This window comes from Zingiber officinale, chromosome 4B, assembly GCF_018446385.1.
Source record: "Zingiber officinale cultivar Zhangliang chromosome 4B, Zo_v1.1, whole genome shotgun sequence".
NCBI classification, from domain to species: Eukaryota; Viridiplantae; Streptophyta; class Magnoliopsida; order Zingiberales; family Zingiberaceae; genus Zingiber; species Zingiber officinale.
In genome coordinates, this window is record NC_055993.1 from 98818219 (window position 1) to 98890307 (window position 72089).

The 72089-nt window shown below is 41.0% G+C and overlaps 1 protein-coding gene and 1 pseudogene across 1 annotated transcript; one reads left to right on the plus strand and one right to left on the minus strand.

Annotated features, from left to right (window-relative positions):
- Positions 1 to 20898: 20898 nt before the first annotated feature.
- LOC121978446 (terpene synthase 10-like) lies at positions 20899 to 40402 on the minus strand. The gene is made up of 8 exons (XM_042530789.1): positions 40292 to 40402; positions 39938 to 40211; positions 39484 to 39846; positions 39160 to 39379; positions 38965 to 39103; positions 38636 to 38881; positions 38307 to 38535; positions 20899 to 21176 (listed from the first exon to the last, which is right to left on the minus strand). Exons 1-8 carry the CDS (start codon positions 40400 to 40402, stop codon positions 20899 to 20901), a joined length of 1860 nt encoding a protein of 619 aa, XP_042386723.1.
- Positions 40403 to 41508: 1106 nt separating this feature from the next.
- Positions 41509 to 41653, plus strand: LOC121979015 (annotated as a pseudogene).
- The last annotated feature ends 30436 nt before the right edge of the window (positions 41654 to 72089 follow it).

Here is a 72089-nt window from a genome sequence, read left to right on the forward strand (position 1 = left end):
ACGGAAGAGTGCACACAGGCCTTTGAGGAGCTAAAGCAATACCTGGAATCTTTACCAGCGCTGTTCAAACCTGTTGTGATGGATCGAAAGCGCTAGAGGGGGGGTGAATAGCGCTCGTGGCTATTTCGTTTTTCGAAATCCGTAAGTCGTACGAGAAACTAATAGAGTAATAAGCAGCGGAATAAAGACAGCCAAACACAGAGACACAGGGAATTACTTCGTTCGGAGCCTAAGGCGACTCCTACTCGAAAGCCCGCGATCCTTGATCGCTTCCGGTGGGCAACAACTATAGTATCGTGAATGAGTACCAGGAAATAAGTACAACTGGAATTGAAATAATACCGACAACAAAATAATAACTGAAGCTTTAGGTCGTCGGCGGCTGTAACAGCACTTTAGAGTTGTTTCTTGAGCAGCACACAGTAGAAGGAAAGCTTGTCGAATCGTTGTCTTTGGCTGCACCCTCGACCCTCCTTTTATATGAGGTTCCGGGCGCCTGGGACCTTTCCGGGCGCCTGGAGTGTGATGTGGCCAGCCAACCAGGTTGCTCCACGTGGCGAAGTCGCGCAGGGGATAATATTTGGTCCCGGGCGCCCGGACCTGTTCCGGGCGCCCAGAACTATCCCGGGCGCCCGGACCACCTTTTTCCAGCAGGTTCCGCACTGCAAACAAAGGTTAGTCCGAGCAAAATACCCTACAAGACAGCGTTAGAATCTGATAAAACATAGTAAAGAACAAATGACAGTCTTCGGACTGTCCGAGTCTGACTTCGGATTTCCAACTAAAAACCCTAGGTCGACCCGACGCCTACTGTTCCCTCTACGGGGAACGCGTCCTCACCTACTCCCCTCAGGAGAGATTACCTGATGTCAGTCCGGTCCTCCAGACCGACTGGACTTTTCGCCTAGGGTTACCACCCCCTAGAACCTAGGGTTATCGCCCCCTAGGGTTTTTCTCCACCTAGGGTTACCGCCCCCTAGGACCTAAGGTTACCGCCCCTTAGGGTTTTCCTCCACCTAGGGTTACCACCCCCTAGGACCTAAGGTTACCGCCCCTTAGGGTTTTCCTCCACCTAGGGTTACCGCCCCCTAGGACCTAAGGTTACCGCCCCTTAGGGTTTTCCTCCACCTAGGGTTACCGCCCCCTAGGACCTAAGGTTTTTCACCTGCCTAACCACAGCTAGGACTTTCCTGAAACACTCATTCAAATATGTTAGATCACACACTAACTTAATTTTGAATCCTTTGCCATTATCAAAACTAAGGTTCGATCGTCGGATGCTTCCTGCACCAACAATCTCCCCCTTTTTGATAATGGCAACCGAAATTCAATGTTAAGTAAAAAATATGCAGTTATATATAAGCACAAGAAACAAGATAGGCGTGATAGCAAAATAAGCATAAACATAGCTCTCCCTTAATACAAGCTCCCTTTAAAATATTTTCTTTGAATTTGAATTTCTATTTTATTTCTTTCTTTGAATTTCTCTACTCTCCCCCTTTGCCATATATCAAAAATGAGCTAGTTTTGAAAAACTTAATTTTTCAAGACAAAACTTAGCAGAGTTTGTTTGGAAAACTTAGGTACGAGGCAAAAAAAGGGGTAAGAGAAAAGCAACATCTTAGAATTGGTTTTAATAGCAACATTTTTTGAAAATTTGCTAAGGAAAATAGTTAAAAAAAACTTTAAACCATTGATTTTGCTTGAGGAGATTTTTCTTTGTGCTATGTTAAATAAGCATTCAATTCTTTTTAACTTAGTGAATTTTGAGGAGTTTCCAAAATAAAAAGTTTTCAATCAACTTTAGAAATTTTCCGATTTCAAAAATTTTCCAGCTTAAAAAATTTTCAAGGAAAAATTTCAACTTAAAGAAGTTAATTGCAGCTTAAAGAGTTTTCAAAAAGAATTTCAACTTAACGAATTTTCGAAAAAGTTTCAACTTAAATAATTTTCTAACAAAATTCCAAAAAGAATTTTCAAATAGAAGAGACTTGAAAGTTTTAAGTTTGAAAAAGTTTTAAGTTTGAAAAGCTGCTTAAGAGAAATGAATTTCAAAGATACTTAAGGCAAAGGAGAAGCGTTAACTTTAGTGTTTAATAGTTTACAAATTTTGTTTTAGAAAGGTATCAGAGCCCTAAGGTCCAAGCATGAGTCAAGATTTGGTTTTGATCAGGTATCAGAGCCCTTAAGTACAAGCATGCTTAAACTTTAATATTGCCTCTAGAGAACATCTTGCCAATTAGCTAAGTTTAGAAAATAATTTAACTAAGTTTAGTTAGAGAAAACTTAATTAAGTACTTAGCTTTGAAAACATTTAGCTTATCGAGGAGTTATAATTTGAAGGTCAGGTCATAAATAATTTTAATTTTAAAGCTAAAAAATAGCTTGAATTTTCTAAGATATGCCAAAACTAGTTTTTAATTTTGAGGTCAAGTCAAAAATTTTTAAAGAACAACTAATTTTAAAGCCAACTCAAAATCACTCCCCCTTAATTAATGTCTTAATAAATTTTTGAGTTCAGGAGTTCAAGCATGAGAGGTCAAAAAATTATTTTCCTAATTTTCCATCTCACTCATTCTAGATTAACAAGCATGTTTAGCTTATGAGTGAGTGTGAGATGGAGTTTACTTTAATTTACAACATTGAAAATATCAGTTAGAGTTCCAAATAGGTGACCATTATTTTGAAGATTTAAAAATTAATTGAGTTTAGAATTTCAAAGAATTTAATAACTTCTGAAAAGGGTTTTGAAAATAATTTTTCAGAGGATATTCCAAATGATTTTTCAAATAATTTTTGAAATAATTTTGAAATTAATTTTTTTTTTCAAGGGATTTTTCAAATGATTTTTCAAAAGATTTTGAAATGATCATTTTTCAAATTAAGTTTTAAAATAATTTTGAAAGGATTTTGAAAAGATTCTTCAAATAATTTTGGAGTGATGTTTTAAAAAAAAAATTTGAAATGATTTTGAAAAGATTTTTCAAATAATTTTGAAAAGAATTTTAAATAAGTTTTAAAGATTTTGAAATGATTTTTCAAATAATTTTGAAAAGAATTTTAAATAAGTTTTAATAATTTTTCAAATAATTTTTAAAAGAATTTTAAATAAGTTTTAAAGATTTTGAAAATAATTTTTAAAAGATTTTTAAATAAGTTTTAAAAGATTTTTGAAATTGAGTTTAAAAGATTTTTGAAATAATTTTGAAATTGAGTTTAAAAGATTTTTAAATAATTTTGAAATTGAGTTTAAAAGATTTTTAAAATAATTTTGAAATAATTTAGTTGAATTAACTTGATTTAAGTCAATTTTAATTTTAATTTCCTAGTCATCTCACCCGATCTAAATTTTCAATCAGGGAACCCTATAATTGTTGTGAGATGAGTTAGTTCAATTTTTAGGGTTTTGTTTAACTTTATGTTAGATTTGGGTTTAGCTTTGGGTTCAACAAGTAAGCGTTCTTTGGATAAACTTCTGGGCTATGGTGAGTCACAAGGAGCTCATTAAAGTAACCATACCTTTGAGGTTTTCCAAATAGTCCTACCCATTGAACTTAATACCAAGCCTTGGTCTAACTAGTTAGGATCCATTTAAGGGTAGCTTCGGTCAGTTCCACTTGGCCAAATGCACCAGGTCGAAGCCATATCTTCCTAGACATGCGATGCCCAAGCTTCCCTAACGTACTATCATCCAAAAACTTCACCAGTACTGTGGGTCAAGTTAAACCTAGCTCATTTTGATCTAACCTTAATTACCCTGTCGGGTAATCTACTCTTGTTTTACCCATTTCGGGTAGATTAGGTTCAGTTACCCTGTCGGGTAGTTCAGTTGGGGGTGCCAGCGAGTCTGGATCCTCCATCTATTTTTATTTAACTTAAGTTGAAATTTACTTTTAATTTGAATTAATTTCGAATTGAATTTCGAATTTAATTTAATTTCAAATTTTTAATTGAATTTTGAATTTTGAATTTTGAATTTAATTTTAAATTTTTTAATTAAATTTTGAATTTTGAATATAATTTGAATATTAATTTGAATTATGTTCTTAATATTGTTTTTCTATTAGCTCCCCCTGGATCATAGCCTCGATATGGTCTATCAAGGTAATAGACTTGATCCTTGGGGACCCAATAGTGACCATTTCCATCTTGATTAACCAAGTTGGATTTTGGCACCCATGTTTGGACAATTTTTCTATTATTTCTATTAACTAGCGATAAATATGATTTGTATTTTATTTTAGTTTTAAATTCAAGTCCAGTTTTGTTGTAAACGGCTCGCTGTTTTCCAAGAATCAGATCCAGATTCTTGGAGCCCAAGGTGAACCGTTCCAACGTGTCCTTGAGTTCTTTAATTTGAGCTTTCAAATTGAAATTTTCTTCCTCAAGTTGTTGGACTTGAGTTGAACTTCCAATTTGAACTGACTCAGTTAAAGAGCTCGAGTCAGTCGCTTCCTTAAGGGTTGTTACCTCCTTTTGGAGCGACTTAACCCGGACGTTGGATTTAGCCAACTTTTTTACTAAGTAAGGTAATAATTCATGCAAGTTATCTAATTGAAATTCTGTGAGTAGTGAACTTACAGTGGGTTTTGGTCCTTCGGAAACGAATGCGGATTCGTGGCTTCGATCAGACTCAGTCTCGGATTCGCTCTCGGTTTCTGACTCATACTCGGACTCAGTTTCCGCCACGGTTGCTTGTACTGGTAGAGCGAGGAAGCTCGTCGGTTCTTCTTCGTCGGACCCGGATTCATCTGAAGACTCGGACCATATCTTTTCCTCGGTCTTACTTGTACCTGCAACCATCGTAATACCTTCCTCGGCCGAAGTAGTATTATTCTGCTCATCTAATTCAAATAAATCATTTATTAAATTATGCTTACTTACTTGAGCGTCGGAAGTGCCTTCGTGTAGTTCCATCAACTTTTGCCACAACTCTTTTGCACTTGCGAAGGGGCCGATGCGGTTCAGTTCCTTATTCGTTAAGCCACACTGAAGTGTATACGTTGCTTTTGCATTTGCTTCTACCTTTTTGATAAGGTTCGCGTCCCAGTTCTCGTATGGTAGTGGCTTGCCGGCACCGTCAGTTGGCAGTTGAAGCCCAGTTTTGACGATCATCCAGACTTCAAAGTGAGTCTGGAGATACGCCTCCATCCGACCCTTCCAATCTCCGAAATCATCTCCGGAGAAGAGTGGTGGGCGAGCAGTGTTGTAGCCTTCTTGATGGGCCATTTTAGAAAGACAATCTCGCAAAATAAACACAATAAAACTTGTTCCAAGACTTAGTCTTGGATTAGTAGTGCGGGAGAGAAATAAAGATAGTAATTCAGAAATTTCAAAAAAAATAATAAAATATTATTAAAATAATATTAAAAAATATTACCACAAATTTTTGAAAACGTAATATTTTGTTAATTCCAACCAATGATGAAAAGATGAAAATTAATTTTTCAAAAACAGTTTTGGAGGGAAAAAAAACGAAAGGCGTAAGTCACGAAAAATGCTTGAATGGTGGTTGCACAGTTCAAAGCGACCCCGCTCTGATACCAATTGATGGATCGAAAGCGCTAGAAGGGGGGGGGGGGTGAATAGCGCTCGTGGTTATTTCATTTTTCGAAATCCGTAAGTCGTACGAGAAACTAATAGAGTAATAAGCAGCGGAATAAAGACAGTCAAACACAGAGACACAGGGAATTACTTCGTTCGGAGCCTAAGGCGACTCCTACTCGAAGGCCCGCGATCCTTGATCGCTTCCGGTGGGCAACAACTATAATATCGTGAATAAGTACAAGGAAATAAGTACAACTGGAATTGAAATAATACCAACAACAAAATAATAACTGAAGCTTTAGGTCGTCGGCGGCTGTAACAGCACTTTAGAGTCGTTTCTTGAGAAGCACACAGCAGAAGGAAAGCTTGTCGAATCGTTGTCTTTGGCTACACCCTCGACCCTCCTTTTATATGAGGTTCCGGGCACCTGGGACCTTTCCGGGCGCCTGGAGTGTGACGTGGCCAGCCAACCAGGTTGCTCCACGTGGCGAAGTCGCGCAGGGGATAATATTTGGTCCCGGGCGCCCGGACCTGTTCCGGGCGCCCGGATCCATCCCGAGCGCCCGGACCACCTTTTTCCAGCAGGTTCCTCACCTGCAAACAAAGGTTAGTCCGAGCAAAATACCCTGCAAGACATTGTTAGAATCTGATAAAACATAGTAAAGAATAAACGACAGTCTTCGGACTGTCCGAGTCTGACTTCGGATTTCCAACCAGAAACCCTAGGTCGACCCGACGCCTACTGTTCCCTCTACGGGGAACGCGTCCTCACCTACTCCCCTCAGGAGAGATTACCTGATGCCAGTCCGGTCCTCCAGACCGACTGGACTTTTCGCCTAGGGTTACCACCCCCTAGAACCTAGGGTTACCGCCCCCTAGGGTTTTTCTCCACCTAGGGTTACCGCACCCTAGGACCTAAGGTTACCGCCCCTTAGGGTTTTCCTCCACCTAGGGTTACCGCCCCCTAGGACCTAAGGTTACCGCCCCTTAGGGTTTTCCTCCACCTAGGGTTACCGCCCCCTAGGACCTAAGGTTACCACCCCTTAGGGTTTTTCACCTGCCTAACCGCAGCTAGGACTTTCCTGAAACACTCATTCAAACATGTTAGATCACACACTAACTTAACTTTGAATCCTTTGCCATTATCAAAACTAAGGTTCGATCGTCGGATGCTTCCTGCACCAACATGTTGTTGGAGAACCCCTCTGGGTCTATTTATCGGCCACCCCCGAGACCGTGGGGGCCGTGCTAGTTAAAGAGCAGGATAATGTACAATGGCCAGTGTATTTTTTCAGTCATCTATTGAAGGGGGCTAAGTCTCGGTACACAGCCCTGGAAAAGTTGGTTTACGGACTTGTTCTCATGGCCCGGCGCCTCCGACCATATTTTTTTGGCACATCTTATTATCGTCCTGACAAATAGTACGATGGGGAGGGCTCTCACCAAGCTGGAGGTAGCAGGTCGACTTATCAAATGGGCAACCGAGCTAGGGGAATATGATATACAGTATCAGCCCCGAACCGCGATCAAGGCGCAGGTTCTGGCGGATTTCTTGACAGAGGTTTATCAAGCGGATTCGGGGGAGGTTTGGAAAGTTTACGTAGATGGGTCGGCTACCCATCGTGGAAGTGGTGTAGGTGCACTTCTAATATCTCTGCAGGGAGACATTATGCAGCTGGTTGTACGGCTAAATTTCAGAGCTACCAACAATGAGGCAGAATATGAAGCCCTATTAGTAGGTCTGCAAGCAGCTCGACATGTGGGGGCAAGCCGAGTCGTAATATACTCAGATTCGTAGCTAGTAACTCAACAGGTGACCGGACATTTTGAGGCAAACAACGAAAAGATGCAAGTTTACAAGGAAGCCTATGAGAAGATGAGGAAAGATTTTAAAGAGGCTTCCTTGTAAACTTGCATCAGTTGGGCGCAAGTTTAAAATGGCACGAGGACGGTGCTATGATCCGGAGTTTCCTACCGTACCAGTATCAGTAGATCGGTCCGTGGATCGATCCGAAGTTTATCATCAGTTGTAAACACCTCCCCTAGCATGTGTACAACTCCTAGGTACACCTAGAATATTAAGATCAGATTTTAAAGATAATAGTTTAGCAAAATTTTAAATTAGCCAGTTTTCCGCACAGTATAGTTTAGCATAATTGTAGCGACCGGCCTTACAGCCAGTACCCAGAAGGTGGGTCGTTACAGAGTGGTATCAGAGCAAGTTCCATACTTCCTACACACACATCAGCATTGTACCTGCAGCTTCCAAGTAAGAATACCTCTACTTTATTTATGCTCCTTGTTTGTTATTACCGTTCATGTTTATATGCCTACTGCTTGTTAGTATGTGATAGTTTTAAACATGACCTTAGTAGTTATATAACTGTGATTACATTAGTTATGTTATGTTCTCTATGTCTTTAGAAATGGCACGAGGACGCCCAGCTAGAAGGGCACTAGCTACTGAGCCCCAGCAAGAGGCAGGCAGTTCAGTGCCTCCCCCAGATCTTACAGCATTAGTGGCTCAGTTACAGCAGCAGCTAGCTGAACAGCAACAGGAAATAGCCACCTTAAAGGCTAATCAGCAGAGTACCCCCACAGTCACCCCGGAACCGAATCTGACGACTCCAGTGGTCTTAGAGGTTCCACCAGCGCCAGCACCAGTACCAGCACCAGTAGCCCCAGCAGTTGAGCCAAGAAAGGAAGCCTATCTGATCCAGTGGCAGCGAGTCAAGCCAGAGAACTTCTCAGGCACTAGTGAACCATGGGATGCACAAGCCTGGTTCAAAACACTGGAGAGCATGATGGAGCTTCTGGACTGGCCAGAATACGAGAAGGTGAAGTGTGCCTCCTTCTGCCTGACAGGAGATGCACGCATGTGGTGGGAAAGAATCAGAACAAAGCGCCCAGTGAACCAGATGTCATGGGCTGACTTCGAAAAGGAATTCTTCGAGGAATTCTTTCACATACGGGTTACCAACCGCCACTACGACGAGTTCACTGAGTTTCGTCAGGGCAACCTTTCAGTTGAGGAAGTCGTGAAGAAATTCAACAGGTTGGCTCGTCTATGCCCAGAGCTAGTCAGCACAGAGAAGGAATGAATCCGGTTGATGCTCAAGATACTGAGGCCAGAGATAGCAGTGAACGTGGCTGGTGGCATACATAGGCCACAAACCACAGAGGAGTTAGTGAGCAGTGCCTTGACCACAGAGCACTACCAGAACAGCATAAAGCAGCAGAAGCAAGTCTCCTCAGAGTCCAAAGGCCAAGGAAACTCTCACACTCAGAAACAGCAAGGTCACAGCTCTAATTGGAAAGGGAACTCCAACAGCAAGCGCAAATTAGGGAGTGACCCAAAAGGAGGACCATCTAGCAAGCGACCCAGTTATCCAAAGTGTGCTACTTGTGGGAAATTCCACCCAGGGGTTTGTCGCAAGGGCACACGAGGATGCTTTGAATGTGGACAAGAAGGGCATATGGCCAAGCAGTGCCCGAACAAGACCGGTCTTCCTCAGTATGCAGGCCAGCCAGCTCAGTTATATCAGATGCAGGCCGCTCTAGAAGGTCCACTTATCAGCCAGGGCAGATTAGAAGCCCCTCCAGCTATGGCGAATGTGAGGATCTACTCACTCACCAGGGAGGACGTAGTCAATGCCTCGACAGTTGTCACAGGTCAGATTAGCATTTTTCAGTATAGTGCTACTGTTCTATTTGATACTGGGGCAACCCACTCATATATAGCCAGGATGTTCTCTGAAAAATTAGAAATACCCTCAGAGGTACTCAGTGGACAGTTTTTGACGGCACTACCTTCAGGAGAGATCATGGCATCCACGCACTGGCTCAGAGCAGTGCCGGTCATTATATCAGACAGAGAGCTCTTTTGCGATCTGATAGTGCTAGAAATGACCGACTATGACGTTATCTTTGGAATGGACTTTCTGATCAAGTACGGTGCTACCATAGAGTGCCGTAAACAGAAAGTTATCTTCCAACCTAAAGCGGCAGTGCAATTTGAATACAGCGGGGAACCAAAGAGAAAAGCCAGAAAATTTCTCTCAGCTATGAAGGCACAGAAGTTGATGGATTGGGGATGTACGGGGTACTTAGCACATGTAGTCAATACTAGTTAGGACAAGGACCAACAGCTAGCAGGGGTCCGAGTTGTATGCGACTACCCAGCAGTCTTCCCTGAGGAGTTACCAGGCCTAGCACCAGTCAAGGAGATTGAATTTGAGATGGAGCTCTTCCCCGGCACCAATCCTATTTCCAAAGCGCCATATCGCATGGCTCCAGTAGAACTGAAGGAACTTCAGGAGCAACTACAGGAGCTGCTTGACAAGGGCTTCATACGCCCTAGTCACTCACCATGGGGAGCGCCTGTACTGTTCGTGAAGAAGAAGGATGGAAGCATGCGGCTATGCATAGAATACAGGGCACTGAATCAGGTCACAATCAAGAACAGGTATCCTCTTCCCAGAATAGATGACCTGTTCGACCAGTTAAGGGGAGCAGCAGAGTTCTCTAAGATTGACCTCAGATCAGGATATCACCAAGTCAGAGTCAAGGAGGGTGATATACCGAAGACAGCATTCAGAACCAGATACGGACACTACGAGTTCGTAGTCATGCCCTTTGGCGTGACCAATGCTCCAGCTACATTCATGGATCTCATGAACCGAGTATTCAGGGAGTATTTAGATAAGTTTGTTATTGTGTTTATCGATGACATCCTTATCTACTCAGGAACATAGGAAGAACACTCAGAGCACCTGAAACTAGTATTGCAGACCTTTCAGCAGAACCAGCTATACGCCAAGTTCACGAAATGTGAATTTTGGTTAGATCAGGTGTCCTTCCTGGGTCACATCATCTCAAAGGATGGTATTATGGTAGATCCCAGCAAGATAGAAGCAGTAAGTAACTGGAAGAGACCTAAGAACGCCAGCGAAATCAGGAGCTTTCTGGGATTAGTAGAATATTACAGGAAGTTTGTAGAGGACTTCTCCAGGATAGCCTCCCCACTGACAGCTCTTACCAGGAAGAACAGGAAATTTCAGTGGACAGAGGACTGTGAGAACAGCTTCAGCGAGCTAAAAAGGAGATTGACCAGTGCTCCCATTTTGGCTCTACCAGACAACACCAGCAGCTTTGACATCTATAGTGATGCCTCTAAGTTGGGACTAGGAGCAGTACTGATGCAAAACGGCAAGGTGATCGCCTATGCCTCCAGACAACTCAAGGATTATGAGAAGAATTACCCTACTCATGACCTTGAGCTTGCAGCAGTAGTGTTCGCTCTCAAAATTTGGAGACATTACTTATATGGAGCTCAGTGCAGAGTGTATACAGATCATCAGAGTCTGAAGTACTTCTTCACTCAGAAGGATCTGAACATGCGACAGCGCAGATGGCTTGAGCTGGTCAAAGACTACGATATAGACATCCTCTACCATCCAGGGAAAGCCAATAAGGTAGCCGACGCACTTAGCAGAAAATCCAGTGCTACCTTATTATCTCTTATAGCCATGTCACCGCCCCTACAGAAGGAGATCGTAGATTTCGGTCTTGAACTCATCGTTGGACAGCTCTCTACTATGACCTTAGAGTCTACCTTGCTTGGTGATATTCAGTCAGCGCAGGAGCAGGACCCTGAAATTCAGAAAATCAAGCAAGGGCTAGCAGAACCAGAAAGTAGAGAATTCAGAGTGTTGTATTTTGGTGACAGACTCTGTGTTCCAGATCAGGAGGAGCTACGGAGACAGATTCTAGATGAGGCTCACAAGACTCCCTATGCGATGCATCCAGGTTCCACCAAAATGTATCAAGACCTGAAGAACCATTTTTGGTGGCCCGGGATGAAGCGAGACATCGCCAGATATGTTAGCATCTGCCTCACCTGTCAGAGGGTCAAGGCAGAACATCAGCGACCAGGAGGAGTTCTGCAGCCTATACAGATTCCAGAATGGAAGTGGGAGGATATCTCTATGGATTTCATAGTGGGACTGCCCAGAACCACGAATGGTTTTGACGCCATCTGGGTAATAGTCGACAGGTTGACTAAATCAGCCCACTTCTTAGCTATCAAGATATCCTACTCCATGGAGAAGCTAGCTCAGTTGTATCTCCAGGAGATCGTCAGACTACATGGAGTCCCACGAACCATCATTTCAGACAGAGACAGAAGATTCACATCACACTTCTGGGAGTGTGTACAGTCAGCGTTGGGCACTAAGTTAAAGTTCAGCACAGCATTCCATCCTCAGACAGATGGTCAGACGGAGCGAGTAAATCAGGTACTCGAAGATATGCTCCGAGCGTGTGCCCTAGACTTCAAGGGAAGTTGGTGCAAATATCTGAGCTTAGCAGAATTTGCATACAACAACAGCTATCAGGCCACTATCGGCATGGCACCTTACGAGGCTCTCTATGGGCGGAGGTGTAGATCTCCAATCTGCTGGTATGAGAGTGGTGAACAGAAAGAACTAGAACTTCAGACAGATCTAGTAGCAGATACCACAGCAGCTATACAGTAGATCCGCCAGAGGATAGAGACAGCTCAGAGCCGCCAGAAGAGCTATGCTGATACACGGCGCAGACCCTTAGAATTTTCAGTTGGGGATTCAGTATTCCTCATAGTAGCTCCCATGAAGGGAGTAATGCGTTTCGGGAAGAAGGGCAAGCTAAGTCCCAGATATGTGGGACCATATCTTATCAGCAGAAGAGTGGGCAAGGTAGCATATGAGCTAGAGCTACCCCAGGAAATGTCAGCTGTCCACAACGTATTTCATGTCTCTATGCTGAAAAAGCATACCCCAGATGCCACCCAGGTGATTGAGCCTCAGTCGGTACAGATCCGCGAGGACCTCAGCTATGATAGTCGGCCCATTCAGATAATAGACCGAGCAGTGAAGAAACTGCGGAACAAGGAAGTACCATTAGTCAAAGTCATTTGGCACAGTCACACAGCAGAAGAGGCAACTTGGGAGACAGAAGCCAGCATGAGACAGAAGTACCCAGAATTATTCTAAGTTCGAGGACGAACTTTTTATAAGTTATAGGGGATTGTAACGCCCGAAAATTCTTGAAACTGTATTATAAATATTCTATGATTTTTCTGGAATTTCTATATATTTTTAGGGAATTTTCCGATTAGCGTAAGTGGCAAAAAGAGTCCGACGCGACCTTGGACCGAACCGGGACTTTAGTGAACCCGGCTAGCCAGGAGGCCCCAGTACAGGTGTGCTGAAAGAAAAGAGAATTAGTTAAATTTATATTCGAGTTGGTTAAATAAACCACTTAATATAAATAGGGAGTTAATTAGAAAGGGGGTTTGGTTTATTTCTTGGTTCGGCACCTCCTCACCTCACGCCACTTTTCTTTTCCTCCTCCCCAACCTAGTTCCGCCGACCACCTCTTCTCCCCTCCTCCTTCTCTCGGCACACCAAGCCAAGGGTCAAGGGAACATCTTCCGGCGACGACTCCAACACGAAAAAGGTTCTTCTCCGCGAGAGGAACGCGAAGACGTGAGCGGATCGTCGAGAAGATCATCTCCACAGGAATTCTAGCGAATAGAATCGTAAGAAATTACGAACAGGAGGTAAGAAACCCCTCACCTGCAGTATAATAGCTACCGTTTGATTTTCTGTGTATTCGTTTAGTTATATGCGTATGTTTTCGACACATAGGGTGTATTTAACCCTCCTCGCAGGTTTAGGGATTTAGTGAGTACCTTTAGATGGGCCGGACACGTATTTTCTCCTTCAGTTGGAGGCTTAGATGTTGTTGGGTGCCTAAAGGTAGTCTCCCTAATAGAGAGGGGAGTTAAAGCACACTAGGTGTTCGATTAAATAACCAGCTTAGAAAAGAATGTAACTTAGGCATTTTTATTAGCACAGTTGAATGCATTAGAAGCATCTAAATTAGTAAATCAGTTTATTCTAGCTTATATGGGACTACGGTCCAATGGGTGGGCTCCCACAGTCGCCTCTAGGTTCAGACAACCTAGCTCTAGGTTCAGATAACCTAGAAACAGCAATTTAGAACAGTTTAGCTATACTCAGTATTTTACTTTTCAGTTGGCACTGTACTGGATTAGATATCCATTGGGCTGGGCTCCCATAGTCGGTCCCTAGGTTTAGATAACCTAGTAGCTCTACTAAATTCGGGACTTGCAACCCCGTGTCTTGTTAGAGATGCGCGCATAACACGTACAGTTGTCGGGCCCATCAGCAGCATGTTTATGTATTTTCACCTATTATATATATAGTTTTCCTTAAACTCCCATAAGTCAGTTATGTGAACTTAGCATCAGCTTAGTTTCAGCTTCAGCTTCAGTTTAGCTCTTCCTTGTTGATACATTATGATAGCTTATGTTCAGTTCTTGATTGCTATGCTTGTATGATCACATGCCATGCCATGTTTAACCTAGTCAGTATATTTCAAATAGCATGTTTTAAAAATCATATCTGCATCGTATGCATATTTTTGTGAGGTAGATTGTTTCTTACTAAGCTTTTTAGCTTACAGATGCTACTTTTCTTATACTGTAGATACAGGTAAAAGAAAAGTGGACTAGTGGAGGCTGGAGGGCAATGCAGATCAAGATGTGTGTGGGAGGAACCTGGAATAAAGATCTTAGGGATCTAGCAAGTTTATCTTATGTTTTAGAATATTTAGCAAGTTAACTGCCTTATAACTTTAGAGAGTTAACTATCAGAACATTGTTAGTTGTTTTTCTGCACTTAGCGTGGTTACTTGCCATGAAGTAATGAATCATATCTCACATCATGTTTAGTATGTTAGCCATTACTTAGTAGAATGTTCATTTAGCTTTTATAGTGTTGTATAATGATTTTGGCACGCATCAGTGTCGATATCAGAGTTTCTGACACGAAATCAGAAACCCCTGATCGGTCAGCAGACCGATCAGGGAGTCTCTGATCGGTCGGTAGACCGATTAGGGACCTGGTTTCTGCGACGAAAAATCTGTACCCCTGATCGATCCGTGGATCGATCAGGGAGTCTCTGATCGGTCGGTAGACCGATCAGGGATCTGGTTTCTACGAACAGAAACTTTCTGTTCGTTCCCTGATCGATCCATGGATCGATCAGGAGCTGGATCGCGGCTCACTGATCGGTCAGCAAACCGATCAGTAAGCCACTGATCGGTCTCATTGACCGATCAGGGACCAGCTGGATCGGTCGGCAGACCGATCCAGCTGCGTACAGAATTTGCAGCCTAGTTGTGGATCGGTCGGTTGAATGATCCGGAGTTTCCTACCGTACCAGTATCAGTAGATCGGTCCGTGGATCGATCCGAAGTTTATCATCAGTTGTAAACACCTCCCCTAGCATGTGTACAACTCCTAGGTACACCTAGAATATTAAGATCAGATTTTAAAGATAATAGTTTAGCAAAATTTTAAATTAGCCAGTTTTCCGCACAGTATAATTTAGCATAATTGTAGCGACCGGCCTTACAGCCAGTACCCAGAAGGTGGGTCGTTACAGGAAGAACGTTGGCTCGGAAAGTACTACTGGCCGGGTATTTCTGGCCCACCCTACAAAAGGATGCACAGAAGCTGGTGAATACTTGTTTGTCATGCCAGAAGTATCAGAACTTGACGCATCGACCCACAGAGCTGCTGAGAACTTCTATAGTATCTTGCCCGTTTGACCAATGGGGTATGGATATCTTGGGACCTTTCCCGATGGCTACAGGGCAAAGACGTTTTTTGTTGGTAGCAGTAGACTACTTCTCCAAGTGGGTAGAGGTGGAAGCTCTTGCCAGAATTACTGAAGATGCGGTGATCCAGTTCTTGTGGAAGAATATCTTTTGCAGATTTGGCTTACCTCATAAGTTAGTGTCGGACAATGGCAGACAATTTCAAGGGCGCAAGATACAAAATTGGTGCAAGGGGTTCGGCATAACTCAGGCCTTTACTTCGGTGGCGCATCCTCAGAGCAATGGTCAGACAGAGGTGGTCAATCGAGAAATAGTGCGAGGGCTCAAGGTCAAGCTGGATCACACAGGAGGCAATTGGGTGGACGAACTACCGAGCATTTTGTGGGCTTATCGTACGACACCCCGAGAAAGCACAGGTCTGACACCTTTCCATTTGGTATATGGCAATGAAGCAGTGGTGCCTCTGGAGGTCGGGATACCATCCGTCAGAAGAATGATGTACGACGAAGGGAACACAGAGTGACGGTTGGCCGAACTAGATTTCATCAGTGAAATTCGCGAGCAAACAGCTGCCAGGCTGGAAGCCTATAGACAGAGGATGAGACAGAACTATAATAGAAGGGTGATCCCTCGTTTCTTCGGAGAAGGAGACCTAGTCTGGAAGCAGGTGAAACCCTTGGGGGAAGTGACAAAGTTGGCGCCTCAATGGGACGGACCTTACAAAGTTGTCAAGAAGTTGGCATCGGGGGCGCATATTATTTGCAAGACGCTCAAGGGAGGAAGCTAGACCGACCTTGGAGTGCTAACTACCTACAGCCCTATCGGGTGTGAGGGGTGCCGACCCTGTTAATGTAAGCCAGGTCGGCAGAAGGGGCTGGAGAGAGTATGATAGTCAAGCCAAAACTCAAAGATACGTATGTACATGTAAAAATTTCATCAGTTTAAGCAGTTGGTACAGATCATTTAAAAGGGGCAAAGATCTCATCCGGAAAACCTTGAATGATCTTGTCTTGATCCAAGAAGTTTGCGGGAGGGATGGAGTTCAAGAAGTTTTGTGCGTGAAGTTGCCGGATAACTCCAACCGCCGTGTAGGGCACAGTCGCAAAAAAGCGTGCCCCGACCTGGGATAAAAATTCAGGAGAGCTCAGATACAACATTCGACTTTGAAGGCAACGAGCACTCTCTCCTTCCCGATAGACCGCCAAGGCGGTGGATACTCCCGTCAAAGCCGCTCGGGACTGGGATAGTTCTGCTTTCAGAGCCCTCAGTTCAGCTACTTGAGTTTCCAGTTAAGCTGCCTGAACCTCCAATTTCTTGTTCCTCTCCTACAGAAGGGTATCTTTGGACTGTATCTCCTGAGCTTGGTGGGCTAGTTGTTGCTGATACCCCGCCTCAGATGCAGCTCTTTCCTCTCTTACAGCTCGGAGCTCATCTTTGACCTGTATCAGGGACCGTTTCTGACGGTCGGTCTAATTAGTTAAGGCTTGGATTTCTGCTCGCAATGCATAACTGGCTTGGGCGGGGTCATTCAGTTGCAACTATAGTTCAGAGACTCTCTCTCGGAGTTCTTTGCTTTCATGATGGAGGTTGTGGAAAGACTGGTTCAGAACTAAAGATTCTGCATGAGTCTGGGTGGAAGATATAAACCTTCAGTTAAGGCAAATTAATAACAAGCGTAAGGTATGAGATACTTACTTTAGCCCAGGACTTTGAGAACCTATCCATCTGGACTAATGGCGGCGCACTATCCATTTGACTCATGCTCTCTGCCCACAAGCTGCCAAGACAGCCTTTCATCATCAGGAGGCTCGTGGGGACGTCGTGTCGACGAGCTAGAGCAGCTTCAGAGGGGATAGTGGTCCTGTAATGATGGCGGGCGGAGGAGGAAGGTCGAGAGGGGCCGGCGGCAGAACCGAGAGGAGCAGGAGGTGGCTCGGGAATGGGCTCAGCTGGCGCTGTGTCATGATGCTCGCCTGAGCTGTCTTCCTCAGAAGGAATGGGGGCAGAGCGGAATACAGCTGGTCTTCCCCTATAAGGGTTGGGAGAGGCTGCCAGATAAACAAAACAAGAATGACGAGGGGAATGGTGTTAGAGCCAGCCACGGTGGCAGCGGGGGGCAATTGGGTAGTAAAAGGAACAGGATCAAGCGTTTGTGAAGTCAGACCTGGTCTCCGACGCCATCTATGAAGCAGGGGCAGGTTGTCAGAATCAGAATTATCAGAGCAAGGCTGACCCTATGGAAAGGCTGAAGCACCCCCGTCTGTGGTGCCCCGACCGGATGAGCCTCGACCTACGCGATGGAGGGCTGCGCGAGCACGTCTAGAGGCCCGGCTGGCTCCTCGGAAGACGCGTCTGGCCAGACGGTCGGCTTGATCAAGACCCCGACCTCGGCTCGGGGCGGCAGGTGAAGGAGAAGCGTTGTGTGAAGCGGGGCTGGGAGTAGGCTGAGTCGTTGCCCCAAATGAGGTGGATCCAAGATGAGGGAGTAGCCTCCTCTCCAAGATTGCCCGACCACGCCGCAGTATTTCCGGATCACTGAGGGGCAAAGGCAGGACCTCTGATGCACAATGCAAAACCTCAGCTGTAGGCACCAATACGAAAGGTTATTCTAGCAGAGAAGATGATCGAAAGGTGGGGGGCTCAGCGCGAACTTACCTAAGGAGTGCGGTGTTTCAGGAGAAGGGGGGCTCAGCCTGAAATAAGAAAGTAGGACGTCGGACAACAGCCTCGTCAAATTCAAGCGCCAATCCTCCATGCTGGTCGCAACCATAGTATAAGAAAGGTCCATATGGAAGTCTTCCAATGCCGGAGTCAGAGGCAGCTCAGATTGCCATCGCAGAGGCTAGTCCACTTCCTCTGGAAACCGGAGAAAAAAGAACTTTTTCCTCCAGTCAGCGCTGGGAGGAGGAAGAGGAGAAAAGAAAGCAGTGTGGCTACGAGCTTGGACATAAAAAAGACTGTCAGCTTGCCGAGCAAGAGCAAAGAAGCAGTGAAAAAGAGGAGCTGACCAGGAAACCTCACAAACTTCGCAGAATATTACGAAGTCACACAAAATCTTTATGGAATTGGGCGTCAGTTGACCTAGGGGAATCTTAAAGTAGCGGCATACTCCAGATAAAAAAGGATGTGGGGGTAGACGAAGGCCAGATACAAATTGTTCGGTAAAGAAAGTACAAGAACCAGGCGGAGGATCGAAGTACAGGTTCACACCAGTAGGGATGATGGGGCGAAAGCTAGTAGGGATTTCATAAGTGTACCGTAGGTTATCCCAATCCAACTCGGCGAAAGTCGAAGCGCCTGGGAAGTGCTCCGCCAACAAGGAGATCCAAGAAGGAGAGGCCATTGCAAGAGAGATTATCTCAGGAGGTAGAAAGAACAAACGAAAAGAGGAGGCTTGGAGAAAAGGAAGGATCTCGGCAGAGTCTCGGGAGAAGTCATTCTGCGGCGGCGATGCTTCAGTGCTCCGTGGTGACAACGAATCATAACAGAAGGAAGACAGTACGAAGATACTTATAGGTATTGCGGAGGAAGGGCATTTTCGTAAGAGGACAACGGACGGTTGATATAGGGGCGGAGATAGGCAGGGAGCGCTCTGTGATGATCCTTGAGAATATAACCAGGGGGCATTATAGGAAAGGCAAGGGCTCGAGATACAAAACGCCTCCCAAGTTGATTTCTCCAAGCAGGACAAAAGTGTACGGAGGGGACACTAGGAAGGTGGGTAGATCAAATCAGCGGGCTTCAGGGACATGCAAGGTAGGGTCTAGCCCTGGCCGGGCTAGGTATAAAGGCAACTATCGGAGGAAGAGCGACGTAGCCGAGCAAAATAAGCAAGGGCGTGCGGATTAGCAGAGGTCAACTAAAGCCACGGACGACCTACTAAGAAAAGAAGCAAGCTAAGGACACACGAAGAGGAAGCCATACGATTATCCAGACATAAAGGCAGATAAGTATAATCATCCAAAGTTCAATAGGACCGCGCGAATAAGTACAATCACGGAAGATTCAGCGTTAGCATATGGAAGTTAACATTACAACATGTCGCCAATCACACAACATCCGAGGAAGAAGGGGCAGGGTCACTGGAAGCCAACGGAAGGAGCCTGGGGCCGGCTGGCATTATGGCTGAAGACGTAGGATCAGCGGACGCTTCAGGAGCAACAACAGGAAGAGCCTGGGCAGAAATATCCATGGGAGCCTGATCGGCCGTAGGGGGAGGAGCCTCCAAGAGGAAAACTCCATCATCCGCTTCGAAGGAAGGGAAAGTTGCCTGCGGTAATTCCCTGGATAGGCGAGCTGTGTCCAGAAAGGTGGTAGGAGGTGCTGAGCGCAGAAAGCCTTGCTCGTATGCCTGTCTGACCCCGCCAACGGCCCCGTGGCATAGCAGCAAGATCATCCAGCTCCCCAGCTTTCGAAGGAAGAAGGAAGAGCAGACATAGGCCAGTCTGTACGCCTTCAGCCGCTCTGATTCGCCAGCTCGGTACACGTCCAAACTGTTCTTGTTCTCGGCAACCTCGGCGCGGGCCACGGATAAGTCGCTCAGGCCCTGAGTTGCTGCTTCCTGGGCCTTCAAGAGATCTGCTTGCAAAGACTGAAGGGTGGCTTGGCACGTTTCCCATTGAGTTCGCATGATCGCCTCCCGATCAGCGGCAGCAAGGGCCAGAGCTTGGGCGTCGGCCAGTCCCATTTGCAAGAGCTCCTGACTTTGGCGTAACAGTGTCAACTCAGCTGATCTGGAAAGCAGCTTGGCCTCCTTATTTTTCAGTTCAGAAAGCGCCGTGCGATGGCCCTCCGCCTCAGAGGCCAATGACGCTTGTTTTCAAGGTCGCCTCCAACTTCTGCAACTTATCAAAAGCGGCATGGGAGATGGCTCGGGCAGAGGCCGCAGATTCCCCAGCGACACGCAGATACGCACCCAAGTTTCCCAGTGAAGGCTCAGGGGGAGCTGAGGAAGCCACAGGAGGCTCTAGTTCCCGAAGGCGGGCCTTGAGCGCCGCATTCTCTCGTTGAAGCTCGGCCGCTTGTTGAACGGCGCTCAAACTCGCGGAACAGGTCTGCAAATGGTCGCAGGAACGGCAAGGAGGTTACAGAAATGTATGAAGGTCCAGGAGAAGAAAAGGAGCTTATCGCTACCAAGGAACGAGCAATTTGATCAAACCCCACCAAAGGGGAACTGCTCTCCCAGAATTGGCGATTGGCTGATTGCCAGGAGGTGGCCAAATCCCCATAGAAATCGACCCTACCAAAGATAGAAGATAGGTCGGCAGCGGGTGCGTAGGCCGGGTCGGTCTCTGAGGGAAGCCTCCAGGAAGCCTCAAAGGCTAGGTCCGCGGAAGGCAGGTCCAGAGTCGGCAAGGCGAAGCTCGTAGGCACGAGAAGAGGAGAGGCAGGGGGAGTCAGTGAGTCCAGGGGCTGATCGCCAGAGGACGAAGGCGGGGCAGGTAACGAGCTCTGGACAGGCACCGGAGCTATCACGTCCAATGGCAGGTCTGCAACTTCCAGATCAGAGGCCTTCTCCTGGGCCAAGCTTGCCTCCTGGACCGAGCTCGTATCCGAGGACCTGGAGGGGGAAGAGATAACCGCCACATGTTGACGGCGAGGAGGTGGAGGAGAAGTCGCGGTGACCGGGGCCGCTCTTTTGCCCTTGCGTGTCAGGCACAGCTTCATAGTAGGAGGGAGAGAAGGCACTTGTCCTGCGGGCGATGGCTCAGCCGCAGGTTGATCAGAGATGCGGGTAGGGTTGAGTCTGCAGGGCTGGGAGTCGGTGGTTCAATAAGTGTCGAGGTGGCCACTGCGTCGGCAGCTTGGGGTTCCGAAGGCTGTAGACTGGTGGAAGCAGCCGGATCAGAAGACAGGCTTTGTGTTAACTCTTCATTTAGAGCTTGCAGAACAGCCACAGATGGTTTCTCCTGACTGGCAAAAGAACGGAGGATGGTAGCCACTACAAAAATAAGAGGAAAAAGCACCTCAGTTAGCGAAGAGCGGTATATAAAAAATAACAACTTACCAAAAGGAGCTCCGATTTCTGTTGAAACAGGGCTAAGACCAAAAGCGTGCAGAATGCCTTCTAGCATCAGCACGGACAAGTGAACAACAACACCGGTCAGCTTGCCCGAGGCTGTGGAGCAGGCAGAATCATGAACATGTGAAGGGAAGTCAGAAGGAAGGATAGAACGCCATTCGGAAGGCCTAGCTAAGGGGGCAGGGGGCTTAAGAAAGAAAAAATGAGATCTCCAGCCTTTATTGGAGGAAGGTAAGTCATCAAAAAATTTATAGCCCGGCTTGGCCTGTACGTTGAACACCCCCGGCTCAGCCCGCCGGAAGGAATAGAAATGGTGGAATAGTTGAGCGGTCAAGGGAATTTGATAAATGCGGCACAAGATGATGATTCCGCAGATGGCTCGGAATACATTGGGGTCAAACTGAGAGATACCAATACCGTAATACTGACTCAATTCGGAGAGAAAAGGATGTAAAGGAAAGCGAAGACCGCCTAAGATTTGATCCCTAAAGACAGTGATAAACCCTTCGGGAGGAGAAGAGGGATGTTCATCTAGCGAGGGAAGTCGAAACTCATATGCGGCGCCTAGCCCCAAGTTGGATTGCAGTGAAGACAGGTCGTGATGGTCTAAATCAGAGATGTAGCGTGAATACCAGAAGAGTTCCTTACCATCCATGATTACGAGGAGTAAGCAAGTGAGGAGGTTGAAGACAAAAGGGGTCACAGGTCAGGCGCAAGCAGGAAGGCGAGAAGCTTTGGGCGCGAGCAGGAAGATGAGAAGCTGCACTATCAGAGGCGGTCACGAACGAGAGGAAGAGGATAGCGAAGCGTCAAAGTGAAGACGGCGGACTGCCCTTAGGGTTTATAAAGTCCATTCATTCCTAGGAAACATCGAGAGTCGAGCCGAGTATCTTTTTGGGTAATACGCCCTCGAGCCGTCTGATGGGAAGTAAGCACTGAGGCGTGCGAAAAAGGGGTAGGAGCTGGCATCAGGAGGCGTGAGCAATAAAGGCGCCGGACAGGTGTCATCGCGAGAAGAAACGCATTGAAGATCGACAAAGCAAGGCAATCATGAAGGGGCGTGGCCTCAAAAAAGAAGCATTCTCCGTGAAAGGCTCAAGGCTAGGCGGGAAGTTTCATAAAGCTGCAGAAGTCAGGCAACTCAAAAGGGTCGCGAATGAAACAAGGCAGGTCAGCAGAAGTGAATGTCAGATCAAAGAAGTAATAAGCGGGCCTGTGGGGGTGTTGCTTGCTCGGATCATCCGAGCAAGTAGCTCTGCTTAGGCAACCCCTGATCCGATCAGCTAACCAAGCGCATCGCGAGAACTGCGGGGTCATCATAAGCTGCAAGAGCACTGTGGCCCAAGGGTTAAGTAAGGTTTTTACGCTCCCTTCTCTATTCTTAATTCTATACCATACATAATGCAATTGCAATGAGAAACGCGACGCAAATGAGTAAGCCCAAAGCTAGCAACAACGACCAGATCAACCAAAGCAATGAGGTCGGCATAGGCGAGACGGATGAAGGCGGAGAAGAGCAATGCATCTATGCCTTCGCTGTTTAGGGTCCAGCTGGTCTCGGACCAGCACCATCGCCACCGGTCTCGGACCATAGTATCATTACTGGTCTCGGACCAGCACCATCGCCACCGGTCTCAGACCGGAGTATCATTACTGGTCTCGGACCAGCGACATCGCCACCGGTCGCGGACCGGAGTATCATTACTGGTCTCGGACCAGCGACATCGCCACCGGTCGCGGACCGGAGTATCATTACTGGTCTCGGACCAGCGCCATCGCCACCGGTCACGGACCGGAGTATCATAACTGGTCTCGGACCAGCGCCATCGCCACTGGTCGCAGACCGGAGTATCATTACTGGTCTCGGACCAGTGCCATCGCCACCGGTCTCGGACCGGAGTATCCCAGACTCTCGCCTCAGTGCGAGTTATAAGTGAGCTTTGCTCTCACGACCAACGACCTTTCAGGTCGGCTCCCATGCGAGAATTAAAAGTGAGTCTTGTGCTCACGCCCAACGTCCTTTTAGGTCGGTAGTCCCAGACGCTCGCCTCAGTGAGAGTTATAAGTGAGCTCTGCTCTCACGCCCAACGACCTTTCAGGTCGGCTCCCATGCGAGAATCAAAAGTGAGCATTGTGCTCACGCCCAACGACCTTTTACGTCGGTAGTCCCAGACTCTCGCCTCAGCGCGAGTTATAAGTGAGCTTTGCTCTCACGACCAACGACCTTTCAGGTCGGCTCCCATGCGAGAATCAAAAGTGAGCCCTATGCTCACGCCCAACGACCTTTTAGGTCGGTTGTCCCAGACTCTCACCTCAGTGCGAGTTATAAGTGAGCTCTGTTCTCACGACCAACGACCTTTCAGGTCGGCTCCCATGCGAGAATCAAAAGTGAGCCTTGTGCTCACGCCCAACGACCTTTTAGGTCGGTTGTCCCAGACTCTCGCCTCAGTGCGAGTTATAAGTGAGCTCTGCTCTCACGCCCAACGACCTTTCAGGTCGGCTCCCATGCGAGAATCAAAAGTGAGCCCTGTGCTCACGCCCAACGACCTTTTAGGTCGGTAGTCCCAGACTCTCGCCCCAGTGCGAGTTATAAGTGAGCTCTGCTCTCACGCCCAACGACCTTTTTCGGTCGGCTCCCATGCGAGAATCAAAAGTGAGCCCTGTGCTCACGCCCAACGACCTTTTAGGTCGGTAGTCCCAGACTCTCGCCTCAGTGCGAGTTATAAGTGAGCTTTGCTCTCACGACCAACGACCTTTCAGGTCGGCTCCCATGCGAGAATCAAAAGTGAGCCTTGTGCTCACGCCCAACGACCTTTTAGGTCGGTAGTCCCAGACTCTCGCCTCAGTGCGAGTTATAAGTGAGCTCTGCTCTCACGCCCAACGACCTTTCAGGTCGGCTCCCATGCGAGAATCAAAAGTGAGCCCTGTGCTCACGCCCAACGACCTTTTAGGTCGGTTGTCCCAGACTCTCGCCTCAGTGCGAGTTATAAGTGAGCTCTGTTCTCATGACCAACGACCTTCCAGGTCAGCTCCCATGCGAGAATTAAAAATGAGCCTTGTGCTCACGCCCAACGACCTTTTAGGTCGGTTGTCCTAGACTCTCGCCTCAATGTGAGTTATAAGTGAGCTCTGCTCTCACGACCAACGACCTTTCAGGTCGGCTCCCATGCGAGAATCAAAAGTGAGCCCTGCTCTCACGCTCAATGACCTTTTAGGTCGGCTCCCATGCGGGAACCCAAAACCATCTCCCCTGCAAGGATCATAAGCGAACCTGACATCCACGCCTAACGACCTTTCAGATAGATATGCCTCGCAATGAGCGGAACGTCTGTCGATAATCAGGTTAACTACATCTGGCTTTATTTTAGCTCCTTTATGCAAATTTCGAATATGCAGCAAGTATGCGAGGTACTAAATACGGGAAGTCATCCATCACACCCATAAAGCATCAATATTAACTGCGGAATCAGGTTTTGCACGTTCATTACAGTCTTAATTTTCAAGCATTATGTTGGTTTTATTATCCAAAATTCATACATAAAAATGAGTCATGAGGCAACCCTTGTCTCTTACATACGGGCCAGTTTCTAAGAATGCTTTCTAGATGAAAATTGAGCAGGAAAGACTATGCCGGAAAAGGACAGACAGACAAGTACAGCGACACAGTTCAATAAGTAGGTGATACAGCTAAGGCTACAAGCGGGACCGTCTTGCAGGAAAGGAGTCACTGAGACAACTATCACCCAGACCAGCTTTAACTCGGGGAAAGGATTGGTCATGGAGAATGAGCACTGCCGCGTGAAGAGCTATCTGGAGACTCAGGAGCTTCTGGGGCGTTCAAAGCCCGAGCCAGCTCCGCATGTAAGGATTCAATGACTGCTGTCAAGGCACGTGCGAAGAAGGGATAACTCCGTCTCATGCTCTCGCTGCAAACGTTCTTGGAGGCTAAGTTGGTGTTGCAGGCTAGCCTAGCATTCCTCTTTCCTCGCCTTCTCCGCGTGCACGCAATACTTTGCAAGACGATACTGAGCTTCCATGGAATGCAGGGCAGCCGTCTGGCGAGCCCGATCCTGGGACACGTGCTCCAGTTCGCGTTCTCTCGCGGCAAGTAGCGAGGCGAGTTGATTTATCATCACTTGGGAGAGTGGTTGATCAACCTCCTCAGAAGAAGGAGAATGCATCGCGTGGGAAAGAAGCTGGTGGAACACGGGTTAGCAAAAGAAAGTAGGAAGGCGTGAAAGAGGAAGGATAGAATAAAGAAGTGACCGTGAGGCTCTTTATAAAGAAGGCGGGTGGCCGAGTCAAAGCAACTGTGTGGGCACGGCACCCCAAGTGACTGGCGAAGCAATTAAGGAGGCATGATATCCCAGGCGACGCGACACAAAGGGTGATGCGTGAGGCAGGAAGCAGAGCGCGTAGAGATATGCTGAGGTAGAGACACAGAGATAGGCTGAGGTCACAGAGATATGCTGAGATCTTAGAGATGTGCTGAGGTCTAGTCAGTCAGACTGTCGTCCTCCTTCGACTAGACTTGTGGGGGAGGCTTGTGATACGGCTGGCAATGGAGGGGCCCAAAAGGAAAGGATGAGGAGGGTCAAGGCCATATAGCGATCAAAAGTCAAGATGATGTGGCAGTCAGTAGTCAAGGTGACGGGGCAGTCAGAGTCGAGCATAGGGGAAAGTCAGAGGCCAGGCAGACTTGTTGATCGAAGGGGCAAAGCAGTAGGAAGACGAAGGGAGACGACAGGCGAGGTACAAGTCACAGATCGGGGTCGGCAGAGCTGTTTAGAGATGGCCCGATCTACAGGCCTGTGATTCAAAGAACTGGAAGTAAAAGACACGGGTCGGGACCGGCAGAGCTGATTAGAGATGGCTCGATCTACAGGCCTGCGGTCGAGGGCCAGGAAATACAAAGCGCAGGGTACAGATCAGGATCGGTGGAGCTGTTCAGAGATGGCTCGATCTACAGGCCTGCGGTCGAGGGCCAGGAAATACAAAGCGCAGGGTACAGATCAGGATCGGCGGAGCTGTTCAGAGATGGCTCGATCTACAGGCCTGCGGTCGAGGGCCAGGAAATACAAAGCGCAGGGTACAGATCAGGATCGGCGGAGCTGTTCAGAGATGACTTGATCTACAGGCCTACGGTCGAGGGACAGGAAATACAAAGCGCAGGATACAGACCGGGATTGGCAGAGCTGTTCAGAGTCAGCCCGACTGGCAGGTGATGCTTAGAGGTTGGATCTAATCGGAGGATGCGAGGCAAATGCTGGTCACACTAGATCGGATGAGCTAAGCCGTGCGGGAGTCGGGGAATCACAATTGTCCGTCAAGGGGTAATCACTACATACCAGCGATATGTGCGAAGGCAGAAGTTTCTAAATGAGAAGATGCTTTCACAACCAATAGCAGCCTGACAGATGGCCTTCATTACAAGACAAAACTCATGTGTAAGGCGGAGGTTTCGAAAACAAGAAGATGCTTTCACGATCAATAGCTGCACGACAGGTGTCCGGGACTACACGACAAAGCCCACCGTCTAACGCTTTCTGACAGGATGGCAGGTTCTAGAAGCGAGAAGGGGGCATAAAAAGAGAAGGCTTCTTCGTACGCAGGTACGCGCGCTCTCTCGTCACTTTTTTCCACAACTTTTCACTTTCAGTCAGTTTTTTCCTTCTCTTTGCGTTTTCTGGGGAAAAAGTACCTGACTTGAGCGTCGGAGGGTCTGATCCGGGGACTTTTTCCTTGGGTTCTGGTCTCTAACGTGAGGAGGGGGATCGTCTGAGTGTGTGCAGGGACCTGCAGCATCGTCAGCCGCCCGTGGGAGCCAGATCACCCACGACTTTCCGTCAACAACCAGGCCGTCGCGACCAGTCTTCGTCCTACTCAGCTTTCGGACAGGATCATATGTGAAGATACAAGATCAAATTATTGATATTTTCACTAAAGCATTGAAGTTTGAAAATTTTACAAGATTGAAAGTAAAACTCGGAGTAACAAAAGTTTAAGTTTAAAGGGGATGTTAAAATAAAAAACTTAAATTTTTGTGTATATGAATGAATATTATTCATTCATTTAACTCAAGAGTATATTCCTAGAGAATATTCTTAGCATCTAGTCATGGAGAGATACTTGATGTCTTCTAAAGAGTTTTGTATGTCCCTTAAAGTGTCCCTTTGTATGTAAAAATTTACCCTTGTAGTTGACATTTTACAATCAATCAAGTAGATTAAGAACAATTATTATTGAGTTCTCCTTCATTCCTTCCTCTCTACAAAGATCCTCATCTTCATTCTCTCCCTCATCCGATTCATCTTTTGGGTAAATCCGGAGTAAAATTTATACACACTTAAGAATCAAGTTCAAAAATGTGTTCCTAGTAAGATGAAATCCTAGTCCTTTCTCTGAATATTTTATTATTATACCACATCTGTGATGGCTTTAATCTTATTCGAGTACAAGTAGACTAGTAAACTTAGCGCACCCAGTAGTTGCATATAATTCCTGTGAATAAAACAAAACAAACCATAAGACAACATTGATTAAAAACGAGTTCGATAAATATGAGGAACTTTTTTTTTTGTTTTTTAATATTAGTAGATGGTCTTTTTCTTTCATTTGTCTTATAAGTCGGTCTCTAAAATATTCATTCATAGTATAATCCAAAATCCTAATCCTCTCCGTGTTCCTCGTGTTTTACTATTGTATAATTCTCGAATATGAAACTAGATGTAAATATAACAAAACAAACACTTGTTGGAGTATATACTGAAAGCCTAAGTTTTGTAAACATTCATTATGAATAAAGAATCACATTTGGTCAAATTGTCTACATTTAGTTGTAGTTGTTCAATTAATTTATATTGTAGATAACATAGTATGTGGTGTCACATGCAGAAGATAATGTTATCAGTACCTTATAAATTATAAACAGTAGCTCACGACCAAAATGGAAAGGAACAAACCATTAGAAGGTCGTAGTATAATTAGGTATTAGTTTATCTTGACTATATAATTACACTAGTACACTCAGAGTGTATTGAGTAGGACCATTTGAGGTCGTTTCTTTTATACTGACTTTATAAAGGAACAAAGACCTCAGTTATTATGGAAGTGTGTCCTCTTAATCCTAATATAATAACAAGCACATATATTTGATATTTATTTCTTTAATTTATTAATGGGTGAGATTTAGTTCGATGAATCAATAAACCCGATAAGTTGGTAAATGATATCACTTATAGTGTGTATTGTTGATTATAGAAGGAAACTGTGTCTTAGAGATACTAGGTTGATAATGTCCCCAAGAGAAGCTCATAAGGATTGTCATGTTAAACCCTGCAGGTGGACTTAGTCCGACATGACAATAAGATTGAGTGGTACTACTCTTGGACTTAGATATTAATTAAATGAGTTGTCAGTAACTCACTTAATTAGTGGACATTCGATATTTTAAACACAGGGAGACTAACACACTCATAATAAGAAGGAGCCCAAAAATGTAATTTGGGATTGGTGCGGTAGTTCAATAATAATTCTCTAGTGGAATGAATTATTATTGATAAAATTAAGTTGTGTGTTCGGGGCGAACATGGGATGCTTAATTTTATCGGGAGACCAAAACCAATTCCTCCTCTCGGTCCCTATCGTAGCCTCTTATTTATAGAGTACTATACCCACCTATACCCACTTCTATACCCACCTAAAGGGGGTCGGCCAAGCTAGCTTGGAAACAAGCTAGGGCCGGCCTAAGCATGAATTGGGGTGGTCGGCCCTAGCTTGAACCCAAGCTAGAGGGGCCGGCCATATTAAATTAAAAAAAAGATTTTAATTTTAATTTTTATTATATGGAAGATATAATTTAAAGAGAATTAAAATTAAAATATCTCTCTTGTAAAAGATCTACAAAAGATTAAAGAAAGAGATTAGATTTCTTTCCTTATTTGTAGATTGGTGAGATATTTTATTTTCTCTTTAAAAATTATTCACATGTTGTAAAATTAAAATTATGGAAATTTCTTTTTATCAACCATGAAGAGATTTTTGAAGAGAAATTTTAATTTTAAAATTTCCGGAAACAAATTAGGAAGTTTTAATTTGTTGATTAAAACTTGTCTAATTTATTTCTTTTGATGTGGCCGGCCAATATTATTTTAATTGGAAATTTTATTTTATTTTTCTCAATTAAATCATGTCAAGGAAATTAAGGAAATTTTATTGTAATTAAATTTCCTAATTTGCCTAGGCCAAGGAATATAAAAGAAGAGGTGGGGGTGTCTTCATGGGATAACCTCTTTTATTTTCTCTCCCTCTTTTGTTCCTTGGTGTGGCCGGCCATCATCATCCTCTCCCTCTCTTCCTCTTGTGGTGGCTGAACCTCTCTCTCCCCTTGGAGCTCTTGTGGTGGCCGGATACTACTTGGAGAAGAAGAAGAAGAAGGAGAGAAAGCTAGCATCTCTTGGAGCTTGGTTGGTATTTTGATCTTCTTCCTTGGTGAAGCTTCCTTATTGTTGGCCGAACCTAGCTAGGAGGAGAAGAAGGTGGTTGGTAGTTTCTCATCTCGGAAGATCGTTGCCCACACAACGTCCGAGGTTAGAAGAGGAATACGGTAGAAGATCAAGAGGTTTTTTCTACAAGGTATAACTAGTAATTTTCCTTTCCGCATCATACTAGTTATTTTTGGAAATAATACCAAATACAAGAGGCTTACGATTCTAGTATTTCGAAAATATTTTTCGATGTTGTGTTCTTTTGTTTTATTTTTCCTTGTGATTTGATTGTTCTTTTCGGTTAACCTAAAGTTATTTTAGGAAATTAAATATTAGCTTTCTATAAAAGGTTTTGTCTAGTCGGTGGTGGTTGCTCCCATATCCAAGAAGGCCATGTGCCTCGCCACGTCAGTACTGAGAACCAATTATGGAAATTAATATTTAATGGAATTAATAACTTAAGGTGATTTGGGTCGAACGTGTTAAGTTCCGCAGGAGATCCAAGTCAAAACCTAACAGAACGAATAGATTAAGTTTTTGATCAAACGTGTTAAGTTCCGCAGGCGATCCAAAATTTAATTTAAAAGAACACATGGTAGCTAGGAAAAGGTTCAGACCTTTGTACAAAATTTTTGTACAGTGGAACCACTAGGTTTTCCGAGTAGCAACCAACAATTGGTATCAGAGCTAGGGTTTTGCCTCTGTGTATTTGGTATTAGTTTAATTATGCACATGTCATACATAATTTAGGCAGGTTAATAGTAGGATGTGCTAACTTTGTGGATGCAGGATCCAACTATTATGACTTTTAGTTATTATGTGTGTGATTGGACCCTTGGACATGTCAAGGGCATTTATATGTGTGTGCATGATTGTATTAAAAATACAGCAGGAGCTATATTTAGTTTTATTAGGATTTTATTTTTGATCTAGATACATGTACATTCCTTTTATGGAATATAGGATCAAAATGTAAAATTCTATTTATGTCGGGGATCAAATCTTGCAAAGCGTGGAACCTTCTAAGGACCATAGGCGCAGTGGAACTAGGAGCAAGATGGATGCGACAGCTAGACCTGGTGGCGATGGCCAAATATGGCAGCAACTTGGGATGACAACACACGGAGGACAACTATAGATAAAAGCCATAATAGTTGAAAATTAAATTTTCTATTTATTGCTTTTATATTGTGTTGTGTGTGCATGTTAGTATACATGACTAGTAGGCTAGCATAGTTAAAATTCCTCGTTTATAAATAACTAAGTGGGAGAGAGATTTTTAAATAAATCCCATGGTCTCCATTACTGGTTTGTAAGTGATGCAAACAAGCTTGCGCGTTGGCTCTGAGTGTCTTCCTCCATAACGGATGAGCTTGTTTGTGGATCACTAGAACAGACTTCCATTTTTGGATGACTATAGGAAGTTAATTAAGAGCGTGTGATCTTCCCCAATGGAAGGGGCATAATCTTATTAATGGACTTAGTGTCAAGTAATGGTATACACTTAGACACATCTAATAGTATCCTCCCCATCGGAGTCACTGCTATTATTTGTGTGACCAAAAGACACCAACTATTAATTTTATTTGTCAAAAAGTTAGGTTGACAAGATAATAAAATTAATGGGTTAAAACCCTCCTTTTACAAATGTTGAATTTGTATACGTCCACACTAACGTGGCATACAAAATTCACGGTATTTTGAGATGTTGGTTAATTTAAAATAGTATTGTTTGAGGAATCAATATTATTCTAAATTTAGAGTTCTAACCAAAAGTTATTTGTGATTCTTAGGATGACTTTCAACCCACTGTCCATCATACTTCAACAGAATAGACTTACTGGACCAAATTACATAGATTGGAAAAGGAACCTGGACATTGTTCTTACTGCTGAAAGCTATAAATTTGTACTTACTGAGCCTTGCCCTGAAGCACCTACTAGTGAATCTACCCAAGAGGAGATTGAATATCATAGGAAATGGGTAAAAGCAGATGAGATGGCGCGGTGCTACATTTTGGCTTCAATGTCAAATGTATTGCAACATCAGCATCAAGATTTACCAACAGTTTATGATATTATGAACAATCTCAAAGAACTCTTTGGTCATCAGGATAGGGCTTCTAGACAAGAAGCTATGAGAAAGATAATGACAGCTACCATGCAAGAGGGTACTCCTGTAAGGGATCATATCCTAAAGATGATGGCTTATCTGAACGAGATACAGATCCTTGGAGGAGAAATTGATGGGGAAACCCAGATCGATATGATCCTCCAAACGCTACCTAGAAGTTTTGAGCAGTTCCGCCTGAACTATAATATGAATAAGAGGATTTATTCATTAGCGGAACTACTGACAGAACTTCAAGCAGCAGAAGGATTATTTCGTCACAATGCTCAAATTCACTATGCTAAAAATGGTTCTACTTCTAAACCGAGAGGAAAGAAGAAGAAGAAACAAGCTGGTTCAGCAAAGAAAGTGAATAAATTTCAGAGTACAGGATTTAAAGCTGGAGTGAAGAAGCCGAAGGGCAAGTGCTTCATCTGCAAGCAGGCAGGACATTGGAAGGCGGACTGTCCTCGTAGGAACCAAAACAAAGGTATATTTCATGCTCTAGTTGTTGAAACATATTTAGCGGTGTTATCTACCAACACCTGGTGTGTAGATACGGGAGCCACTGATCATGTCTGCAATTCCCTGCAGGGGTTCTAGGAAACCCGACGACTATCTGAAGGAGAGATTACCGTCTACATGGGCAATGCTACTAAGGTGACAGCTGTTGCAGTGGGAGACGTCTACTTATCTTTTAGTAGAAATAGAAATTTGATTTTAAGAAATTGCCTTTATGTACCCAGTTTCAGAAAGAATTTAATTTCAGCTTCTAAACTGTTTTTAGATGGATATTCAGTTTCCTTTAGTAATGATGTAGTTATTAAGAGAAATAAAGTGATTATCTGTTCTGGTACATTAGTTGGCAATTTGTATATTTTAAATCCAAATTCTCCCACAAAGCAAAATATGGAAATTTATAACTCATCTTCTAACTCTAATAAAAGAAAAGAACCTTCAGAAATGAACCAAGCATATCTTTGGCATCTAAGGCTTGGTCATATTAACTTAAGTAGGATTCAGAGGCTTATGGCCGATGGACTTTTGGGTTCATTAGAGTTGGAAAATTTTCCAACTTGTGAATCTTGCTTGGAAGGTAAAATGACCAAGAGGCCTTTTAAGGCCAAAGGGTATAGAGCCAAAGAAGTGTTAGAATTGGTTCACTCTGATTTGTGTGGTCCTATGTCTGTCCAGGCAAGAGGAGGTTTTGAATATTTTGTCTCTTTCATAGATAATTATTCAAGATACAGATATATTTACCTAATGCGCCGCAAGTCCGAGTGCTTTGATAAGTTCAAAGAATACAAGGCTGATGTGAAAAAATAATTAGGTAAAAGTATCAAGACACTACGATCTGATCGTGGTGGCGAATACCTCTTAGGAGAGTTTAGGAATTACTTATCAGAGGTCGGGATTCAATCCCAATTGTCTGCACCTGGAACACCCCAACAGAATGATGTAGCAGAATGAATGAACAGGACTCTTATGGAGATGGTTAAATCGATGATGAGTTATTCAGAATTACCAAATTCGTTTTGGGGATATGCTCTGGAAACAGCAGTATACGTTCTGAACTTAGTACCTTCTAAATCAGTTTCTTCTACTCCCATAGAATTGTGGAATGGGCGAAAACCTAGTCAAACCACATATTCGGATTTGGGGTAGTCCAGCACATGTGCTGAAACCAGATGCTGATAAGTTAGAATCCCGTACAGAAGTTCGCGTGTTTGTAGGATATCCCAAAGGAACGAAAGGTGGTTTATTTTATAGTCCTAAAGACCAGAAGGTCATTGTTAGCACCAATGCCCAGTTTTTAAAAGAAGACTATATAATGGATCACAAGCCCAGTAGCAAAGTTGTTTTAGAAGAACTTAGAGAGGACATGTCTACTTCAGTACCAACAGTACAAGATGAAGTACCACAAGAGACTGCAACACGTGTCACACATGATACACAACCACAGACAGTGCTTCGTCATAGTGGGAGGGTTGTAAGGCAACCTGAAAGATTCATGTTTTTGGGAGAGTCTTCCGACTTGATCCCGGGTAAACATGAACCTGATCCATGAACATATGACGAAGCACTCTAAGATATAGATGCAGCATCTTGGCAAAAGGCAATGAATTCTGAAATAGAGTCTATGTACTCTAATAAGGTCTGGGAGCTTATAGAACCACCTGATGGTGTAAAAGTCGTTGGATGCAAGTGGATCTACAAAAGGAAAAGAGGGACAGAGGGAAGGTAGAAACCTTCAAAGCTAGGCTTGTTGCGAAAGGGTACACTCAGAAAGAGGGAATCGATTATGAGGAAACCTTTTCACCGGTAGTCATGCTTAAGTCTATCCGGATACTCTTATCCATTGCTGCTCATATGGATTATGAGATTTGACAAATGGATGTCAAGACAGCTTTCCTTAATGGAAGTCTTGAAGAGAACATCCATATGAAGCAACCAGAAGGGTTCATTGAAAAAGGCAAAGAGCATCTAGTGTGCAAGCTCAATCGGTCCATTTATGGACTGAAGCAAGCTTCAAGGTCTTGGAACATCTGGCTTAATGAAGTAATCCAGTCATATGGATTTATTCAGTGTCCGGATGAGTCTTGTGTATACAAGAAGTATAACGGAAACGTGGTGGTATTTCTTACACTATACGTAGATGATATTTTGTTAATTGGCAACAATGTCAAGGTATTATCAGACGTAAGGGTATGGTTGTCCAAACAATTTGATATGAAGGACTTAGGAGAGTGTGCACACATTCTTGGGATCAAAGTGATAAGGGATCGCAAGAAAAGAATGTTGTGTCTGTCCCAAGCTTCATATATAGATACAATCCTTGCTCGTTTTAGTATTCAGGATTCCAAGAAAGGTTTCTTACCTTTTAGGCATGGAATAGCTCTATCTAAAGAGATGTCTCCAAAGACATCAAAGGAGATAGAAGACATGAAAGCAGTTCCTTATGCTTCGGCTGTAGGAAGCCTTATGTATGCAATGCTATGTACGAGACCTAATATTTGTTTTGCCATGGGCATGGTCAGCAGATATCAGAGTAACCCTGGACAAGGACATTGGACTGCGGTAAAGCATATATTAAAGTACCTGAGAAGGACTAGAGATTATATGCTAATTTACCAAGCAGACGATTTGCTCCCTGTGGGTTACAGGGATTCGGATTTCCAATCAGATAGGGACAATAGTAAGTCTACATCAGGCTATGTGTTTACTTTAGGAGGTGGAGCCATTTCATGGAGGAGTGTTAAGTAGAAATGCGTATCGGACTCAACCATGGAAGCTGAGTATGTAGCAGCCTCTCAGACAGCTAAAGAAGCAGTATGGCTCAGGAACTTTCTAATGGACTTAGATGTGATTCCTGATTTGCCCAAAATCATCACAATTTATTGTGATAATAGCGGTGTAGTTGCAAACTCGAAGGAACCACGAGCTCATAAGGCAAGTAAACATATAGAGCGCAAGTACCACCTGATACGAGATATCGTGAAGCGAGGAGAAGTTGTCATCGCCAAGATTGCATCAGCGGATAACCTGGCAGATCCTTTCACTAAGGCCCTTCCGGCGAAAGCTTTCGATCGGCATGTGGAGGGAATGGGAATCAGATGTATGGTAAAAGATATGGCAGCTTAGTCATTAGTATAAGTGGGAGATTGTTGAAGTATATACTGAAAGCCTAAGCTTTATAAACATTCATTATGAATAAAGAATCACATTTGGTCAAATTGTCTACATTTAGTTGTAGTTGTTCAATTAATTTATATTATAGATAACATAGTATGTGGTGTCACATGCAGAAGATAATGTTATCAGTACCTTATAAATTATAAACAGTAGCTCACGACCAAAATGAAAAGGAACAAACCATTAGAAGGTCGTAGTGTAATTAGGTATTAGTTTATCTTGACTATATAATTACACTAGTACACTCAGAGTGTATTGAGTAGGACCATTTGAGGTCGTTTCTTTTATACTGACTTTATAAAGGAACAAAGACCTCAGTTATTATGGAAGTGTGTGCTCTTAATCCTAATATAATAACAAGCACATATATTTGATATTTATTTCTTTAATTTATCAATGGGTGAGATTTAGTTCGATGAATCAATAAACCCGATAAGTTGGGAAATTATATCACTTATAGTGTGTGTTGTTGATTATAGAAGGAAACTGTGTCCTAGAGATACTAGGTTGATAATGTCCCCAAGAGGAGCTCATAAGGATTGTCATGTTAAACCCTGCAGGTGGACTTAGTCCGACATGACAATAAGGTTGAGTGGTACTACTCTTGGACTTAGATATTAATTAAATGAGTTGTCAGTAACTCACTTAATTAGTGGACATTCGATATCTTAAACACAGGGAGACTAACACACTCATAATAAGAAGGAGCCCAAAAATGTAATTTGAGATTGGTGCGGTAGTTCAATAATAGTTCTCTAGTGGAATGAATTATTATTGATAAAATTAAGTTGTGTGTTCGGGGCGAACATGAGATGCTTAATTTTATCGGGAGACCAAAACCAATTCCTCCTCTCGGTCCCTATCGTAACATCTTATTTATAGAGTACTATACCCACCTATACCCACTTCTATACCCACCTAAAGGGGGTCAGCCAAGCTAGCTAAGCATGAGTTTAGGGTGGCCGGCCCTAGCTTGAACCCAAGCTAGAGGGGCCGGCCATATTAAATTAAAAAAATGATTTTAATTTTAATTTTTATTATGTGGAAGATATAATTTAAAGAGAATTAAAATTAAAATATCTCTATTGTAAAAGATCTACAAAAGATTAAAGAAAGAGATTAGATTTCTTTCCTTATTTATAGATTGGTGAGATATTTTATTTTCTCTTTAAAAATTATTCACATGTTGTAAAATTATAATTATGGAAATTTCTTTTTATCAACCATGAAGAGATTTTTGAAGAGAAATTTTAATTTTAAAATTTCCGGAAACAAATTAGGAAGTTTTAATTTGTTTATTAAAACTTGTCTAATTTATTTCTTTTGATGTGGCCGGCCAATATTGTTTTAATTGGAAATTTTATTTTATTTTTCTCAATTAAATCATGTCAAGGAAATTAAGGAAATTTTATTGTAATTAAATTTCCTAATTTGCCTAGGCCAAGTAATATAAAAGAAAAGGTGGGGGTGCCTTCATGGGATAACCTCTTTTATTTTCTCTCCCTCTTTTGTTCCTTGGTGTGGCCGGCCATCATCATCCTCTCCCTCTCTTCCTCTTGTGGTGGCCGAACCTCTCTCTCTCCTTAGAGCTCTTGTGGTGGCCGGATACTACTTGGAGAAGAAGAAGAGAAAGCTAGCATCTCTTGGAGCTTGGTTGGTGTTTTGATCTTCTTCCTTGGTGAAGCTTCCTTATTGTTGGCCGAACCTAGCTTGGAGGAGAAGAATGTGGTTGGTGGTTTCTCATCTCGGAAGATCGTTGCCCACACAACGTCAGAGGTTAGAAGAGGAATACGGTAGAAGATCAAGAGGTTTTTTCTACAAGGTATAACTAGTAATTTTCCTTTCCGCATCATACTAGTTATTTTTGGAAATAATACCAAATACAAGAGGCTTACGATTCTAGTATTTCGAATATGTTTTTCGATGTTGTGTTCTTTTGTTTTATTTTTCCTTGTGATTTGATTGTTCTTTTCGGTTAACCTAAAGTTATTTTAGGAAATTAAATATTAGCTTTCTATAAAAGGTTTTGTCTAGTCGGTGGTGGTTGCTCCCATATCCAAGAAGGTCTTGTGCCTCGCCACGTCAGTACTTGGAACCAATTATGGAAATTAATATTTAATGGAATTAATAACTTAAGGTGATTTGGGTCGAATGTGTTAAGTTCCGCAGGAGATCCAAGTCAAAACCTAAAAGAACGAATAGATTAAGTTTTAGATCAAACGTGTTAAGTTCTGCCGGCGATCCAAAATTTAATTTAAAAGAACACATGGTAGCTAGGAAAAGGTTCAGACCTTTGTACAAAATTTTTGTATAGTGAAACCACTAGGTTTTCCGAGTAGCAACCAACAACACTAAGGCAACACCAATTAAAAACAATGAATTTGATAAATATTAAGAAAATTTTCATTTGTTAGTGATTTTTCTTTTTTTTTTTAATTAAAATGCACACATGCCATTAATGAAATAATAAGACTTAGTTTCTGCATCCGTACCATTCTCTTTTTTCCCTATGCATCCGTACCATTAATGTATGAAATTACGTTATAAATTTTTTCAAGAGTAAATAATAGAAAATTTTCCATTTATTTAATTGGATATATATAACTTTGTATATAGATACGTGAATACAAATTTTATTAAAACGAGATCCATCCTCCCGTCTACAACAACAAGAGCAGAACATGTATGCATTCGTTCTAGATTAGGATAGGTTCAAATAACACCAAAATAATTTGGGACTTAGTTTCTCCAATTGACTTGCCATATCCATCCCTATCCTGATAAAAGAATTGTGCCGTCCGATTGATATTGACTGTTACGTTCTTGAAGTACACCTCTAATGGAGAATCCCAACTAAGAGCTCCATTTAATTCTCTCCAATATTTCCTCATCAATTCTCTTATCTCCCTCCTTGTCACTTCCTCTGAGACACCTTTGTTGTGCATGTAGCATTGAATACATTTCGCCACATCGCCTCTTTCAAGCTCATCCTGTAGTAAGTAAAGTAAATGTTGTTTGAGTCCATTGAGTTGTTACTTCGATCAACTAGATAAAATTAATGTGTGTGTATATATATACATATATCATTACCATGGAAGTACCCATATCATTGTAAAGACGAGCGAGTGTGCTGGCGGAGCGTGTGATCTCATAGTAACTGGAAAAAATTTTCAAGGACTCTCTAGTTAAGTCTTTGCCCACACAGTAAGCATTAAACAGAATTATTGGACCAGATCCTGAAACCCATGCATTCTCCAAGTATTCCTCGAGCTTGGGGGTTTGGCCATGGTGGAACCATTTTGCTTCCTCAAGGTATGATTTGCATTGATTTCCCCACTGAAAATTTAATGCCAACAACAACTCATTCAATAACAAAGAAGATGATGAAGAAGAAAATTGAAACAGTGTTTATAATTTACTCTTCTTTTTAAGCCAGGCACAATGTCCAAGCCCTTCTCCTTCATCACCTGGTAGCCTTCTTCGTGCACTAGGTTGAAGAGTGCAAAGAAACATAATTTCATGTACTCTGGAAGCTTGTCCATGGCAGTTAAGTCCCATCTGCAGTATAACAAAACTCAACATGACTTTGATGATGATTGTGAATGAGTTGTCACCTGTAGACGGCATCAGTGAAGAGCTGGAGTTCATCCAAGGTTCCATAGACATCGTAAATATCATCAATCAATGTAATAAGACACATTGCCTTTGTTTCCATCATTCTGCATCTCCAGCTTTCTGGTTCATAAGTGAAACCAAGTGCCCACAGATAGTTTTCAAAGTAATCTGTTTCTGAAAAATGGCAGCTTCTCTGCAAGCCCGAGCCCGGACCACCATCTACATGTAAAAACTAATTAATTAAGCTTTGAAATTGTTATTATAAAAACTTTGAAAGTGTGAATAGTTGCAGTTAATTTACCTGGAGAGGTCTCTGAGTTCACTCTTGTACATGTCCTGAACCAGATTGAAGTCGAGCTTAGCAAACTCCAGCAAGAGAGGGTTGACGGTGTCATCGCCACTGCATGCTTCAATGAACCACCTGTGCTGCACTCTCTCCAGCCGCCAATTCAGTGGAATCTGCAGCGCATGGGCCACCTGCTCTCTGAGACCGCCAGCCTCAGGAACAGATCCCTCCTCCATGAATCCTTTCAGCTGCTCAGTCGCGAAATCCATGGCTTCCTTCAGCATAATCTCTCCATCCTTCTCGAAGTAGGAAGCCTCGTACAAACTCAGAAGCCCTCTGATCTGGTTCTCACAGCGAGCTTCGAAGTTTCCCTTCTCGTCTCTAAATACCTCGAACAAATCTAAGTAATTAATTTTGCAGACAGCAAGAGACATGCATGATCAGAACTGTGAAGTGATTGGTTGATAAAGTGGGTTCAAGTGATTGATTACCTTGTGAAACAGAGAAGCCATTTGCTCTGAGGAGCCTGAAGAGCAGCGCTGTGGCATGCAGATCGTCCTTCAGCTGCGAGCTCACCTTGTCTAAAGAAGCATGAAGACGACTTAAAACGTCTGTAAACTCGTCTTTGAAGTGGTAAGCCAAGCCGAGCTGTTGCACATGGTCGATCAGTTGAAGCTGCTCTGCTACTTGCTGCTTCTCGAGTATCAGATTCCTAGTTTGCTCCTTCAGTACTTTTATTGTCTCACGTTTCTCTTCTCGTTGAACCTGCAGAAATAGTTGAAAAAAAAAGGGGGGTTACACATAAAAATTTCAACGATCGACCGACGGCGACTACTCTCAAATACCGCGGAGGTGCTCGTGAGGGATTGCACACGCTCGTCCGTCCATATGCTTGGGTGATAATTCCCTGACCGCCGAAAGGGATCGCAAATAGACATTGCTTGACGAGTAGCCATTTCCGCTCTTCGTTTGCAATAAAACAATGTTAAATCTTAGCTCCAATTTGGTGGAAGAAGAACAAGTGCAGCGTATATATAGAGCAATTAAGCCTGACGTTATGCTTCAGCATTAAAAATATTAATCTTTTAGCACGGGAAATTTAGTTCTTAATTAAAAATGGCAGTTTGAGATCAATGGAACAACACACTATACAGGGATTCCATCATAATTAATGACTTGCCTCTAGTGTTACCAAGTTGGTACTCAGATATAAATTGGCATCACAAAAACAAAAGTAGATTTCCATGGGATTCATTTCCAATCGGAGCAACTAAAGAGGCTGATTTACCTATCTTTATCTAGCTGCTGGGGAGGGAATGATGAGAGACATGTGGGGTGAACATAATTTTTTTTTTTCACCACATCATAATTAATGACTTTTTCCCTATATTTTTCAGAACTATTAACCATACGAGTGAAAGTTGATATAAACAAATGACTCGATCATCCTTTTTTTCTAGTTTGATTTGTATAATTATTCAAATATTATTTACAAAACTAAGTATAATTATAGTAGAAAATATATTTTTGTCTAACCAATAAAATGAATTTGGTATAAAGTCACACAGTTTTAATTTTTTTTATTTTCAATTTCAAATATGTCCAATTCCTCCTGAAATTAATCTCAAAACTAGATTTTTTTCACATAATTTACTATTTTATTTAAGAATCTAAACTCTTTACTAGTTGATAAAATCTAAAATGAAATTATGTTAATATCTTTTTTCTATTCACATGGAAAATAATTCTAAGATTTATTAATAATTTTCATAAATGCATCAATCAAGTTCAAAACTCAGCTGCAGGGTATTATTAAGAATTTTTCTCATTAATCAATCAGGGATTTAGAGTTCGAAACTCAGTTGCAGTCCATTATTAGGAATTTTCTCATTAATCAATTAAGGATCTATAGTTCGAGATTCAGCTACGGCATATTAGTGAGAATTTTTCTCATTAATCGATTAGGAATTTAGAGTCTCTTTAGTCCCCACATCTTAAAATTGACAATACTACAAGCAGAGAAGCTTTTATAAATACCTTAGGACTGGAGACGTTAGAAATCATATTTTTTCGACTTTTTGGCTAAGATTAAGTATGATATATTAAATTAATTTTTTATAAGAGTGAGTTTGTTATAGTAGTTTATTGTTGGGATTCTCAAGCGTCACCCTTGCATTATACTATTGCATAGGTCTGGCGTACCCTTACCCAATTTATAGGTGACTTTTTAGTTAAGATTAAGTGTAGTATTTGTTTTTATAAAATCTACATGTATTCATGTATTATATTATATTATACACGTAATGCATGTGCATCATTGCTAGTGGCATCCTTGTATTGTATCATTACATGAATCTAGTTCATCCTTACTCAATTTATGAGTAGTCTTTTGGCTAATATTAAATATAGTATTTATTCTTATGAAATTTATATATATTCATGTATTATATTGTACATGCAACACGTGTGCACGATAGATGGATAGTATATATTAAACACTAATAAGATAGGACACTTTAATTTGCATCAAAATATTCGTTTCCAACATTGTTTGTATGGAATTTTCCAGGTCATCTCAAGGTTCTTTAAGTCCTACGGAAAAATTTTAAAAAAATGCCTTTAACAAAAAATTTTAAAACAAAGTTCTCACACTTTTTTATTCACTCTTGGGATTTTTTTAAAATAAAATATTAATTTTAAAAATATAGAAATATGTACTAAAATAAGTACTAATGATCAGTAATCAGCTAAATAATTGTATGTACAAGACCAAATTATCCATGGACCATGGTCATTATTAACTAGCATCAAGACACATAGAAAGTCTATACTAGTTATTAGACTAAATAAGATAATAACCATGTAATACGATACATAATTTACAACCTCAACACTTATAGGGAAAGACTAAAAATTTATAAATGAGCAATTAAAAATAACACAAAGCCAACAATGCAATTAAAGACTTCACAAAAACTAATAAATAATAATAATTTGATATTTACAAAGACAAGTATTCTAATTTGCATTGTATGATAAAAAAAAATCTCTAATTTATGCTCTTATTGACGAGGAAGAAGAAAGAGCATGGGGAAAAAAAAAATACCAATGAGGAGAATGGTACACTTACTATGAAATCACTAATAAGGAAGGAAAATGACATAGAGCATACACGAGAGAGAGAGTTAGGAGATCATCAACGGGTAGAGTTTTTGAGAGATATTGAAAGAGAAATAGTTGATTAAGTCTTATATTATATAATTAAAATAATAATAATTACAATATATCTCTGACAAATGAAATTAAAATAATTTAATATTAAAATGGAACGTTTTCTTTTAAAAAATTGAATAAAAATAAATTTAAAATATTAAAAAGTATGTCCCCGAATTGAATGTTTGAGGCTCGTTAATTATAACCCCCTTGTTGACTCTTCTTCAATTATAAATTACCAAAATATAAAAAAAATAAAAATTAATTGGGAATGACACGTATATTTTATCTTAAGAAATTTATATATAGGTAATGTAGTACTTTATTTTATTTTTTATTTTGAAAAAAATAGACAATGTAGTATTGTCATGACATGAAATGAAATCATCTATTTAATTTGTATTGTAACCACATTAAATACTATGATTAAAAATAGCGAGCCCCAGTAAAATTAGGCCCTAGGTATAGACCATAATGATCTTCTACCTTATGCCGGACTTGTAATTTCCTAAAGAGTGCACTTAAAGTTGTTGAATTTCTCGAAAGCTCACCTAAGTTTCATTTTTTCCAAAATGTATACCTAATTTCAATTACCCCTTCCATCAACAGCTGACTCATAGCTAAGTCGCTGCCTTTTGCCAAAGCATCTGAGTCACAATTCAAAAAATAATATCTTTTTTATTCAAATGAATGCAAAAATCTTTACTCTCTTTTGCTCCTCTCTCATTTATTTAAATTGAACTAAACCATTTTTTAAAAAATAATCATTAAATGCATTTTAATTTTAAAACTTTATTTAAAAAATATAAAATAGAGTTAATAAAAATAAAAATTATTATTTTTATTTTTTATATTAATTACAAAAGAATAAAAAATAAAATTAAATTAATAAAGAGAGTTGATTTTATTAATACAAAAAATTATTTGGTATTATTTTTTAAAAAATCTAAACTACAGCTTAAATAGCAGCATCATTGTGGCGCTAACTTTTAAACACCAACACCAATTATGGTGCATTGTGGCACTAGCTTTTAAACACCAACACCAATTATTATGATGTTGATTTTTAAAAATCAGTAGTATTGTAATATTGGTGTTTAAAAAATCAATACTACTATGATACTAGTATTTAAAAATTAGTACCACATCTTAAACACCAACACCATCACTTAAAACACTAACACCATATGTGGTGTTGAATTTTTAAAAATAATAAAAAAAATAACATATTTAGATTATGGAACATTGCATAAATCTATAGGAGTTAGAACGGATCTAATAGAAGTTCTCTAAGTCTATCAATAGATTTTGACCAAAACCTATTGATGGATCTTCGGGATTTGAATTTATGAAAAGTTATCTTGTAATAGAAGCGGATAGTGCTGTAAATTATTTATGGTATTTATGTCTGGTTCTAACATCATATGATAAGTTATGTGTATATATCAATTATTTTAAAGTCATAAATTTTGAAAATATTCTAATCACTACTGTTAATGACTTCAACCTAATATCTCTGGGTACATATAGGCTATTGGGAACTTTAGAAATCTGTAGCACATAGAATTAGTCCGATTAGAACTCTCTAGGTCTATCAATGAATTTTGATCGAAACATATTGATGGACCTATGAAATTTGAATTTATGAAAAGTTGACATATAATGGAAGAAGATAGTGCAATGAAGGTATTTATAGTCTCCATGTCTGATTCTAACATTCTTACGATAAGTAATGTGTTGTAGAAAATGGAAACGTGGGGGAAACCTAGGTTGCCCACTTCTTAGGGACAAATTGTCTCTTATACCCCAAGGTTATTTTTCCTTTATAAGGGATGTATCCAAGGATCATTCATAGAGAAAAAAGGGAGAATGAGAGGAGGAAGACATCCAAGGCTGCGGGATTTGGTTCGTAAAATTGCGGAGAGCTTTCCGATTTTATGATCGTTCTTTCATAGCAAGTCCTGCCATCGCCGATTACAGATCTACGGAAAATTACTGTAAATATTTAATTATTTTATACAATTAATATATAATTCCTACATTGGTATCAGAGCATAAGGAATTATATTTGCATTTTCTCATCGCTGAACACGTTGTAAGGAGTCATGAAGGTGACTTTCAGTCGAAAATCTCCATTCTCCTGTGGCTGATGGTTTGGTCGCTACAAAGGAGCATCGACCACTGCATCACGGCAGTAGGATGTTGACAATAGGGTCACAGGGAGGCCGGCGACAGAGTCGCCAGTCAATGATCAAGTTGCTAGGCAGCGCACTACGTCAGGCTAAAAAATCGTGAATTGTCGCAATTTCCGCTGGAGCTGGGTTCGGGTTGCGGGGATATACCGGCGACGACATTCTAGAGCCAGCGTAGGGATACTAGCTGGCTGATGATGCACTCACTATTAGCCAAGACACTTAGAACAGCGATCGACGACGTTATCAGGCTGAGATCGATCGGTGTCCAGCACCGAAAAGGATTGATAACCATATAAGTAGGCCGGAGATTGACCTTCGTGGCTGGCGACCGTGTCTGTCACGGTTGCCTGCAGGCAGTGCGCAGTGTGCAGCGTGCGATGTGCGGTGTGGGTGGCGTGCGACGAAGATAACGAGCTGAGTAAAATTGACGAAGCATAGTGAATTGAGGAAAAGTTTGATTTTAGAAAATCAAATAAAAATATATATATATAAACGTGAACTTGAATCCAGATTTAATCAATTAAAGTTTTTTATTCAATCGATTAAATTTTAAATTTAATCGATTAAACATAGGTCATAATTTTAATGGATCGGCTAGGTTGAAACTATTAATTGATTTAACCAAATCAATTTGATCCAAATCGAAATCTATTTAAGTTAATATAATTGGGCTTAGACTAAATTTGATCAAATGATTAAATTTGTTCTAATGAGTCAGACTTAATCCAATGGGTAGTGGTTTGATCAAACAGACTTGAGTTTGATCAATAAGTTTAAAATTGACTGAAATGAGCTTAGATTAAATAGTAACAGAATACAGGTACAGAAAATCTCTGTCCAATTAGATTAGTTCTAACGAGAACAATGGACCAAGCTTAGGATCTGGATTCCCGATCGGTCGGTTCAATGAGTTAGTTGACTTAAACTCCTGAAAATCGAGAAGATTTATTTTTCTTGATTTATTATGTTGGTATTATGCCTGTATAAATTGAATTAAGCTAATTTTGTATTGGTTAGTCGATTTTGTATTGACTTATTTAATTTCAATTTTTTAGATGACACGGATGATTACCACATTGACTCGTCGCAAAGTACGGCGAGACCAGCTCAGGGAGGAAATTCAGGAGATAGAGTATAATTCTGCTTATGGAGTCGACGAACACGTTGGACGACTTGATGACCTATTTTGGAAACTCGAGCAAGAAGAGTTTCCAGTCTTGGACAGTTATAGGATCTGGGCTTTGATACATTCATTACCAGAGAATCCTAAGATCAAAGTAGACTACATATGGGGGTGTCATGAAAGACGTGTCACATATTCAGAATTGTGTGAGGAACTAGTTCACCATATGACTGAAGAGGATCCTGAAGAGTTTGAAGAGAACCTGGAAATGATCAAGGAAGATCCAGAAGAGGATCTGATTGTGGATCTGATGGAGAATCAGCTGGATCGAAAGCGCTAGAGGGGGGGTGGATAGCACTCGTGCTTTCACTTTTGTTTTGGAAAACTTTCGACTAAACGCAACGGTAAAGTAAACAATGCAAACGCAAACACCAAGGATTTTTTACTTGGTTCGGAGACTGGGGTGACTCCTACTCCAAGACCCGCGATCGTTGATCACTTTCGGTGGGCAATCACTATAAGCTCAGAAATTCTTTACAATTTCAAGTACAATATTAAAGCAGTAATAAAATTTTATACCGACAACTAAAATAGTAAACTTGAAGCCTCTTGTCATCATAGCCTAGTTACAGCTTTGTCGGATCGTCTTTTGAGCAGCACACGGAAGAGGGGTTGTCAAATTGTGTTGTACCTTTCCTACTGCTCGAGACATGCTTATATAGCCTGTTAAGGGTGCCTCCAACACCATGGAGGGTGCCCTCATCCACACCGAATCCGCAGCGTGGATGAGCTCTAACCACTTCGCAGCTTATCCGCCTGAGGGCGCCCTCAGCTCCATAGAGGGTGGCCTCTGCTCAGTGTCCAGGGCACCCTCAAGCTCCAAGGGGGAGCCATCTATCCTGCTGCTCAGAGGTCATCAACTAATGACCCAAGGCACCTCCAAGCTCCATAGAGGGCGCCTAAGGACTATTCATTCGAGCCTTTTGCTTCTTTTTCACCCCTGCAAGATGGGTTAGTCCAGAATACAAATCATATCCTGCAAGTAGGGGTGAGCAAAAATTCGATAAAACCGAATTAACCGAACCGAACCGACCGAATTTAGGAATTCAATTCGGTTAATTCGGTTTTCATTTTTTTTAAATTCGGTTCGATTTTCGGTGAATTCGGTTCGGTTTCGGTTTTAAGTTTTGTAATTCGGTTAAACCGAATAAACTGATTAAACCGAATATAAAATATTTATTAATTTTTTTATTTAAAAATATAATAAATAAAATAAAATCTCTTCTTTTTTTAATTAAAATCAAATAAAGTTTTAAAATTCGGTTAATTCGGTCAAAAACCGAATTAACCGATCTTTTATCGGTTCGGTCGGTTCGGTTTTTGTAGAGAATTCGGTCGGTTCGGTTGGTTGAAAAAAAAATTGGTTTATTCGATTTTCGGTCTATTCGGTTCGGTGGGTTCGATTTTGACCGAATGCTCAGCCCTACCTGCATGATAGAGTTTAGCATAACAAAATAAGTCAAACATAAGTATATGATAATCTCTAGACTGTCCGGTTTTGACTTCAAATTCTCGACCGGAAATCATAGGCCGAACCTACGCCTACTGTTCCCTCACCGGGGAACGCGTCCTCACCTACTCCATTCAGGAGAGTTTACCTGTTGCTAGTTGATCCTCCAGACCAACTGGACTTTTGATCAACGCCCGAGACTCTAGGACTTTTCGCTGGACGCCCGCTACATGACCCGCCCAGTCTTTCATCTGGTTTGGGACACCAGGACTTTCCACCTAGAGTCCTCGACTCTAGGACTTTTGCTCGAAGCCCTCGACCCGCCAAGAGTTTCTGCCTAGGGTTACCACCCCCTAAGACCTAGGGTTTTCTACCCCCTAGTATTTTCCACTTGCTTAACCACAACTAGGACTTCTACCTAAGTACACTTAGGACTTATCTACAAACTCATTTAAATATGTTAGATCACAAATGATCTTAACTTTGAACCCTTTGCGATTATCAAAACTTAGGTTCGATCGTCGGATACTTATCGCACAAACAAGCTCTCCCTTTTTTATTATGACAAGAAAATTCAAAGTTAAGTAAAAACATAGCAAGATAAATGGACGATAGTAAGATAAATGACATTAAAAATATAGCAAGTAATGCAAATAACAAATTGTAAAATTGTTCGAATTACTCAACTTTAACTTAACTTATCTTTAACTTAACTTTCACTTGTTAGGATCCTTCGTACGGAGGCTAGAGAGGGGGGTGTGAATAGCCGACCCCAAATCGTCGTTTCTTTCTACAAAACGTGTTAGCGCAGCGGAAAATAAACACAGAAACGAAAGGGAAAGAAGACGAACCTCAAACAAACCGATGTAACGAGGTTCGGAGATAAACTCCTACTCCTCGGCGTGTCCGTAAGGTGGACGAAGCCTATCAATCCGTCGGTGGATGAGTCCCCGAAGAACCGGCTAATAAATGCTCCTTGTGGGTGGAGAAACCTCGCCACAATACTTGTAACAACAAGAAAGGAGTACAAGGAAAGCAAGAAGCAAATACAAACAACAATATGAATGCAACACTCGCTTGCCTTCTCTGTCGACCGGAGGCGATGAAGCAGCAACTTCACAACCCAACTGCAGCAGCTGATCGACGACTGGAAGCTCACGCGAAGCTTCGAAAGCGAGCTCAACAAAGCTCAGAACCTCAGAGCACAGAAGCAGAAGCTTCAATCCAAGGAAGAAGAGGTAGAGGAAGAAGAGATTGACAGCCCTGTAGCCCTCGACCTCTTTATATTACCTGTGCCTGCGAAGAACCTGCAACAAAGACAGAAGACGCAGAACCTAGCCGTTGTTACTCACAACGGCTAGATCCAGACCGATCAGGCTTCACCCTGATCGGTCTGGGCCTTGCCTGATCGGTCGTGGGGACCGATCAGAAGGCTTCACAGAGAGTTGCCCAACTCTCTGTGTGGAATCTGATCGGTCCCGGGGATCGATCAGGCTCCATGCTGATCGGTCCCCAGACCGATCAGTAAGCCCACAGAACCATCATCGCCTTTTGTTTGTTATCTGATTGGTCACCAGACCGATCAAATACACAAACGTATCACTGGATCGGTCTGCAGACCGATCCAGAGCTTGGTTTTTGCCCAAACCAAGTCCCAAGTCTCCCAAACCAACATCCGGTCAACCTTGACCTGTTGGTACATCATGCTTAGCATCCGGTCACTCCCTTGACCTGCTAAGACTCCCCACCAAGTGTCCGGTCAATCCCTTTGACCCACTTGGACTTTTCTCTTCGTGTCAAGTATCCGGTCACTCCCTTGACCTACTTGACCTTCTCAACACCAGATGTCCGATCACCCTTGATCCATCTGGATTTTTCCTTGCCCGGCTTCACTCACCAGGACTTCCCAACTGCCTGGCTTCACTCACCAGGACTTTCCCTTGCCTGGCTTCACTCACTAGGACTTTCACCTAGCTTCACTCACTAGGGTTTTCACCTGGCTTCACTCACCAGGATTTCCAATCTGCCCGGCTTCACTCACCAGGACTTTCCAACTGCCTGGCTTCACTCACCAGGACTTTCCCACTGTCTGGCTTCACTTGTAAACGGCCACCCTTCTTACCCAAGGGCGGCGCTACGATCTTATACTACTTACGTACATGCTTTAGTTATACTATAACAACGGAACATTTTAAATCATTCCTTTTTCTTAAATAAGCATGATATCACATATTCTGATTAGTTCGAATGTGCATATATTGATCATATAATTAAAAATATTAATTTGTCCGAATCGTTCTTGCCGAGCCACCACCATACACATCACTATCTGCTCCTCCTGCTGCTCCGTCGTTCCGAATATCCGTCCCCCATATCTGCGGTACAAGGAAAGTAAGCTATGAGCACTCATGGCTCAGTAAGTTCCTTTCCTACTCACTAAAACCGAATTCATATCATTGCATATCAATATCATGCGAGGTATCATAAGCATACGACATACAAGGGTATCATATTCATATTCATATCATAATATCACATGACATTATATCTAATCATCAGATAATTCAAGCACATATGTAGGCAATGCATCATGAATTTGAAAACTTATACTTATAAGTACTTGAAATTAATATCATCATTAGAGGGGATCCCGGTTTGTACCACATACATAATGCGCGCTTCATAGGTAGGTCCAAGGTAGCAAGTCTTGAACCCTACCATGCATACATACTAGGCCCGAGTCTTACTCCATCGACCTAGGGCACTCAGAGGCCCATTACTGACGAGGCCCGAGTCTTACTCCATCGATCCCGGGGCGTTTACGGAGCCCACCCTTGGTACAAACCATACAAAAATAACTTATCATGCATAACTATCATATCATGTCCCTAACAATCTTTCATGCATTTCCTTTTTCATTTCTTTTCATTATGTATAGCATTTCCTATGCTATAACATATCATTACGTAACATAATTTCATTTCTTCTCATTATGTATAGCATTTCTTATGCTATAACATATCATGGCATATTACGTAACAAAATTTCATTTCTTCTCATTATGTATAGCATTTCCTATGCTATAACATATCATGGCATATTACGTAACATAATTTCATTTCTTCTCATTATGTATAGCATTTCCTATGCTATAACATATCATGGCATGTTACGTAACATAATTTCATTTCTTCTCATTATGTATAGCATTTCCTATGCTATAACATATCATGGCATATTACGTAACATAATTTCATTTCTTCTCATTATGTATAGCATTTCCTATGCTATAACATATCATGGCATATTACATAACATAATTTCATTTCTTCTCATTATGTATAGCATTTCCTATGCTATAACATATCATAGCATATTACATAACATAATTTCATTTCTTCTCATTATGTATAGCATTTCCTAGGTTTCTTTCCCTTTTTCTTTTATTTTCCTTCATGGCCGAAACCTACCAGTCCTTAAGCTAGGTTTCTTAAGTGGCCTAAAGCATGGAAAGCCTAAGTAAATATCATGGCAAAAGTTACTAAGAACATCATACACAAAATTGGATCATAAACAAGCTAGGACTCTTGTGATCTTACATGTCTTATATCATGTAACTAATTTTCTACATTCCAATTAAACATTAGAGCATTAATCAACTTTCATATCATAATATCACAGAGGTCTTGAGCATATTAATATTTTTGTTTAGGCTAATCTAAGCTATCCCTTTTATCATAGCCGAAAAACCCTAAAAAGAGTTCATGAGTTTCTAGCAATGTGAACACCCTTTAAGAAACTTTATATCCTATCATAGGAGCATGTTTATTTAAACTTTTGAAGGTCTTTCTAACCCTTAACCTTTCTGGTCCGGAGCATACAAGTGAGTTTTCTTTTGGTTCCAATTAATTTCCAAGCAAGAAAACCATAGAAAGGTCCTTAGCATTTCATAGAAGGAACCTTGCACTAGTTTGGTTAGACAATAATCTTCCTAACCTCTTTAAAATATTTTTGGTTGAATTCTAGGGTTAGATACTCCTCTGATCATACATCATATCAGTATAAAATCATGGAAAAGAATCCTTCTACATAGCATAGAAAATCTTATCATGAAATGAGGTCTTGTTTAAATCATCCTAGATTTGAATACCTTTTCTTTAGCCGAATTTTCTTAAATTCTTTCCTAGGTTTTCCAATCCTTATAAATCCGAAAATCACATAAAAGCCTTGTACCACAGGTGAGGGGAAGCTTACCTTCTTTGCTTAAGTTTCCTAGGTTCGAGAACTTGCTTGTGGACCTTTCTTCTTCTTGCTTGCTTTGCTCGGCACCAATGGAGGAAGCTAGGTCTTTTGGTGGAGAGGGGGAGGAAGAAGAGACTTCTTCCTCTTGTGTTGCTCGGCAACAACAAGAAAGAAAAGAGGGAGAGAGTGAGGAGGAAGAAGAGGTTTCTTCCTCTTGTGTTGCTCGGCAACAAGAAGAAGAAAAGAGGGAGAGAGTGAGTTCTCGGCACCAATGGAGGAGAGGAGGAGAATGAGTTGAGGATGAAGTTGAAGTCACCCCTCCATGCCTATTTATACTAAAATGAGGGGAGGAAAACTTGACTTGATTCATCCTCCTTATTTATTTCTCCTCTTTAATGATAAGAATATTCTAGAGAAATGCTTCTTGAGTTCTCTCTTTTCTTTCCTTTAATTTCTCTCTTTTCTTTCCTTTAATTAAAATTCCTATCTCTCCTCTTACAATATCCTCTCCTATCACACTTGGTTAACACATGCATGCATCCACAAGAGAACCAAGGTTCGAAACTTGGTTATGTATATTTTTACTTCTTTTTTTTACTTCCTTTTCCTTTTTAATTAAAAAGAATCCTTTCTTATTCTTAACTACTTAGTCCTTTCTCTCCTTATCAATAATTCTCCTATCCCCTTTGATATCCTATAAATGTTCCTTACAAGAGATCCAAAGTTCAATCTCTCTTCTAACATTTTATTTTCTTTTGTACGTAATAATTCATATATTACCATATTATGCATTATGCATAAATATTTCACACATGTATATATTATCTCATATTTCTTACTTTTGTCTACATTAATTCCATACATTATAAATCATGCATAGATGATTTATATTCTCAACTTTATTTTCTTCCATAAAGTTTTAATCATCTAAATCATTCCCATCTTAATATTTAACTTAGAATATCTACACCTTCTTTTCACTACATTCGTACTCTCATTACCCTTACTTTCTTATCTAGGCTTTCTAGGGGTATTACATCACTCACCAGGACTTTCACACTGCCTGGCTTCACTCACCAGGACTTCCCGACTGCCTGGCTTCACTCACCAGGACTTTCCGAACTGCCTAACATCCCAGTTAGGACTTCCCAGTCAAGTATCCGGTCAACCTTGACCTTACTTGACTCTTCTACATTCAACTTGATCAGACCCTGATCAGTATCTCTCCGCATGGACAACTGCACCTGCATTGTCCATGTCTACACGTCTTCCTGTATTGTCAAACATCGAAACCATGACCAAGGTTTACTCTTGGTCAACTAGGTCAACCTTGACCTATTGGAAATTGCACCAACAATCTCCCCCTTTTTGATGTTTGACAATACCTTTAAGTTAGGCTAATCCAATAGCCTAAACTTTTCTCATGCCACTAGGTAATGAAACATAAGTTACAACCTTACATTCTCCTTCTAAGAAGGCAACCTCCTTCTTAGATAATGAAGGCCTAACTTAAACCCTTCATTCTCCCCCTATTGGCACACATCAACAAACTCTCCACCTGAAGAGTAAGTTATCGTTGTTCACGACTTCACTCGTCGTGATCAACAAACTCTCCCACTAACTCCAATGTTCTTCCTTGAACATTCTCTAGACATTCTTCTCCTTTTTGACACACATCAAAAGGAGTGAATCAAGGTCAAGAGTTTCTTCCTAATGAAAGTCCCATACCTTTCATTGAAACCCTTAATTTCCCCCTTGATACTAAATTCAACAATCAACTTAGTGATAATCCCATATCACTCAAGTCTTTAGGAGTAAAAACTCCCCCTAAAAGTCAACTCCCCCTTGACTAATAGGTAAAACTCCCCCTAAAGATAACTCCCCCTTGACCATTGCACCAACAATGTCTTGGTGAGTTTCAAACCTTTAGAAACCTAAAACACCACTTCCCGAGCTGAAATTTTAGACAACCAGTCGAATTTCAGCAAGTTGGCACGCGCTGATCGGTCACTAGACCGATCAGGCTCCCTCTGGATCGGTCCAGTGACCGATCCACACAGACCTGGACCGATCAGGGAACCTCCTGATCGGTCCACAATTCTTATTTCTGATTTCTGAATTTTTCTTCTCCCGAAATTCAGAAACCTCTAGAAAATCACAGAAAATTCGAAAAGTTGTGAAATTTTGAGGATACATCCCTCATAACATATACTATCATGGAAAAATAGTTTTCTATGAAAATAACTTCCATTTTTCAATCTTGATACAAAGTTCAAAAGTCTTTGAAATAGCTCAAAGTTAACTTATCTTTGTATCAACTTGTTCAATGATGAAGGCTATCACTAGAAAAGCTTCATCAAGGTTTTTCAAATCAATTTTGAAATGATTTTAAACCATTTAATTTATGACCACAATCTTTGGGCTAAATGTACATGACTTGTACATAAGCTTTCCCTATGATCCCCAATTTCGAATTAGGCTCATCTAGGTACAAGAACTATGCACCTTGTTCCTAACTCATCATCCTAATATCTCACACACATCTAAGGTGTATCAAACACATCCAAGTCAATTTTGATGTGAGATATGGGTTTAGGTTAGCTTAATCTAAGTTCTCATGCATTTTTCTAAACATGAATTTGATCTCCATATCAAATTGTGTTTTTAACCTTAAATCAATTTCATTGATTACAAATGCAAGAAATGATGACATGGCATAAAATGATATCATACATAATAACATGTGCCAATGTCATGATGTCATGGCATAAAGTATGAAACTTAAATAAAGCATGACATTTAACTAACCTAAGCATTATCATGACATTTTAAATGATCATAAAATAAATATGATGTCATGACATGGCATATGGCAAACAATACATGGCAAATAACATATAAAGGTATAGAAAATACCTAATTCTAGCCTTAGTTGCCATTTTTGATAATTTTGATCATTTTGTCATAATTTCTATATTCCTAAGTGTGATAGACCTAAAATCATATCCTCAAGACTTTTAGATCATTATGTGCCAATTAGATTGACTCTAGAAAACTCCTCAAATTTAATTGGCACATTCTAATCACCTTAGGAATAGTTGTTAATTTCATTTTCAAGGCTTGATTACCCCTTGAAAATTCCTCAAATGCCACCTTTTGCTATGAATAGATTAACTATCTATCCAAGTAAGGTTGGCACACCCTAACTCATCTAGCGTGATGGAATCACGCTCCTAGGAACCCAATACCTATTGGAGCTCATTGGGTTCACTAAGTATTCACTAGGGATGACTTCCCTAGCAACCCTCCTAATGACCCTCTTAGGCTTTAAAGCCTTGGTCATTTGGGACTCATCAAGATCAACTCTAGGGGTGACTCCCCTTGTGACCTTGGTGATGGTCTTCCTAGCCCTAGATTTTGTTCCATAGTCGAATGGAACATTGTGATAAGTGGGCTTGACCACTTGGGACTTAGGTTTGTGACCCAAACCTTTCTTGTCCTTGGACATTGGTTTTTGACCCTTAAACCCTAGAGATGACTTCTCCAAGTTCTTAAGAGCCTTTTCCAAAGTATCAAGTCTTGACCTCAAGACTTGATTCTCCTTCTCTAATACCTCAATTTTTAATTTTTCATTTTTCTTTGAGGTATTCCTAGGCATGTGTCTAATTGATTTGGGATTCCTACCTAGGTTTTCCTTAGCCTTAGATGGGTTAATTCTAGGGTTGGCTTTCCTAGTGTTATCCTTATCTAGGCTCACATGTTTGGCACCTAAGCATGTGTATCGATTTCTAATGTTATCATGCTTATCATTATTAGCAATTGCAATAAAATTACTAGCATGTGTCTTATTAGAATTGCAATAATGAGCCTTAAAGGTTACCTTAGGGTTTGCCTTAGCTCCCCCTATCGATGTGCTCGGTTTCTTGTCCTTGTGAGGTTGCCTCCCCCTCGGACATTGGCTCCTATAGTGTCCCCTTCGCTTGCATTGGAAGCACACCACGTGCTCCTTGCCCTTGCGTGTTGGGACTCCGGCTTCCTTGACCTTTGGCGCCGGTGGAGTCTTTCTAACCCTCTTTGGATACTTACTCTTGTAATGTCCATACTCCCTACACTCAAAGCATAATATATGCAATTTATTTGAAATTGAAATGCTTGAGTTACCTAGGGTTGAGGATGGATGAAAACTTTCTTCTTCATCCCTTCCGGAGGTAGACGCTTCTTCCTCTTGCTCCATTCTTGAAGAAGAACTCTCCTCCTCTTCTTCCTTAGATGTTGAGTAGCCCTCAACTTCTAATTCTTCTCCTCCATGATGTGAGCTACTTGGCTCACTTGACTCCTCTTCATGACTTGAAGTGGAGCTTCCCTCATGGAACTTGGCCAAGTTGTTTCACAACTCCTTGGCATTGTTATATCCACCTACCTTACACAAAATGTCATTAGGTAATGAAAATTCAAGAATTTTCGTTACCTCATCGTTGATTGTTGATTGGTGGATTTGCTCCTTGGTCCACTCCTTCTTCTCTAGGGTTTCTCCTTTCTTGTCCATCGGAGACTTGAAACCTAATTGAACACAACTCCAATTTTCAAGGTTAGTCATAAGAAAATACCTCATTCTTACCTTCCAATACGCGAAGTCGCAGCACTCGTAGAATGGTGGAAACGTGATGTCTTCTCCGAGTCGATCCATTCTCTAGCTTGTGCTCCCCCGGGTGTTAATCCGACGAAGAGCAACCTTGCTCTGATACCACTTTTTAGGATCCTTCATACGGAGGCTAGAGAGGGGGGTGTGAATAGCCGACCCCAAATCGTCGTTTCTTTCTACAAAACGTGTTAGCGCAGCGGAAAATAAACACAGAAACGAAAGGGAAAGAAGACGAACCTCAAACAAACCGATGTAACGAGGTTCGGAGATAAACTCCTACTCCTCGGCGTGTCCGTATGGTGGACGAAGCCTATCAATCCGTCGGTGGATGAGTCCCCGGAGAACCGGCTAATAAATGCTCCTTGTGGGTGGAGAAACCTCGCCACAATACTTGTAACAACAAGAAAGGAGTACAAGGAAAGCAAGAAGCAAATACAAACAACAATATGAATGCAACACTCGCTTGCCTTCTCTGTCGACCGGAGGCGATGAAGCAGCAACTTCACAACCCAACTGCAGCAGCTGATCGACGACAGGAAGCTCAACAAAGCTCAGAACCTCAGAGCACAGAAGCAGAAGCTTCAATCCAAGAAAGAAGAAGTAGAGGAAGAAGAGAGAGACAGCCCTGTAGCCCTCGACCTCTTTATATTACCTGTGCCTGCGAAGAACCTGCAACGAAGACAGAAGACGCAGAACCTAGCCGTTGTTACTCATCAGCGGCTAGATCCCGAACTCCGCTAGCTACTGATCGTGCTCTGATCGGTCGTGGGGACCGATCAGGGCTTATTGATCGGTCCCTCGCACTCCTCAAGATGTCACCTGAACTCTGTGTGGAATCTGATCGGGCCCTGGACCGATCCCACCTCAGGTGGTAGCGTCCCTGATCGGTCCCGGGGACCGATCAGGCTCCATGCTGATCGGTCCCTAGACCGATCAGTAAGCCCACAGAACCATGATCGCCTTCTGTTTGTTATCTGATTGGTCACCAGACCGATCAGATACACAAATGTATCACTGGATCGGTCTGCAGACCGATCCAAAGCTTGGTTTTTGCCCAAACCAAGTCCCAAGTCTCCCAAACTAACATCCGGTCAACCTTGACCTATTGGTATATCATGCTTAGCATCCGGTCACTCCCTTGACCTGCTAAGACTCCCCACCAAGTGTCCGGTCAATCCCTTTGACCCACTTGGACTTTTCTCTTCGTGTCAAGTATCCGGTCACTCCCTTGACCTACTTGACCTTCTCACCACCAGATGTCCGATCACCCTTGATCCATCTGGATTTTCCCTTGCCCGGCTTCACTCACTAGGACTTCCCAACTGCCTGGCTTCACTCACCAGGACTTTCCCTTGCCTGGCTTCACTCACCAGGACTTTCACCTAGCTTCACTCACTAGGGTTTTCACCTGGCTTCACTCACCAGGATTTCCAATCTGCCCGGCTTCACTCACCAGGACTTTCCAACTGCCTGGCTTCACTCACCAGGACTTTCCCACTGCCTGGCTTCACTCACCAGGACTTTCACACTGCCTGGCTTCACTCACCAGGACTTCCCGACTGCCTGGCTTCACTCACCAGGACTTTCCGAACTGCCTAACATCCTAGTTAGGACTTCCCAGTCAAGTATCCGGTTAACCTTGACCTTACTTGACTCTTCTACATTCAACCTGATCAGACCCTGATCAGTATCTCTCCGCATGGACAACTGCACCTGCATTGTCCATGTCTACACATCTTCTTGTATTATCAAATATCGAAACCATGACCAAGGTTTACTCTTGGTCAACTAGGTCAACCTTGACCTATTGGAAATTGCACCAACATCACTTTCCTCTCCCCCTTTGCCATAGATCAAAAATACTAATTTTAAAAGAGAATAATTAGCTCCCTCTAAAATATAGCTTGTACTTGAAATATTAAGAAAGAAATTTTAGCGAAAATATTTTTTGAATTTTTTGAAAATGACTTAGAGAAAAAAGTTATATACATTTAAAGAATTTTAAAACTTAATGAAGTACTTAACCTTTTAATAGATGTGAAAGAGAAGTCCAAATAGTTACTTTACTCGAAGCGTAGCTAGATATTAAGATTTTTGATAATACTAAAAATTTGTATCATAATTTTGATTTTAGCAAAAAATAGCTTAAAGAATGTCAAAATCCAAAAAAACTTTAGAAAAATGTAGTAAAAATTTCACCATGTAGTTAAAATAGTTTTGCAAAAAGATATTTTTAAGCTGAGTCAAAAATATTTCAAAAACCAAAAAATTTCAACAAAGTATTTTAACAAAGAATTTCAACACTTAGTAAAATGTAGAGGAAAAAGTTTTCAACACTAAGTAACATAATAATTTTTATTATATCAAAAACTAAGTCAGAAGAAAATATCAACTTGGTTTTAACAACCCTTTGTTCACTGCCCCTTGATTAATGCCAAACTAATTTTGCTATATAAAAAAATCCTAGAGTCCAAGCATGAGTAACCAAAATATTTACTTACAAACAACTGTCTAACCTTTAGTTACTAGCTGTTTACCAAAATGTAGTAGCTTTCACTTGATTAGTCAAATTAAGTAAATGTTTCAATTAGTTTTGACTAAATATGGATCACTTAATTTGATTGATATAAAGTTTGTATTTATTTCCCAGACTTATGTCGATGCACAGACATAAGCATTCTGAAGTCCGAGCAGTACCCTATGTATCTCACACCATTCTAAGTGCTTTTCATACACAAGCAAGGTAAACCTAGTGCGCTTGTGAGATGCTCTGGCTAAGAACTAGGGGTACATGCTTTCTAGGGGATAAATACCTAGGCTAAGTCCAATATTTTGAAAAACTAATAAAATTGGAATTTTGAAACTAAGTAACAGACTAAAATGGAAATTATAAAGTGGAACGAATCCAAGTCTATAAAGCATGTTCATCAAACAAACTATCTATAGATAGTATGTCAAACATATACAAACATAGAGAAATATATGGATTGATCAAGTTGGAGCATCATCAGTAGGTGGTGGTAATGGTCACTCAGGCCCCCACAAAGTCTGAAGAATCTGGTCAAGTATGGAAGTCACATCATCCCGGAGAGCAGTCATCTCTCCTCGGAGTGTGCTAAAGCCATCCGAGACTAACTGCTGTAAATGCGCGGAGGACTCCTCGAGACGAGTGAGGCGATCCTCGACAGATAGTGAAGACGAGGGTTAGGTCGAAGTCGAGCGCTGGGTCGAGGTCGAGGGTTGTGCTGGAGGAGGATCCTCAAAGAGATCTGCCTCTGTAAACTCTAACCACTCCTCTCCCTCGGCAGGGGCATAAAAATCATCTACTGCTGGAGCTGTTGGCTGTGGCCCACCTCTCCAGACTAGGATCCCCTGAGCGGTAATATCTACATGCACTAGGGCTAACTGATACTATCCGAACTCATCGTAAGGACTAAGGGAAGTAACCCTCCCCTAGGTGGTGTCTATCTCTAAGGTCGAAAACATATATGTCAAGACATGACAGTAGGGCATATGGATCTCGAGCCTAGTGACAAGACCGAATGCACGTATAATGTTATGAAACATATGTAATGTTATATCTATATCCAAACCCTGACAGAGAGCGTACAAAAAGAAGGAATGAGAAGGGCGCATATTCGGAATGTTCTGAGATGCGATCGGTAAAATGTAGGAAGTTAGGACTCAGTACATAATGTAGTCCTGGACCCTAAGAGAGAGTGACCTGAAGTCAGTCACTACAGGTGGTCTCTCCTCTCCAAAAAGATACATATAGATAATATCTAGGGTGATATGGGAGTAGGGCTCACCAAATGACAAATCCCTACTAGGGGTAGCACAAAAAGGAACATGTGGATGGACTAAGTCCTAGACTAGTGCATAAAAGGGTGGGAGAAAATTGAAAATCCCTTTCACCAACTCTGATGGAGTAAGTCAAATCATCTACTCTATCTAGATTATTATAAAATTGTGCACACAGGTCATGATTAATTGCATGGTTGTAGTAAACCAGCTTATCTAGCTAGTAGTGCTTAAACATCTGGATGATAGATGGACAATATCTAGTAAAAAAAAAGATTTGCTTAAATAATGATATTTTAAAGGAGTAAATTTATGCCTAAGGAACTCTATCCTATGCCGCTTAAAGGGAAACCTAGCATCAGTGGATAGGGTACTACCAGAAGCAACATCTACATTCCTTCTCTTCCTATTTGTATACATGCAAACATATAACAAAAATATATAGAAAAATACATATGGAAGCAATATAATTAAATAGGGTATACTAGGAGGCATTTTGGGGTTGGAAGGGAGAAAATATGGTCTTGGAGGGTGCCTCGGTGTGATTCGTTTCGTGAAAAATGCGAACAGAGATATTCTCTATTCGCTGGAAAAAATGGCGTTGAGGGCACCCTCAACCACATGGAGAGCGCCCTCAATTGGTTATGGAGGGTGCCTCCAACTGGTGGGAGGTGCCCTCCAATGTTTCAGCGAAAATTTTCCCATCGCTCACGAGGGTGCCTCCTTTTACTGTGGAGGCGCCTTCGTGAGGCGCCCTATGGGGGTAATTTTTTTATTATTTATTATTTAGATTAAAATTGATTTATTAATTTAAATTGATTTATTAATTAGTTTAAGTTGTTTTATTAATTAAGTTAAATTATTTTATTTTAAGTTGATTTATTAATTAAGTTAAATTGTTTTATTAATTAAGAGGGTGTTTGGCTGAGCTTATAATCTCTCTAAAACAGCTTATAAGATGTTTTGGAGCTTATAAGCTCTTCAAATTTGTTTGGTAATTTTTTTTTCAAACATCTTATAAGCTGTCAAAATAAGCTGTTTTGGAGCTTATAAGCTATTTTTAAAAAAGTATGGAAGACCCTACTTTTTTAAAAAAGATCTTATTTTAATAATTTGTTTCTCTAAAATATCCTTATATAATTTCATAAATCCCCATCTTATCCTCCATAAATTTTTATAAGCCTAATATTTTTTTATCTCCGCCGACTTTTCTTCCAACATTGTGTCATCTTCTCCGCCAACGCCTCTTTCTAATTTTCTCTCCCCCGGTGCAGAAATTCACCCAAAATCCTCTATTAATAAAAATCTCAAAACCCTCTATTAATAGTATTATACCCTTTTTGGTAATTTTATTAATAAAAAGATCTTATAATATCAAACACATCAATATTTTTAAGTTGATTGTAATAAGTTCACCCAAACACTTTAACAACTTATTTTTAAAATAAGACCTAACAACTTATAAGCTCCTAAAACAACTTATAAGTTGTACGAACTTATAAGCTGTTTTTAATAAGTTTAGCCAAACACCCTCTAAGTTAAATTATCTTAAGTTGATTTATTAATTATGTTAAATTGTTTTAATTTAAGTTGATTTATTAATTAAGTTAAATTATTTTATTAATTAAATTAAATTGTTTTAATTTAAGTTGATTTATTAATTAAGTTAAATTGTTTTATTAATTAAGTTAAATTGATTTATTATAAATTTTACCTAGGTCCATCTCACCCATTTCTAAGTTATCAATCAGGGAACCTTATGGATTTTGTGAGATGATTAATTTAATCTTTGATTTAAGTTATGTCTAAGGTTTAATTTATATTTGGGTTAGACTCAGGTTTTTCAATTAGTCAATTAAATATATATTTCAAAGATTAGCTTCCAGGCTGTGGCAAGGCACTAGGCCTTCTTGGGTATGAGATCATCCATCATTTCTAGACAAAGTCTTTCAAAGAAATTGAATATTTAATTTTCCTTTTAAAATCCCTAGGTCTAACTAGTCAAGTGTAAATTCTGCCTAGGTCCTTATCTAGCCTCATCTAAGCATGCATAATAAAAGCAGTAAAAGCAATCATCAAATAATTCTATCTATTGATAAAAATGATCTTTCTATTGGCTCCCCTTGGATCATAGCCTCGTTAGGATCTATTAAGGTAATGAATTTGATCCTTAAGGACCCAATAGTGTCCAAGTCCAACTTGATTAACCAAGTTTAACTTGGGAACCCATGCTTGGACTAATTTTCTATTATTTCGATTAACAAGAGATAAGTAATATTTGCATTTTCTATTAGCCTTAAATCCAAGTCCGGATCGGTTGTAAACAGCTCGTTATTTTTCAAGAATCAGATCAAGATTCTTGGAGCTCAAAGTAAACCGTTCCAACGTGTCTTTTAGTTCCTTGACTTGATCTTTCAGGCTAGAATTTTCTTCCTCAAGCTTTTGGACTTGAGTTGAGGTTCCAGTCTGAATAAAATCAGTCAAGGAGCTAGGGTTAGTCACTTCTTTAAGGACTGTTACCTCCTTTTGATGTGATTTGACCTAGACATTTAATTTAGCTAATTTACGCATTAAATAATTAACTAAATTATGCAGTGAATTACTTACCGTTGGTTTGGGTCCTTCGAAAATGGATACGGATCCATAGCTTCGCTCAGACTCAGCTTTTGATTCACTTTCGGTCTCTGATTCGTCGATGTGTTCCCGGGCCATTAGTGTAAGGAAGCTCGTTTGTTCAAGCTCTTCGTCGGAATCTTCTAAAGAGGATTCGTCCCATGTCGCCTACAGTGCTTTCTTCTTCCTTTGCTTCGTTGCTTCTTTTAGGTTTGGACAATTGGCCTTGATGCATCCCTTTTGATTGCACCCGTAGCAGGTTACTTCGAATTTTACCTTTGGACTCGTTTGTACCTTTTTGGACTAAACCACCTTCTTGATATCCTTCTTTGTGAACCCCTTCTTCTTTCGTAGAGTTTGCATACTAGGTTGATGAGTTCGGCTTCTATCTCATCGTCACCATCTTCTAAGTCTTGTTCTTCTTAGGACTATGGTTCGGTTTTACGCTTTGATTTTGTTTCTCGAGTTCTTCTTGTACCTGCAATTAAGGCAATACCCTTCTTGGAAGAATGTGTATTAATCTGTTCGTGTAATTCAAATTTTGAAAAAAAGTTCGTCTAACTTAATTAAAGAAAGATCCTTGGAGACCATGTAAGCATCTACCATGGATACCCACAAGGTATTCCTCGGAAAAGCGTTTAACGCATACTTGATTATTTCTCGATTCTCCACCTTTTGCCTGATTGCGTGGACCATTGAGGAAGTCTTGGATGCGTGCGTGTAATTAACTTACTGTTTCTCCTTCCTGCAATTTAATGTTATATAATTTATTAAAAATCAGATCCCTTTTACTTACTTTTGTGTCTGAAGTCCCTTCATGCAGCTCAATCAGCTTCTCCCATAAGTCTTTGGCACTTGAGAATGGTCGAACTAAGTTTATCTCCTCCTTTGTAAGACCATATTGAAGGGTACATGTAGCTTTTGCATTGGCCTCAACCGTCTTGATTATGCTCGTGTCCCAGTTCTCACATGAGACTAGTTTCCCTGAGCCGTTGAGTTAAAGTACGATGCCAGTCTTTATAATCATCCATATTTCAAACTGAGTTTGGAGGTAGGACTCCATATGACCCTTCCAGTAACCAAAGTCTTGGCCGGAGAAGAGCGGTGGGTGAGCTGTGCTGTAGCGTTCTTGATGGGCCATTGTTAAAAAAAATCTTGCACACACACAAAAACAAAAAAAACTTATTCTAAGACTCAATCTTGGATTAGTAGTGCGGGATTAAGAGATTAAAACACGAACTCGAGTGGTGTTGCACCAACTTTGAGGAAAAAATTCGATCACGAAAAAAAAAAGATCGGAAGGCGGTAATTTTATCGATTTCGATCGACTCCGAAAAATTGAAAAACTACCACGAAAAATTTGCTTGAATAGTGGTTTCACCAATTCGAAGCAACCCTGCTCTGATACCAATTATTGGATTGAAAGCACTAAAGGGAGGTGAATAACGCTCGTGGTTTTCACTTTCATTTCAGAAAACTTTCGAGTAAACGCAGTAAAAAAGTAAACAATGCAAATACAAACACCAAGGATTTTTTACTTGGTTCAGAGCCTGAGGCGACTCCTACTCCAAGGCCCGCGATCATTGATCACTTTCGGTGGGCAATCACTATAAACTCGAAAATTCTTTACAATTTCAAGTACAATATTAAAGCAGTAATAAAATTTTATACCGACAACTAAAATAGTAAACTTGAAGCCTTTGGTCGTCGGAGTCTAGTTACAACTTTGTTGGATCGTCTTTTGAGCAACACACAGAAGAAGAGTTGTCAAATTGTGTTGTACCTTTGTTGCTGCTCGAGACAGGCTTATATAGCCTGTTGAGGGCGCCTCCAACACCATGGAGGGTGCCCTCATCCACACCGAATCCGCAGCGTGGATGAGTTTTGACCACTTCGCAGCTTATCCACCTGAGGGCGCCTCCAACCACATGGAGGGTGCCCTCCACCTGCGTCCAGGGAGCCCTCAAGCTCCATGAGGGTGCCCTCTGCCCTGCTGCGCAGAGGTCATCAACTAGTGACCCGAGACGCCTCCAAGCTCCATGGAGGGCGCCTAAGGACTATTCATTCGAGCCTTTTGCTTCTTTTTCACCCCCTGCAAGATGGGTTAGTCCAGAATATAAACCATATCCTGCAAGATAGAGTTTAGCACAACAAAATAAGTCAAACATAAGTATTTGATAGTCTCTAGACTGTCCGGTTCTGACTTCGGATTCCCGACCGGAAACCCTAGGTCAAACTGACGCCTACTGTTCCCTCACTGGGGAATGCGTCCTCACCTACTCCACTCAGGATAGTTTACCTGTTGCCAGTTGATCCTCCAAACCAATTGGACTTTTGCTCAGCGCCCGAGGCTCCATGACTTTCAGCTGGACGTCCGCTCCACGACACGCCCAGTCTTTCACCTGGTTCATGACACCAGAACTTTCCACCTAGAGTCCTTGACTCTAGGAATTTTGCCCGAAGCCCTGAACTCGCCAAGATTTTCTGCCTAGAGTTACCACTGTTGGAGTGTATACTAAAAGCCTAGCTTTTGTAAATATTTATTTTTGAAATAAAAGAATCACATTGGTCAATATCTACATTTATTTGTTAAATGTAATTGTTCAATTAATTTATATTGTAAATAACATGGTGTGTGGTGTCACACACAGAAGATCATGTTGACAGTTCTTTATAAATTATAAACAGTTGCTCACGACTAAGATGGAAAGGAACAAACCATCGGAATAGTCGTAGTGTAATTAAGTATTAGTTTATCTTGATTAATAAATTATACTAGTGCACTCTAAGTGTATTGAGTAGGATCATTTAGGTAAGTTCTTTTTGTACTGACTTAATAAAAGAACTAGACCTTAGTTATTATGGAAGTGTGTGCTCTTAATCCTAATATAATAACAAACACATATATTTAATATTTATTTCTTGAACTTATCAAAGGGTGAGGTTTAGCTCGATAAATCAATATGCCCGATAAGTTGGGAAATGATATTACTTATAGTGTGTGTTGTTGATTATAGAAGGAATCTGCGTCCTAGTTATCTAGGTTGAGAATGCCCCCAAGAGGAGCTCATAAGGATTGTTATGTTAAATTCTGCAGGTGGACTTAGTCCGACATGACAATGAAGTTGAGTGGTACTACTCTTGGAGCTAGATATTAATTAAGTGAGTTGTCAGTAACTTACTTAATTAGTGGACATTTGTTATCTTAAACACAAGGAGACTAACACACTCATGATAAGAAGGATCCCATAATGTAATTTGGGATTGGTGCGGTAGTACGATAATAACTCTCTAGTGGAATCAGTTATTATCGATGAACTTAAGTTGTGTGTTCGGGCGAGCACGGGATACTCAAGCTCATCGGAAGGACAAAACCAATTTCTCCTCTAGGTCCCTGTCGTAGCCTCATTATAGCCTCAAGTCCATCCAAATATAAGCTCATCTTGGTGTCCAAGAAGGGGGCCGGTCCAATGCTTGGTGACCAAGCAAGGGCCGGCTACATCCTCTTCCAAGGGGCCGACCCTATTGCTTGGTGATCAAGCTAGTAGGGGTCGACCACAATAATTCAAACAAGGAGGGTTATTTTGAATTTTTAAAATCTTCTCTTTGTAGAAAACTATAAATTTTAAAAGAGAGATTTTAATTTTTTAAAACTTTCCTTATTTGAATTAGGCCACATGTTTTAATAGAGAGTTTTAAAAGTTTTAAAACTTTTCTTTTTTTACCATCCTCATGGTTTAGGAAAAAAGGAAGATAAGTTTTAAAAATTTAAATTTTCTATCATTATGTTAAAAAACGAAATTTTATAAGAGAAGTTTTAAATTTTAAAACATGGTTTTAATTTTTAGAACTTTCCTTTTTTAACTTCTACTTTAGGGAAGAGAGCTTGTAAAATTTTATAAGAGTTTTTCTTCTTGTAAAATTTTATAAAAAAAAAATTAATATTCCTTTCCTCTTATGGTGCCCAAGTAAGGTGGCCGACCATATTAAAAAAATAAAATCATCAAATTTATTTTTGGTGATTGATTCAATCAAGAGGAAAGAAAAGGAAAATTAAAAGGGAAAAGGAAAAGCTAGAGGAAGATTTTAATTTTTGTAAAAATTCTTCCCTTATTTTCCTTGGGCAAGTATTATAAAAGAAGGAGTGAGGAGGCTTCATGAGACACAACAATTCTTATTCTCTTGGAGGAGTCTCTCTTGGTGGTGGTCGGCCCTCTCTCTTCTCCTTTTCCCTTTGCTCTCTTCTCTTTGGTGGTGGTGGTGGCTAGATTTTAGAGGAAGAGGAAGGAAACTTTTGGGTGGTGTTCATCTTGGAGGATCGTCGCCCACACGACGTCCAAGGCGAGGTGAGGAATATGACAGAAGATCTCGAGGTCATTAGTTTACAAAGAGAAGGTATAATTAGCAATTGTTTTCTGCATCATGCTAGTTATTTATTTTGTAAGAATTCCAAACACAAGAGGCGTTAGATCTAGTTTTTCAAATTAGTTTTTCGAGTTTGTGTTTTCTTCTTTTTCGAATTTGTGATTCGATTGTTCTTATTGGTTAACCTAGAGTTATTTAAGGAAAATTAAATATTAGCTTTCCTTAAAAGGCTTTGTCTAGGCGGTGGTGGTTGCTCCCATATCCAAGAAGGTCATGTGCCTCACCATGCAGTCCTGGAAGCCAATTTTGAAAATTAATATTTAATGGAATTAATAACATAGGTGGATTTGAATCAATAGTGTTAAGTTCTGCTTGCGATTCAAATCTAAACCATTAAGAACAGATAAGTTAAATTTGGAATCAATGATGTTAAGTTCCGTCTGCGATTCCTAATTTAATTTCTAAAGAACACAATAGGTTATTTAAGGAAAGGTTCGACACTTGTACAAAAATTTTTGTACAGTGGAACCGGTACATTTTCCTAGGACTAACCAACAACCACCCCCTAGGACCTAGGGTTTTCCAACCCCTTGAGTTTTCCACCTGCCTAACCGCAGCTAGGACTTTTGCCTAAGTACACTTAGGACTTTTCTGCAAACTCATTTGAACATATTAGATCACAAATAACCTTAACTTTGAACCCTTTGCCATTATCAAAACTTAGGTTCGATCGTCGGATGTTTACCGCACCAATAAAATCCTGAAGCTATCCCGCCTGAGATTATCCCAAATGAGTCCAGACTGAAAGGGATAATGTCGGCCACTCCACTAGTGTCTGTCCTAGTGAGAGTGGTGGTAGCGTATCTAGTTTATTTGAGTTCTGTTATTGTTATTGTCGTTATATATGAACAATATTAGTCCATTTCATTCATGTTAGTTTGTTATATGTTAACAATATGTAACATATTTTTATATTAATGATATGTTCATTCATTTATGCTGTTTACTCTACATGATACATGATACTCTTTGATTAGTTCATTATGAGTATAATAAATAATGATTTGTTCATTAGTTGAGATGTGTTTAATAGTATTGATCAATATTGATTTGATTGGTCATAGGAATGATGAGTGAAAATGTAGTTATTACTTAATTTTGTAAACCAACTCAAATTAATATTGAGTTAATCATAAATTACATACATAGAAATTACACTGAATACTACATAATGTGTTTATTTATGATAGATTATGACAACAAAAAATATTATAGCTGAACTTAACAAGGGTGAAAAACTTAATGAGGATAACTATAATATCTGGCACCTTAGGATACAGTATGTAGTTGAGGAACAAGAAGTTCTGGAGGTTGTAAATCAGGTTATGATAAAACATGTAGATGGTCCTACTATACAACGCAGACGAGATCTTGATGCCTATAAGGCATGGAAAAAAGGACTCCATAGCAAAGGGCATATTGATTAATTCAATGATAGATGACCTAGCTTTTGAGTATGAGTTATATCTTTCGGCTCATGTAGTCTGGGTAGCTCTTAAGGAGAAATACAGTGGAGTAAGTCTGAACAAGATTCGACAGCTGACAATCAAGTTTGACAGCTACAAGAAGTGTCCAAATGTATCAATAGTTCAACACCTCAGGGAGATGTCGAACATGATTCAGGAGCTTAAAACTGCTGGTCATGAGTTGACCGATGAACAACAGGTTCAAATAGTTATTTGTTCCCTTCCAGATTCTTGGGAGACCATGAAGTAGACCCTAACTCACAGTTAAAGTATCAAGACTTTCACTGATGTCTCACGCTATGTAGAATTGGAGGCGAAGAGAGTTGAATCCGTAAGGATTTCTGGATAAACCTATGTGGCTGTTGGTTCTGTTGGATCATCTGGATCCATGAAAAAGAAATGGTTCAAGGGAAGGGAAAGAAGAAGGAAACTATTACTGTGGGACAGGGCCCAATCAAGAAGATAGGAAAGAAAACAAGAAAGAAACCTAAAAACAAGTTGACTTACTTTAACTGTGGTAAGAAGGGCCACTTTGTTCGAGAGTGCACCGAGCTAAAAAAGGTAAATCCAAATGTGTCTTCTTTTCCTGAGCATTTTGTTGCTAACTCAGTGTTGTTAGCTGATTCTTATCCTTTGTGGATTATAGATTCAGGAGCAACTTGTTGGAACCTCAAGGTTATTTTTGGTGTGATCAACCAAGTTTTGGTTAAGTCTTGTTATGTTTTGATGCTTGTGTCTAAGTGTGCAGGAGCTTAGGAGCACAGGAAGTCGAGTGGAAGATGCGGCTAGAGAGAAGGACGGCACAGGAGAGAGCCGACGGGCTCGGTGCGTCGGAGGGACGAGATGTTGCAGAAGAGTACACAGGTGGACGAGAAGGACATACACAATGTTCGAGGGATGAGAAGTCGAAGTGAAAGCCTACTTGAGGAGAAGGCCAGAAATTGAGTTCGAGTGAGCCCTATTTCGATTAACCGAAATCACCCAGGCGATCGAAGTAGTGGAAGAGCTAAAGTGGAGCTATGGAGCTACTAGAGACACCTTCAAGAGGAGTTGAAGGCGCCTCCGCGACCTTCAGGCAGAAGGCACCTTCAACCAGCCATAAAAGGCACCTTCCATGGCTATGGAAGGCGCCTTCGACCAGGCAATTCTGGTCATTGCGGAAAAGGATAAAGTTTTATCCTTGGCCTTGCTGGAGGCGCCTCCCAGCCCTATGGAAGGCGCCTCCCAGCCCTATGGAAGGTGCCTTCATCCTGCAGATAAGATTTTTCAGGGGATATAAAAAGACTCCTGGACCTAGGAAAGATGTAACAACTTTTGTATTCACTTTCCTAGTCTTTTCTGAGCTTTCATTGTGTGTAAAAGACTTCTCCATCTTCAACGAAGGAGATTCTTAGTGAGCTTTTATATGCCTTAGATTAACAACTATCTAGGTTGTAACCAAGTAATTCTTGGCCTTTTACTTATTTTCTTTAAGTTGTTTTTTCTATTTTAATTGCTTTGCTAATCTAAGTCGAAAGACGAGAAAGGAGTTTTTGTTTTAATGTTTCAAGCAACTCAACCCTCTCTAGCTGACCTACCCAGTTCAACACAACTAACCATGTAGCTTAGGAACGAGTTACATTTATGGAGTACCGTCGGATACGAGTTGGCAACAAGTGGATCTATGTAGGAAACTATGCAAGAGTTGAAGTTAAAGGAGTCGACACTTGCAAACTCAACCTCCATGGTGGTAGTGTTTTGTTTCTACATGATGTCCTGTATACTTTTGAAATTCGACGAAATCTTATTTCTGTTACGTATCTTCTTAATTTAGGATATATTATTAATTTTCACAGCTGATGTATTGAACTTAAGATTGACTCAGTGTCAATTGGATATGATTTTTTAACAAATGATTTTATGGTTCTTGATGTAGAACCAAATGTCAATTGTGCAATTGAAGGTTGTTTTTCGAACATTGCTTTAACTAGTGATGTGAGTATAATTGATGAGGTTTAGCATGCTAGATTAGGACACATAGGACAAGAACATATGAATCGATTGGCTAGAGAGGGTCTATTGGGCACTCGGGCTAAGATTCACTTGTCTATATGTGAGCATTGTCTTGCTGGAAAAGCAACTAAGAAACTATTTGGTAAGACTATTAGAGTTGAATCACTATTGCAGTTAATTCATTCAGATATTTATGGTCCAATGAATGTGATGGCTAGACATGTATCTTCCTATTTCATTACATTTATTGATGATTTCTCTCATTTCAATCATGTGTATTTGATTTCTCATAAATCTGAAGTATTGGATTGCTTCATTCGTTACATGAATGAAGTTAAGAATCAAATAGAACATAAAGTTAAGACTTTATACACTGATCGTAGAGGGAAATATTTGTCTGATATGTTCAAGATAATATGTAATGATAGAGGGATTATTAGACAACTAACAATCCTTGGAACTCCACAGCAAAATGAGGTAGCTGAAAGAAGAAATAGGACTCTTCTTGAAATAGTTAGGTCTATAATGGCGCATGCTAATTTGTCGATCTCCTATTAGGGATGTGCATTATTAATTGCGACCGATATACTTAACAAAGTACCTTCAAAATCAATTCCATCTACTCCATATGAACGTTGGACATGCAGAAAATCAGATTTAAGTAATCTGAGACCCTGGGGGTCAGCTGCTTATATTCATGATATTTCTCACAAATATGAAAAACTAGGACCTAGGGGTAAGAAATGTATTTTTATTAGATATCATGAGACCTCCAAATGTTATGTTTTCATAGGTGAGCAACTAGATGGAATCATCTTCGAAATAGATTCGAGAGATGTGACTTTTCTCGAAACAGAGTTCCCAACTAGAAGTGATGTTGATAAAACAGTTCTTCTATTTGAGGAGGATGAGATATTATCAACAAGAGAGGTATCAAAATGGATACCTGAGTCTAGTCAAATGAGTGGAGTGATATGCCAAGTTATGAGTTGACTTTTCAACAGTCAAACTTACTAAGAAGTGTTCGTAAAATCAAATCTAAGAAGAGGTTTGATATTGAGAATGAGGCATTGATAACACTTCCAATTGACAATGATGAACCTCAATCCATTGAGGAAGCATTGGGATATAGAGTTAAAGAAAAGTGGAAAGCTGCAATGGTTGAAGAAATGTAGTCGATGATTCAAAATCATGTTTAGGACTTAGTCGATCTTTCTCCGGGTCAAAAGGCTATTGGGCATTAGTGGATTCTCAAAATAAAGAGGAAAGTTGATGGATTGATTTACAGATACAAAGCTTGTTTAGTTACAAAAGGATATACCCAAATGGAGGGTATTGATTTTGAAGAGACATTTTCTCTCCTAGTAAAATTTATATCAAAATAAGTTATTTTAGCCTCTGTGGAACATTATGGCTTGGAA

Bases quoted from the DNA above. Each gene is read 5' to 3' on its own strand.
- LOC121978446 (XM_042530789.1), bottom strand. From the start codon at position 40,402: ATGGCTACTCGTCAAGCAATGTCTATTTGCGATCCCTTTCGGCGGTCA. The intron at 39,847-39,937 runs GTAATCAATCAC...TTAATTACTTAG, and splicing joins TGGCTTCTCTGTTTCACAAG to ATTTGTTCGAGGTATTTAGA. The intron at 38,882-38,964 runs GTAAATTATAAA...TTAAATTTTCAG, and splicing joins TGCCTGGCTTAAAAAGAAGA to TGGGGAAATCAATGCAAATC.